Source organism: Paramisgurnus dabryanus, chromosome 15, assembly GCF_030506205.2.
Source record: "Paramisgurnus dabryanus chromosome 15, PD_genome_1.1, whole genome shotgun sequence".
Lineage (NCBI taxonomy): Eukaryota > Metazoa > Chordata > Actinopteri > Cypriniformes > Cobitidae > Paramisgurnus > Paramisgurnus dabryanus.
In genome coordinates, this window is record NC_133351.1 from 26,800,991 (window position 1) to 26,873,079 (window position 72,089).

A 72,089-nucleotide genomic window follows, 5' to 3' on the forward strand; every position below is an offset into this window, starting at 1 on the left:
ATAAAATGTCATAAAACTGGGGCCCCCCTGGCACCATCGCGCGGCCCCTCCAATTTGAGAACCACTGGCCTAGACGACTGGGTCAGAGCATCTCCAAAACTGCAGCTCTTGTGGGGTGTCCACGTCTGCAGTGGTCAGGACCTCTCAAAAGTGGTCCAAAGGAGAAAAAGCAGCGACAGGCTCATTGATGCACATGAGGAGCGAAGGCTGACCCGTGTGGTCCGATCCAACAGACGAGCTACTGTAGCTGAAATTGCTGAAAAAGTGAATGCTGGTTCTAATAAAAACGTCAAGTGGAGTCCATGCCTCGACGGGTCAGGGCACAGAATTCCCATTATATATATATATATATATATATATATATATATATATATATATATATATATATATATATATTTATAATATTATTTCTTGTTTACCAGATTTTTAAAGCTGTTCAATCCTGCATTCTCCATTTGCAATTTAAATGTAATCAAAACAAGTCGAGATGTCACATTGTACAATGTACTTCTTGGATCTTTTGCAGCTTTAAGAGATTTTTCAGGCTCAAAACATTTGCATAAAACAATAAGCTATAAATAAAATGAGTACGGCACAATCATATTTCTGCTCTAACAGTGAGAATAAAATGAAAAAACAACATTTATAATGGCTTTATAAAACCTCATGTAAAAATGGGAGCCACAATGTCTGTTACTGGGTTTATTTCAAGAAAAAACAGATGCTTAAGCAAATAACTGAGAGTATGGCAGTCTTTTGTACTTCAGTATTCTGCTAAATCAGATCCTCTTAACTTAATGGGTCTTCAGTAGCCCATTTAAACTACCTGAGTATTACCATTAAAGCTAAGTCTTAATGAAACAGTGTAGTAGGCTAGTATCTCATGCAAAGACCCTGTTTATATGCATGCGTACATTCACAACCTTGTTTGTGCTTCTTTGTTTGTGCCGCATGCTCTGCAACCACTAAACCATTACATGCAGCGCCCTGAAGGCAGCCAATAGCACATCTACTTAAAGGCATAGTTCACCCAAAAATAAAAAAAATGTCATCATTTACTCACCCTCAAGTTTTTACAAACTTGTATACATTTCTTAGTTCTGCTGAACACGAAGGAAGATATTTTGAGCAATGTTTTGAAGCACCATTGACTTCCATAGTATACTGTGGAATTATATGGTGCCCATGATTCTTGCTTGATTATTACAGATATCTTTTGTGTTTAGAACTAAAGAAGTTATACAGGTTTGTAACAATTGAGAAAATTATGAATTTTAATTCGGAATGAACTATCTCTTTAAGCACTTCATTTGGTCCTGGAATCTCTGTTTAAACTGCTCATCTGACTAAAGATTGGAATAACTCAAATATAAAAGATAAGATCTATGAAACCATGGATAGGCAAATAATATATAATATGTCCTATTATTATTTTATATAATTATGCATGCATTGCATCATAAACTCAAAATTAAGCAATAATCAGGCATTTATTTTTTGAAATTATTATGTGTTTAATGTAGCATAACTCTTAACTTTAATAGTTTTTCAGTCATCTGAATGATATGAAGCAATTTATTTATTTTTTCATAAATATCCTTTTAAAAATGTATTCGTTGCACTCAGTTATTCAGTCAATTTCTGCTTTCCACAAGGGGGCGCTGGTGCATCACTCCGCCGTCTTCATCATTCATAACTTTTCCATCTGCCTGTGTATGTCCTCCACTCATTTTCTTCAACGTCTCCACCTCTCCGCAATGCTCCGATCCCAGAAACCCATAGTCTCACCCCCATATTCCCACCCCTGTTGTTTAAAACCGCATCAATAAACACTCAGTCCGCGCGCAAAGAGAGCCAGAGACGCAGACCTCACATTCTCTTACAGATAAGTCGTGCCTTCACAGTCAGCAACCTACCACTACGACTGAAACGTTTCATTTAGTATGAGCTAAGCGGATTAACTTACCTTAGTTCTTCCTATTTGCGTTTTTAGTGACTCTTGGTTTAATCCTCTATAAATCTCTGCCCCCAAACCATTATCGTGCTTCTTTAGAAGGATATTTTACGCGGAGAGACTATCTTAAATTATTATTGCTATGGATTTACAAACATTAAATGACACATCTGGAATTTGGGCATGTCTCCAGTCTCAGAACAGTTCGGTTTTGAACGCTCTCGCCAACGGGAGTTTGGAGGTTCCCAACGGCACCTGCGGAGAAGCGCTTCTGCTACCCAAGACGCATCCTGCGCGCCCCAAAGGTGAGGATCTGTTTCCAAAAAATCTGTAAAGTTATTGATTCTGCAGATATTGTTTTGTTTGTGATTTTATGTTTTCACTAGAAAAAAATAACAAATCGCTTGCTGTACCTTGACAAAATGTGTAGATTGCACCTTTTTGGAATCACTACAGGTTGTTGATTTGCCATTAAAACATGTAATCCAGAAGTTAGGGTTATAAACCTGATTTGGTTTTAGATACTTTTGTAGTCGACTGCCACAAAGATAAAAATAAATCACGTCACTATGGAAACCCATATTATAAAAACCCACATTACCTGATTTTCAATAGCTATACGCAAAATGTTCAGTTATTAAGCATATTGATTAACTAATTTAGATAATTGCTAAGGACGCGTCACTCTAAATATCCATTATGCAGTCCTGATTTCATTTGGTTTTTCAAGTCAAAATGAAGCCTGCGCTGTCTGTACTGTGAAACTGCGGAGTTTGCGCTCTCTCCCACGCCATTAAAGTCACAGTCAAGCGCGTAAATAATTCAGCAGTCACTCGTTGCATTTGTTTCATGTTCGTCCTCCGGGCATTACTGTGTGAGGGGCTGTTTATTACGCACAGGGATTGTTTATTTTGTGCAGACGTAGTGGTTACAAATTCCAGATTTATGTAAAACATAGGTCTGAACAATCAATATCAAATCAGAAAACATTTAAATATTATTGTATAAATTATTACAGAGTACTACAGAGGTTAGCATTAAAGTGATGTACTTCTGAAAAATAAACAGCTGTCTAATGTTACCAAGGCATTTTTCTCAAAAAGCTCATGGGAAAGCTGGTACATTGGCATGTATATTAGATTAGGGACGAACAATACTTGACGGGCTTAACTGCCATTTACAGCATATCAAGTCATAACCACAGTGGCCCCAAGGTTTCATGTTGTTGTGCCCTTTAACAGGATTGCAACCTTTGTGGTTGTGACTGGATTGTTAAATGCAAATAGTGAAGTAGATGTTTGAAGTTTTAGGTGTTTAAAAAAAACAGCACCAGATATAATGGCTAAAAGTAGAACAAAACAAGGGTTAGATGTATGTAAATAGATAATGGCAAAAAAATGTCAACAAAACATACTTTATTTCCAAGTCAGTAAAAATGTTAAGCCTACAAGTTTCATGTTTGTCACAAACATACAAGTATGATAAATAGTGAAATGCTTTGTGCAATAAACAATAAAAAATTTAAAATTTAGAAAATTGTATATTCTCATAAATTTATATGTGCATGAATATGTATGAATAATATATAAATACAAAATATATACATGTGAATATAAGTATTAACCGGCTTAAATTGCACATTTTAGCAGCAACAACAATCTGATCTGGCAATATGTGGATTTTAGCAAGTAAAATGTTAACATGAAACAGAATGAAGAGTCAGATCAGGTACAAATAAGGTAAGAACTGCATGCGCACTTTTCACAGTCTAGAAACAAGAGGTTTCTCTTCCGTCTCTCTGGGTGGTTTGGTGAAAGCGTGCGGCATACCTCCAGGGGGAGGCTAAATTTAGTGCACGGTCGCTGAAGAGCCCCAATCAGCGAATGCTCTACAATACACATATTTGCCGCCCATTCCCTCCATCAGCCGAGGCTGTCAGGTCTCTGTTCTTAAGTCCAGTATGCACTCTGATCATCAAACACTCGTCTGTGATTTTCACCATCACACTGTGCTCCATCAACACCGCTCTTCACCTCCACAGATTCGGGACTTTTACATTCATAACTAGACACCTGTCCTATCATGACACCAGGAGGAAGGAGATGCACCTATCCTATTTGTTACGAATATTTCACCTTATAATGAGAACATGTGGAAACTGACACTCGGTCAATTGCAAAAAATGCAAAATTTTTATTTGTGATCCTGGACCACAAAACCAGTCATAAAAGTAAATATTTAGATTAAGATACATTATCAGCAAGTTGAATAAATTAGCTTTCAATTGATGTGTGGTTTGTTAGGATAGGAAAATATTTGGCCGAGATACTACTATTTAAAAATCTGGAATCTGAGGGTGAATCTAAGAAAATTGGCTTTTAAAAGTTGTCCGAATGAAGTCCTTAGCAACTGCATCCAGTCACAAAAAGAATTTTTTATATATATTTATAAAATATATTCATGGAACATGATCTTTACATATCATAATGATTTTTGGCATAAAAGAAAAATTGATAATTTAGACACATAATCTATTGTTGACTATTGCTACGAATTTACATAATACATAGGCGAATGCAACTCCTATCTGCCTGCGTGGTATCTGTGTGGATATACATTTCAGATGTTAAACGATGGTTTTCAAAATGGGCTGTATTAACTTGACAAATGATGGTGAAATAATATTACATCAAGTCTCGGGTGGGAATCCTGTTGAGTCCATCGAGAGTGAGATCATTAATCATAAGCTCATTTAACATTTAGATGAGTCCGGCGATGAAACTGAGCCCTCTAGTATCAGGATCATTTGAAAGGACACAGATGCTGTCAGAATGTCAAGGCTTTGCTTAATAAAATAATATTATTATAATATAATAACATCTTTTGGGTAACTAACACAGTTCCTAGACAGAAATAACTGACACGAATGTATAGGTTAAAATACGATTCGAAATATTTATGCTGTTAAATAATTTATTGATTCACTCCAGTTTAATTTTATTACTTTGTTTAAAAGAATGAAAATAAGCAGGACATTGTAATTGTATTATTGCTGTTGTGTTGTTCCAGAACCGCATTATGGATGGTGTTAATTGACAAATGTGATGTTTGGTTACCCTTGGCACAGCAGGATGTGATCAGAATCTATTACCAATGCTTTTGGCTCGTATGCTAAAGTACGTAAGTACAGGACGTTTGCTACGCAGTAATTTCAAACCGCAATTATTATAGTTGACGAAACAAAATTCTGCATTTATTTTCAAAAGAACAGTAAAAACAGCTCACATCAGAATCTCATGTAAAAAATAAGATATTGCAAGAGGCAAATTAAAATGTCAAAATTGTTAAATGTTTCTTATACAGGTTGAGTCATCATAAATGAATAAATCACCTGAGACTTTCTTCTAAATGTCTGTGGGCTTGTCTACATTCCTCCGCATAGATTTCTCTTGCAGACACAGATGTGCCCACACAGGTGCAGTCATCTCATCTTCAGACACTAAAATTGTTACCAACACCTGCAACTCTCCCCGAGTCACCGTAGAGTAATCGCAGCTGATGTCATAAAACAGCGGTGAATTTGGTTGCTTTTTGTTTTGCTTCACTTCAGAATTTCTCCCGAGGCCTTGAATGATTCTGGTAAATACGGCGGAGTCGTGCCAATGCAGTGACGTGTTCAGCGGTTCTGCAGAAGGGTTTAAATGTACAAGTATGTGCAACCCAGGCACGATGAGAAAGGCTATGATCGTGAAGGAGAAGAATTAGCTCTGGGGTCTTTGTGGGATCATTGTTTTTGGAGAGATGGTGCTCCATTAACTGTGACACCTGGAAAGAAATAAAGCTATTTTTAGAATGGAGTACTAGCGTAGCATATACTAGCATTTACTGAACATTATTAAGTATGCATTATGTATTTTAAAATTAATAAATTGTAGTTTTATCCCCATTCGGAAGTACTGCTTTGTTGACAGAATCTGTTAAAGTATTCTAAGTGCACAGAAGAACAATTAAATTAACAACAAAACGTGTACGTCAAGTTTTTTTTTACTCTGTTAAAGGAGTGAAGATTTTTGTAATTAGATGGTTTCGCAGTGAAAGAAAGTCAAATTTAAATACCAATGAAATGACTTAAGGGAAATTTGTAAAAATAAGGCATTTTTGTAACTCAATTAAGGTGCCTTGAATTAAGGAATCAATTTTTACTTTAGCTTTATACAAGAGGTCATTGTACTAAAATGAACATCAGGGCCTGCGCCACAGGGCACTATCCCACCCCCTCAGATCACCATTAATGTTGAATAGGATTTTAATGATAAAATGTGTTATTTAAAAAACAAATTTCTCTAGTGTATTGTCTTCCTCGAGTGAATAATAAGCTAAAATTAAGTTTTACTTTGTAGAATAGCCTTTGTTGGTCCTTACAGCTTCTAGACGCCTCTTGTTTGGAGAGACCAGTCATCTGCATTGCTCAGGAGTGATTCTGGCCCATTCTTCCACACAAATGGTCTTTAAATCTTGAAGGTTCCTTGGGCCTCTTTTATGAACTTTGATCTTCAGTTTTCTCCATAGATTTTCTTCAACAACTTGATTTTCTTTCGGGACATTTCTCCATTCATCCTGCCTTCAATAATATGGAGTCTGCCAGTACCCCTTGCTGAAAAGCAGACCCAAATCATTATGCTTCCACTCCCAAACTTAACTGTTGGTATGGTGTTCTTGGGGTGGTGGGCAGTGCCATTTCTTCTCCAGTGTAGAATGACTCCCAAAAAGTTCAATTTTGCTTTCATCTGACCATACTATAGTCTCCCAATAATTGACAGGCTTCTCCAAATGCTCTTTCGCAAACTTTAACTGACCCTCAACATGCTTTTGTTCAGCAATGGAGTCTTCCATGGTGAACGTGCATGGATGCCATGGTGGTTCAGTGCATTGCTCATAGTTTTCTTTGAAACAACAGTACCTGCTGATTTAAGCTCTTCCTGAAGTTTTGCCTGAGTGGTTCTTGGCTCTTGGAGAACTCTCCTGATTATCCTTTGGACTTCTCAGACAGGGATCTTACGTTGAGCATCTGATCGTTTCCGGTTTATGTTGAAGTGATGCTCTTTCAATTTCTGTAAAATGGCCCCCACAGTGCTCACAGGAACATTCAGCAGGCTGGAAATGCGCCTATAACCATTCCCATCAAAATACTTTTCCACGATAAGATTACGAAGATCTTGAGAAAGTTCTTTACTTTTACCCATCATGAAGTCTTTTCCTGCTGTACGTTTATGCCTCATAGACTGACGCTGTCTGTTGGAGCTGACGTATCAGCACGAGCGCCATCTTGGATGCGTCTCCAATGCGCCCCCGCTGCATTAATTTCTACTGAGGAAGGTGTATTCCCAACAACAATAATCATGGCTTCCTGAATTTTTACTGGATTTTCACATGGTTTGGTTATACAGTATGTTAGTTGTAATGACATAATATTGTAAATGGTAAAATAACCAAAATTATTGTTCAATCTTACTTGTGAAAGGTAATCCCATGCAATCTGGTTATTGTAAGTCTTCAATGCGGCACACCCATCAAAACAAAGGGTTTCTCGAGCCAGCCTCAAAACCAGGCTACAAATTTCTTATTGTTTTTGATGTTTTTGAATGTAAAAACCACACAAACATCATATGTAGACCTTAAACAATATAAAACAATAAAAACACTGATTTACCACACCTTTAATAAACTTTATATTGCCATTAAAGTAAAATTACTGAACCTAAACATAAGAGCCTGAAAAAAAAAATGCTCATTTACAAGAAAACATGTCAGGTGCACTTAGAAGGTTTTGCATCTAAACTTTTCAAATATCGGTAAGCAAGGCAGTTCGATCCCTTATGCCTCGTTCAGACCACCAGCAAATTTCTCGCCTTGTGTCACCCATCTCTTTCAAGGAGGTGTTTCTAAATCTGGTTGTCATAAACAAATGAGTACCGTCCATTCCAGTAACTGACGAGAGAAGGATGACGTAAATGCCAATGCTTCCCTCCCATTGATAGTGGCTCATAATTTGCATAAAGTTAAACTTTTCTAAACTTTCTTGTGCCGCTGGACACGCCCATCCGGTCGGCAACTGTCACTTTCGCTTGTGTTGCTAGAAGTCGCCATTGAAATGAAGAGATTGTGTCACTCTGAGAGTTGCTGGCGGTCTGAATTGGGTGTCTTTGGAAAGTAAAAAAATATATATTTTGTATGTTATGAATGTTTTATGAATCTGGCCCCAGGTCTATCAAATGCATTGGATTGGGATTCTGTGTTTAATATTTTGCATAGTGTGCACAGTAAAGATAAAGCATTGAAGTTGGATGATATTCTGAATTTAATGTTATATAAAATGAATTTTTATCTTTCTAAAAAATGCAGTCTTTATTATACAGTGTTTACATAGCTGTTAATTCCAGCAGTTCAGTAAGCACATTTTAATCCGGTTGTACTATTTCACAAACATTCACTGCATATTCATTAAATACACATAACCTGTGAATCACTACAGCAACCACAACAAATACTTAACGGAAAACAAGCCACTGGCGGATGTCGTTCCTGATGGATTTAATGTGCTTTGTCCTATAGAATTAAATGAGCAAACAGCTCATTAATTCAATATACTGACAGTCAGTGGATGCCAATTATGAAAAATTATGAAGAAACAAGAAACACCAAGGGTTTCGTTACTGTTTCTGCTCTATTGATTGTTTGTAAAAGTTAGGCTTTCTAAAAAAGTCAATAATTACATGTACATCCATTTCATATATAATTTATGTGGTGGACACAGCTATAGCTGCTGATTCAGAGCATGTAGAAAGCTGTGTCGATATGTGAGAGAACAAATTACGCAAATATAAAATATTTACTAGCTCACATTTGATGTTTTATTCATGGAGAAAACTTTCAAGATATCTTGATTTCTCCTGTTTGTAATTTATTAATGCATTCTTTCAATGTTTAGAGTCATTTCCCCACAAACCCCCCATTAAAGACTGTAACCCAGTTCAATCACTTCATGAATTGATCATGAGCCAAAAGGCATTGATGAAACAGTAAATGGCTGAATTTTAAAAGGGTACATCTAACATGTAAAAGTGTTTGTGTGATTTTGGCAATGCGTTGTAAGCCGTAAACCATCAGGGATGATTGTTATCACATAAAGTGCGTAGTCATTTAATGACACATACTTAAAAAAAGATTTATTTGATTTAATAAATTGTACTACATATTGTATGCACTGGGTCGGGCTCTGTGTCTGCACCGAACCTGGAGCGAACGCTCGGCCAGACCCACCACTCGATCAGTACAGGCTCACATTTCCTTCAAAAAGGGAGTTGAGCCCACTACTTTACCAGTGACCAATCGTTCGGTGTTACCCTTATGCAGTGGCGGCCAGTGACGTTTTTTTTTCGAGGGCACTCGATGCGAAGTTTGTCACAACATGTATGTAGCCCATCATGTGTGTGGGTCGTAATTTCAAGTGTTCGGCGCATCCTATGTGTATCACGTGTTTTGTCAAAATAAGTGCCTGCTGCAGACGCGTCTAAAGGGTTTATGATAAAAGAGACGCTCATGTTTGTCAGATATTCGCATAATTTCATGCATAATCAGAATTTACTGTTAAGGGAGTGTCTTGCGTGTATTTTGTGAACGTGAGCGTCCCTTTTATCATAAACGGTTTTGACGCGTGTGCAGCAGACACTTATTTTGACAAGACACGTGATGCACATGGTTCACATGACGCAACAAACACATATTTTGAAAACACGAGCAACACACATGAAACTCCGAACACTTATTTTAAATATGTGCCCCTCGGATGAGCAGTCACGAGCCGCCACTGCCCTTACAACCCAGTCTCACGAAATTGCGTTATATAGTATTATATATATATTTCATACATTTTTAAATCTTTTTTCTTGATAATATCACAAATTTCTGCGTTTTTTCGTGATTGTATAACAAATTTCTGTTTTCGTGTGATTATCACGTATTGGTTACTCAACTTTTCCCCAACTGTCCTATTTTCTTACCATTGTTGCTTCGATTTAGGGTAAGATTTACATAAAATGACATTCTTACCCAAACACAATTCTAACCCTAACGCCAGGCGACATATATAAAGAAAATCAGAAAAAAATAGTATAAACCAATACACAAAGTGACATTCTAATGCAAACACCAAATCTAACCCTAAAACGAAGCACCAATGGTTTGAAAATATGAAAAAGCAGTTGAGTAACCAATAGGTGATAATCAAACAAAAACAGAAATTCATTATACAATCACGAAAAAATGCAGAAATTTGTGATAATATCATGAAAAAAGAATCAAAAATTTACGTGACTATATCACAAACATCCGTGAGACTTTGTAGGCCCCTACGTATTATATTTATTTGCATTATATTATTTTGCATGTTATATTAATTCACCATTTTCATGTTATAAGGGACCTGGTACTTTAGAAATTGATGCTTTTAACTCATTCCCTGCCAGCCTTTTTTTTAAAGTTACCGCCAGCATTTTTTGTGATTTCCACAAAAGTTTCCTAAAATGCCTTCCAGGAATATATTTATTCTATAAATATATAAACATACAATATATTTAAAATAGGTGAACAGACCATCTGCTTTTAATAAAAAAAAGCAAACAAAAAGTTTCATCCCATCTTCATTTGTTCTCTTTTGATCACCTCTCAAATATGGGTAGATTTCTTGAAAAAAAAATTTGAGCAAAAAGCTGAAATAATAGCATTTTTGTAAGAGACTTTTGTTAGAGATCAGATTCAGAACAATGATCAAAACATACACAGAGTTAACAATGTTGTTGAATTAGCTGATGCTTCAGTTTTTAATACATTGGGATTAAAGATTACCGTAAAAAATTGTTAGGAAGCGTCATTGGCAGGGAAATGTTTTCTCTAAATTGACAAGATAACTCATCAATGTGGGGAAAAGAGTTAATTCAAAACATAGGCTAATAAAGTTGCTTGAAAAAAATATCCAGACGTGGTTCGGTGCCAGCTCTTGTAGAAAAGGAGTATTAGATAAACATTTAGGATAATACTAGTCATACATCAAAAGTGGCGGTTCTAGACAAATTTCACTAGGGGGGCAAAGGAGGGGCCAGTGTTTTACCAGAGGGGCACATAAATTATATAGAAATTATATTTAAAGATTTTAGGGGTGGTTACAGGAATTAGTTTAAGACAGGACTAGGCCTTAGTTTAATTAGGAAATATAACTAGTTTTAACAAATACTAAATACATTACTTGTGTGCATTTTCAAGCAAAACAAAGGGCACTGGTGTATTCCCTGCTGAAAAAAACAGCATATCAGCAAGACCAGCATATGTTGTGTTTTGGTGCTGGTATGTGACCACCAGCTAAACCAGCATCAAACCAGCATAGACCAGCATAATTCCCATGCTGGTTTGATGCTGTTTTTTTCAGCAGGGTTTTAAGATATGGCATTGCAAGTTGTTTTCCGTTTGGACAGCTCTAACATTTATTTTAGTCTAGGACTAGTCTAATCCCTTTCCGGGAAACTGCCCCGTAAACTTTATTTTACTTTACAATCATATAAATATTTATGTAATAAAAGAGTGAGTGCAGGTGCAAAAAGGGAGCTGGGCTCTTTTCTAAAGCCCCCCAACCGAAAATCATGCGAGCCTACTCAATAAACTTTATGAAATGCAAACTTTTATAAAGACAAACGTTTGTTTTAGTTTACATATAAACACACATTGCTAGACAGTTAGGGACCACAATCTTATCAGTATTTAAAATAATATTTATTTTAAATTGTAATTTTTTTATATGTAACATTTAATTATATTCCTCCAATTGTATGCACGTACATGAAAGAGCATAATTACAGTGGTTTTCACAATGTGTAAACTTTAAAAAGTTAGCGAGATGTTGGTTTTGCCGGTTGTTGATGAGTAACAGCTGTGAATGATCACAACGCGCGGCCACGTCACAGCAGAACAAGTGAACAGTGTCCCAATCGTGAGCTAGAGTCCTTACCAGTGCCCAAACCTGCATACACATTCTCAACATCGGGCGATTGAGAATGAATTGAGACAGTCGCCGAGCAGCACCTGCAGCCAGCTACAGTGGTTGGGTGCGCCGCTCTAATTTGCCCGTTTAGAACGTTGCGTCGCATTAGTTCCGCTTTTGGCGCTCGCGTGTAAAATCAAAATAAATTTATACTTTTTTATGTGGTCAGCACGGGGTGGCCACAGGGGTGGCCAGGGACAAGTCTACAGAGGCACGGGCCACCCTTGGCCTCCGTGTAGAACCGCCACTGTACATCAAACTATCATATTGAATTGCAAACAAACCACAAAATGATGCAACATCACCCCAGACAGCTGACGACTCCAGCCCGAAGTCAGCTGCTGTCTGGGATAAAATAATACATCATTAAAGAAATAATAAAAAACCACAATTATTTTAAAATGACTGTCAGCCATCTGCAGCTTTACATGGGAGGACACATTGTGACGTAACTTGTGAATGTTGACAGTACAGGTTTGTGCATGACAGTATGTGTTAGGATTGTCCTTAACAAACCGCCTTCAGTGATGCCAAGATTACAAGGTAAAATATGCTGAGAGAGATTTATTTCCATAGGGAAAACAGCAGAGGAAGAAGTAATTGGATTTGATTTGACGATGCCTTTGTAACATTTAAATTGCCAAGGGGGTTGATCTCCTGAATGCAATTTATGTTTCTACTTTGTTTTAGCCTGTAAACTTGTCGCTCTTTGTGGACGGTCAATGTAAGGTAGCTCGACAACTGGTACCAATTTTCAATTTCCATTTTGTACCAGCAACATGGGGAAAAGGGACTAGATGAGTGCAGAATTTTAATCTTGTAAAGCTCATTTACATGAAGTATAATAGAGATTTCTAAATTGGCTTTTGAAAATTTATAGTAAATTTAGCTCATTTAAATAAACAATGAACCATGCGCTTAAAAAAAATAAGTCAGTTCAAGTCTACATCCTGAATGTTTCCCAAGGTCCGTAAAACCCACGTCTGTGACAGAATGTACATCAACTCTCAAACTGTCATATTCACAGCCCTCCCACATAAAAACAAGTGCCATGTGCAGAATACTCCATAACTTCGAGAAGCATTCTTTGCAACAAAAAGTAAAAGTAAGAGATTACATTGATTTTAGCTGAGCTACTTGTGTGGACCACATGTCTTAAAAGATCAAAGTCCTGGAGTCGTGAACATCATTTTGGCGCATCTAATCCTACAAGAGCAGTGGCTAAAGGCGATAGGTAATGGAGAACACACACAGAAATCTGTGCTGTAGTCAAAGGTGGCCTGGATTGATTGCTTTAGCCGTACTAAGCCACAAACAGGATATGACTGTTCACATCCCATAATCCTCTCTGCTCATGATAACTGTAAGGGAGCTGAAATACTTTACCCTGTCAAAAAAATAAAATGGATTCCCTTATAATTAGGGCTGAGCACTCGGTACTTTTGACACGGGTTTTACGTTTGATTTGAAAAAAAGCGGGGATGTTTTCTAATATTTTTACTGAAAAATATTTATGAAAATAAATGCAAACCATGGGCTTATATTAATTATTCAGTGTATTAAGCTATTTCTTGTAACTGTTGAAATAAAAAATGAGATAGAAATATAGCCAATCCTTCTCACACCAACCTTGCGCAGGATTTGAACCACTCTGGTCCAGCATGAAAGTTGGAAGCTCTAACAAGGAGGCTAATGAGCTCGAACATCTGTCACTAGGGCACTTCTTGAGGTTGGTGAGTGAGGTTTACTTTAACTGCACAGCTCTCACTGGCCTCCATTACAGAAACTTAAAGGGACAATGTGTAGTTTTTAAAGTATTTCATTAGTCAAAATCAATGTATTTATTCATAAATATGTCCTTATTCGTGTCAAATGACCTCTGACAATGATCTGACTTTTCTTTGTAAGCTTAAAATTTCTTCTCTTGATTTACATTGAATGGGTAAGTCCAAGAAGGCTTCCATGTCGTTCCACCATATTGAAAAACTATAACAGCAGAGATGGAAAAAAGCACTAGCCTACTGCAACGCATTTCCACAATGTGTTTTCATTCAGAACATGTGAACCAGCTGAATTGAACAAGAAGATCAGTGAGTATAAACGGCTATGGTAGGTGCAACACGCATTTGGAAAAGCGAGGCGCTAGAGAGCACTATTCATTTGAATGCAAAATACAATTTCACCACTAGATGGGGGAAAATCCTACTTACTGTCTCTTTAATAAAACAATTACTGAACCTGAACTCTTCTTTATGCTTTGCGCCATACATGGTACAACTTTATCATTCGCCTCTAGTCCCGTTTGGGACATAAGCCGTCAACAAGAGCTCTCCAACAGTTCCGGCCATTTTCTCCAGTTGTCCCCATGACAGGCCCATTTTCTTGGATTCTGCCTCCAAGTCGCGTCGCCAGGTGTTTTTCGAGGGCAGCCTCTTTTTTTCTTGCCTTGGAGGTTCCAGGTGAGCGCCTGTCTAGTGATGCTGTTTGCTACAACACTTGTTTATAATTATAATATTGAATACGAAAAAATGCAATCCACGACTTACTCCGAATCTAACATAAATTGCCTATATATATATATATGCCTACTTATACACGACGTAATACTAAGCTCTGTTCCCTAGCTCCCAAGGTTGTGAATCAGTATATTGTGTATGTACGGGCACTGGTAAGGACCCTAGCTCACTTCATATTTTCCTGTGACGTGGCTGCTTAAGCGCGTTGTGATCATTAACAGCTGTTACTCAATTCAAATTTTTAAACATTTGTTAAAGTATATTATGAAAAACACTTTCTTTATTCTCTTATATCCATGTATAAATTTAGAGGAATATTACATTTAAATATTACGTGGATTGTGGTCAGGGCTGGACTGGGACAAAAAATTGGCCCTGGCATTTTGGCCCAGACCGGCCCACTACATAGGATCACAAATCTTTGTGCAACCTTGACTACCAACTCCATATAATGATTAAGTAGAAAAGTATAAGAGCTGACACGTGACATTACAAAAATGTAAGCGCTGTAAAAGGCTTTGCAGGTTTTAAAAATAATAGTGTTAGCCAGGTAGTGCACAATGTTTAAACATTCTGAACACCTTATGATAACACTGAGACCTGATAAATGTTACAATGAAGTCGCAGTCTTCTCTGAGCCACGAGTCCCATTACAGTGTGTGCAGAATATTTTGATCACTTTTTTCTGAACACCTTTTACCGATTCCAAAACACAGTAATTTTAATACCCAACATTAATTTTGTATATCTTTTCCTTTCATCCTATTTTATGCCCTTGCTGCCCAAATCAGGATTTCTTGTATAATGGTCAAACCTCAATTTTGCAATTTCCATGCATGGCATCTTTCTTATAGACATTAAATAATGAATGTCCAGTGTATGTAATAAACATTTTTAGCTCATTTTAAATGTAAAAGAAAATGTGCCAAATAATTCTGCACACTTGAATATAAGGTGTTTTTTTCTCCAGCCAGACATCATTAAAGCGGAAGTCCACCCTAAAACAACATTATGCTCCAACACTATATTTCATGCCATATATGTAGTTGATTGTGCTGCCATCAAATTTACTAACTCCATATAAAAAATTAAAGCTTTTAACTGCTACAGTAACGGTGATTTGACGCGTCATCAAATCACCGGAAGAAAAATGCACGACTACATTAATTCTGAATGTTCTAAATGGGGGCGGGTCTTGAGGCGAGATGATTGACAGTAGATGATAACGTTTTTGATTGACAGCTGCACAGGAGCTAACGTTAGCTTGCTTTGCTCGTGTATATAATAACAACAACATGATAAAAACTTTCTACGTAGTATGTTTACCGTAGTTACACAAAACAAGCAACAACTAAGCCAAATGATGTTTTAGATATTTTAACAATTTTAAATTACCTGAGTCCGCGGAAAAACTGGGCTGAAAACAGTACTCAAAATCTTCCTGACGAAAGTGCTGGCTGCATATTCAAAGTAGTGTAGTGGTGGGTCAGCTGAGGGTCGCGTTGATGTAAACAATAAAAACTCCCGGTGGCCTGAATTTGTTGTCCTTACATCCACATACTGCACAGGTTCTAGTCATCTTTTATCGAGGGCTTTGGTGATTTCCCCCTCAGAGACGGTTAAAGCGGAGTTACTCTTTGGATGGGTTCGTCTGCCGGCTAACTTCAGGTTGACTTGAGTTGATTTGAGAGCTAGTTGAGCGGTAAAAGAAGTTATTAGGCTTGTTCAACTTCATGTGGCGTTGCAAGAATCGACAGCGGGATGACGTCAAAGTACCGCGAGAGCGATTCGCGAAATCATACGGAGGAGTTTGCTTTTAAATCCCTTTCGCGGAACCTTGACGTCATCCAGCTGTCGGTTCCTGCGGCGCCGCATGAAGTCAAACAAACCTGACGACTGCATCGAACAGTGGTTAGTGGGTGGAGCTAATGACTCAGTTTCGCGCAGTGCATTCTGGTTAATTGTGTCCATTAAAGAACGTTACGAAAATTCCGCTTCAACACACTATCAATCTAATAATCGAAATCGTGAAAATTTATTTATTTTTCCTCATGTATAATGCAAAGTGGACATAAATTACCCGTGATAAACAGGCTAAAATGTCTAGATTGGACTTCCCCTTTAACAATAATGTATTACTTATAAATGCTTTATTTACAAAATGAATGGAAGTTATTAAGATTAATTTGGTTTGGAATAAGTAAATATGTTTGATAAAAACTGTGATCAAAAGTTTGATGTAGCTACCTAATAATTTTGCCCACACTGTATTTTATTGCAGTGTCATCACTGTCAATTTGCAAACAGCCATTGGTCTATCACTTGTGTTTTTGACTGAGTTTTATGAAGAGGATATCTAACAACAGTGTTTTAGATGCAGTTCTGCTTACCACACGTCCACTCGGTTCTCAGTCGTCTCTTATTTTGACAGACGCACACTAACTCTGGATGCTTCATAAAATGCCCTAAAAGTTGTGATTGGGCTAGCCAAATGTCAAACAAAAAAGAACCAATGGGCTGCTGATTAGGTGTCTCCTGGGCCGGTCTGTCCGAAAAAAAAAAATCTTACGCTAACTTTTTTTTTAAATGCAGTACATAGCCACCGCGCCTTTTTGCGCCATTAATGAATTACATTAAAACAAAGAAATAAAGCAATGGGCTGCGTTGCAAGATGTACGAGTGTTATGGGCTGGTCAGACAAAAATAGTGTCAGATGTATGATACGTCTGTATGATACTCGCTCTCTGTTTCTTGTGTCAGATCATCGCTCTGTCCATCTGACACAAGAAACAGAGGGGTGGAGCTTGTTAAGAGATGATTGGACCAGCCCAGTGTCAGTATGGAAAATGAACCAATGGGCCGCTGCCCCTGCTTTATATTCACCGGCCCCCAAGGACGTCGGCCCACCGGGCATTTGCCCGGTATGCCAGATTACCAGTCCAGCACTGATTTTGGTCCCTTCCTGTCTAGCGATGTTTTTTTTTAAACATTTGTACTTATAAATGTTCTGTCGCATTTTATGAAGTTTATTGAGTTGACCCGCGTGATTTTCGGTTGGAGAGCTTCAGAAAACGTCATGTGACATTGATGCTCACTGGTTTTTGCGTTTCATTGTGGGAAATCTTTGGGAACGAAAGTTCCAGTGCACTGGAAACGTTTTGCAATTGAGAGAGCCCTTAAAATAGCAGACTCCCCGATCAGTGCCCTGACTACTGAACCAGGGGGATTTTTGACACAGTCATAGTCTGCTTTTATGACAGACTTTTGTGCTGAAATAGACTATTGGTGCTTGGCGACATTTGGAAAATCCGGCCATGATTTAAAAAGGACAATGACATAACCTAAACGTGTTGTCACTTATTGTCACAGGAGCTGAAGCGCTAACAATAATACTCCATTTCTGATTTTACTGTTGTTTGCATAATTGCATGGCAGCGTTTTTACTTACAGGTATATTAATGTATCTTTATTTAAGGCCATTTAGCCATTTGATGACCATTAATTACAATAGGGGGATTAATTTGGTCCCAATCACAAATGGTCACTACAGTAGCTGTAAAAGTGTTGGTTCCTCTTTAAAAAGTACACCTTTGCTTTACACTTTAAAAGGGTATTGGCCCGGTGACAGCTTGGGGGCATTTTTTGACATTTTTTTTCTGACAGTGTATGCCACATTTGTATCCCTGGTAAAATACTTAAACAGCTTTAAAGGGCCACTAACCTAGATGTTTTCAGCAATATTAAAATAGTCTCTGGTATCACCAGAATGCGACTGTAAAGTTTCAGCTTAACTCTTTCGCCGCTATTGACGAGATATCTCGTCAATCAAGAGAAAACGCTTCCCTGCCAATGAGGAGTATTTCCGGCTTTCCGCAATACCGCTATTATCCACCAGGTGGCGCCCTTCCGCAACTTTTTTAACCTGGAAGTATTGCCCTATGGCAAGCGGCTGCATGTCCGTGTCTGTTTTAAAGATCGCTCTGAATGGGATCTCTATGAAAAGTCCGTCACAAAAATGGATTTATCTCTGCTTTTTGCTCAAAATGTGGTGTTTTTGCAAAAACCTACCCATATTCAAAAGCTGATAACAAAAGAACTACTGAAGGTGGGATGAAACGTTTTTTTTTTTTTTTTTTGAAAGCAGAGGGTCTGTTCTTTCATCTGGTATAGTGTATGTTTATATATTTAAAGAAGAACATTTTCTGGAAGGCATTAAACTTTTGTGAAAATCATGAAAAACGCTGGCGCTGGCTGGCAACTTTTTTAAAAAAATGCTGGCGGCGAAAGAGTTAAAATACACCACAGATCTTTCATTATACGATGTTGAACATGGCCATTTGTGACTGTAAATTAAAAACACGCTGTCTTTATGTGTGTCTCTTTAAATGCAAAGATAGCTTTTGTTCCCCTCCCCTTATGCAAAGTAGGGGGAGTGCTTACACATGTGCTTTAGACCAGGGGTTTTCAAACTTTTTGTGTGTGTGGACCACTATTTGTAATCAAGTATTTTCGCGGACCACCTCATAATACTTATTAAAATATGTCTACACAAAGTCCTGAATTAATCTGCACATCTAAATAGTCTTACTAGCACTAAAACTATAACTGGTCATCACATCAGTACAACAGGTTTCTTAACCTTATATCATAATTATTTATATACATATTCTTAGTGTTGGGAAAGTTCACTTTCTACATGAACTAGTTTAGTTCACAGTTCACAAATTTTAAAATGAACTAGTTCAGTTCATAGTTCATATTTGAAAATGTTAAATTAGTTCACAGTTCCAAAAATGAACTAATTTATAGTTATTTTTTCCCATATTATTTTTTTTAAATGATTGCCATTATAGCCCATATAGAACCACCACAGACAGCAATTATTTGATCGGTTTTAACACTGAAGCTAAATGCGTCAGATTTCATATTCATATCCAACTTTAAATCCTTATCCAACCAGGGTTTACATTAGCATTGACTATCTTTTAATTTTTGTATTTGCTTAAACATACCTTGAAAGGCTAGCTGGGTGGGGGTCGCACCCCGGGTGAGCGCTGCGAGGCATTGCGTGTATGACAACTCGCAGGTATTACACACCGCACGTGCACGTTAAATAGCATGAGCTTAGTCAAAGTCTATTTCAAGATCCGGAATATGCGTTAGCAGCCTATGTTAATCGTTAACGATTTAGGACAAATATGATGTTATTTAATGTTAAACTATTTGAGTTGCGCGGCAGGAATTTCAGCAGCGTCTGTGTTGTTGTGATGACGCATGTAGTGTGACTGGTGAACACCGAGCGGTGTTGCCAGATTGGGTGTTTTTTCCGCTACACATTAAGGCCTGTTTACAGTGTGTTTTAGTCGGGTTTTCGCCTGGAAGAATATACAAATCTGGCACCCTATTGAACGACGTTAAACTGAGAGAGCGTGCCGTTCACAGGCACCAGAATGAATGAGTTCACAGTAACGTTTATTAGGCAGCAGTACACGTTCGCCCAAAATATGAACAAGTTTGTATATTAAAATACACATATTCTTATTTTGCCTTTTCACGGACCACCTGCAGTACCCTCACGGACCACTAGTGGTCCGCAGACCACAGTTTGGGAATGGCCGCTTTAGACTACATCAAAACATGTGTCTCTGGCAGAAAGTTGAACTACATGGAGGCGGAGTCTGTGAGCGGTTATGGTTGGGGAGTAATTAATGTGACATCACATTGATAGGGGATCCCCAACAGCCAGTTTTGTGTGACTGTTGCGGTTTAAAGGAGATTACACAAATGAGAATAAATGGATTTGTATAATAACAGGATGTTTCTGCACACACACAGGCGACTCATTTTCTGATAGAAACACATTTAAAAGTCCATTTTTTAGGTTAGGGGGCTTAAACAATTTTTCTTTTAATGATATATGATTTAAACTGGTCTGTTTTATCAAATTAAATATCAAATGAGATGTAATAACTGTATGAACTATTTTAAAAGGATACTTCACCAAAAATTCAGTCATCATTACTCACCCTCATGTTGTTCTGAACCTCTATGAGTTTCTGTATTCTGTAAAGAAACAGAAGATATTTTGATAAATGATGGTAAGCACACAGTTGACGTTACCAATTGACTTCCACAGTATTTGTTTTTTTCCACTGCAAAAGTCAATGGGTACTGTCAACTGTGTGCTTACAATCATTTATCAAAATATCTTCTTTTGTGTTCAACTGAATCAAGAAACTCATAAAGGACATAGGGGTTGAATAAATGATGAACGAATTTTCATTAAAAAAATGGAAATCCAAAGCCACCCCTCTTCTAAAACACATGAACACTCACAGAACAAAAGCCAATTCATGTCTCAGTCACCAGTGAAAAAACTTTACAGTACAAAGTGAATAAAATATCCTAAATAAACAACTGCTTTAAATCGGGAATTAGATACAGCACGTTTTCAGTTGTGAAGACGTAGTTTGCTTGTAATTTTGAAAACATTTGTAAAGGTACAGAACTACAGTACATAAGCAACACAATGGGCCCTATCTTGCACCCAGCGCAATTGACTTTGTCAGTGACGCATGTATCATTCGTATTTTGCACCGCCGCACAGCGGGTTTTTCCCACCACAGACGCACGTCGGCAAACTAGGGAATGAACTTGCTCTCCCTGGGCGGTTCAGCGCAAAAAAGGAGGCGTGTTCCGGCGCAAACCATCCCTGATGCTATTTTGCAGTGTCAAAAAACAATTGTGCGTTGTTCATTATGCTATTTTAAGGGCGCATGCTTGACCATAATACCACTTTGCTTATCTAATCTACACAGATGCAAGAGTTATTTTTGCAAATCATAAATTGTTACAATAAAAAATATTAACACATTTTTAAGTGAGGGAAAGTAAGGGAAATCATTGTGGTGAGCATTGTGGTGACAGTTTTTATTTATTTTGTGTGGCTGCGTTAAAAAATTATCATGCAAATAACGATTAAAATATTTTCATAAGTTTGTTGTGTGGCTGTATTACGTTTATTTTATGTAAATAATAATTAAAATGTTTTCATAAGAAACCTTAATGTATGTGAACTTGAGTAAGTGTACTTTGGGGTTGGACTGCTTGCGTTTCTTGGCTTTCAACGGTGAGGGTAGACGCAGCGATGTCCTCTGCTGGCATCAGGTCATGAGGCAGATCCACCTCCCGTTACACGGCATGCCCTATTTATGCTGGCAAGCTTGGGATTCCCCCGTCTCCTGACATCATTTTAGCGCTTGCGGCGCAACGTCGTGGGGATGCCAGCTGATGAGACAATTGTGGCTATTTCCTCTCACGCCTGTTTAACCGATGCTGATTTGGGCGGATTTCTCCCATCCCCATACAAAACAACTTCAGAACAACGGTCTCCTTGGCTGTGAACCACTCCTGGCGTGCGCCTGGTAAATCCGTCATAATAATAGCAACCCGCCATGGAACTTGCGTTTCAGATTGTTAAAATAGGGCCCAATGTTTCATCAAAATAGACCATCTGAATCCATCTAAATAAAATCATACAGCGTACCTACCTTTCCAAAAGAAAGACCCTTTGCCTCCCACATCTGTTATCGTGGTAAAGCAATAAAGTCACCAATGTTATTTCGGGTATTTGCTCTTTGCTGATTCAGACGGTTTTTGTTGTTGTTTAAAAAAAATGACTTTCATTTTGTGGCTCCTGTGCAGGTTGTCAATTCAACAGAAAAGTTTGTTTACCTCTGTTTACAGAGCGCACGTGAACGCGCTGATGACGTATGATGTCTGTGTGAACAGAGTGCACAGTGGCATGCAAAACACGTTCACAGAAGAGGAGCACAAATTGCACGCGTCCAATTATTGCATTCAGTCCGAGTTCAATGATTTTTTGAAAATTTTTTGGTCCTACGCTTTTCATAGATTACATATATTTACAAAAATACATTAAGACACTTTAACTGCTATCCAGATGTGAGGAGACTTTTAACCAGCATAACTAAAAATGTTTCTGGATCAAATCAGATACCCTGCCTTTAAATACTGCAGCTTTGCTGTTTCAATGCAAAATGTGATGAATATTATTCAGGTCATATTGGCACCAAATCCGGTTTCAGGGAATGTCTGGATAAAGTTTTATGTATCCTATCCCATTACTCCCTTTGATCAGATAAAATCTGGTGAACATCTGTTTTATGGACAATAGTTTAAACATTTTTGCTTTTTGAGGTAATGCAAAAAAGAACCACAAATCTACCAATCTGATCAGTGAGATCTCAGTGATATATTTATTTTAAGGCATTGATTACAGTAAACTTTTTCAGATTTACATTGCATGTAAAGAGATGAAACTGATTTGATACAACACAGGTATCTAAAAACAATATTGTACCGTAACATTTACAGAATGTGTACTAGAAGGTTATTTACATAGGTAAACCTAAATAATGAAGTTTATGATTTTGTAGCAACAATGTTGTCTATATTGGAAAATGTAAAAAAAATGCAGAGATGATAATAATGTAAGCTATAAAGAACAAACAGATCATATGGGGTGAAGACGCTGTGGAGCAATAAAGTAGAATTTCAGTCAGTGGGATCTGAATGTTTGAGCAGATCTCAACTCATCTGTTTGAGTTCAGTGACATTAATCATTTTTATTTATTGCAAAATGCGTCAAGCACAACTATATATCTAAATGCTCATGCAGTGAAGTATATAAGAAGTTTTATTGAAAGTTTTCTGTATTGAATGTTCTTGCATAGTTATGAATCTTATCATTTTCCAATCATCCCAAATTTTCTTCATTAAATATGAGGGCGTTCCATTATTCAATTAACACTCAGACATCTTTCCATTCTGTGTTTCTAAAAGATATATCAACTTTCTAACTCATCACTTAATTTACTGTAGCTGACAGACCGTGACCAAAAAGCCCTGCTTGAAAATATGATTTCAGACCACAGAGTCCAGCCGAAAAGCCACAATCCATCAGCAGCAGTGTCCAAGTGTTTGAGAGAGACTACATCCTACAAATGTTGTTTAATGATAGCGGGTGTGTTTTCTATTACCATCCTGAGGTTGTATTGTGGACCATTTATTAATGCCATAAATTCTCTGGAAAAAACATGAACAAATGTCAACACTTTTCATTAAGGTTACATTTGTTAACGTCAGTTACTGTAACATTAATCACCATGAACAATACCTTATTTATTAATGAATCAATGAGCAATTGTCTGGTATTATTTAAGATTAAATGCAGTGAAAATATGTTGCTCATAGTAAATTCATGTTAGCTAATGCATTAAATATAATGCTAATAAATGAGATCTTATTATAACGTGTTACCGACAAACCCAACATCTCACAGCAGCTGTATTGATTAACATGCTAATGTAGCTGAGCCACAACATCAATGTGAAAACACATGTGATATGGCCAAACTTCAAAAGAGGCCGATTCTTTGTTGTTGTTTTGAAGCTAAATCACATCATTTGGAAATAATCACATAAGGGCTGTGTATATTTGATATGGTATTTGCTATATTGGCAATAATCATGCTTGAGCAATATGCAATGATTATGATTAAGCAACATTGTAAATTTGCCATGGTTTTAACACCTGTTTGGTAATTCTTTCTATGAAGCCTGCATTTATAATATACTTTAAGGACTTAATGCATTATGATGTAGGCATAATGCCAGGGACGTGGGAAGAAGGGGTGCTGAGTTTTATAAATGCAACAGGAATTTTGCTTCATTTCTATTTATTCATTCAGAGAGAAGCATCGCTTCTTGGTAAACACTATATTTTAGACCGTCAGTGGCACAGGCGGTGGTGACAAGGTTCATTGATCTGGCTTTTCACGGGATATTGCTGGTTTAAATCCATCTTTTGCAGACATTGCTCTTCTCCCTTTGCCTATATCACATAAAAAATGCATTCTTTTTTTTTAAAAAAAACGAAGAAACTTTTCCAAAAGTGGAAATGCCTGATTTATTAAGAATGAAAATATTTATTGGGTAGGTTTAGGGGTCGGTGTAAGGAAGGAGGGCTTATATTCTCCCAATAATGCAGAATCCATTTAATAATTTGAATGAATATAATCATTTACACTGTTAATGTACAGAAATACTGAGGTGCAAAAAGTATCTGCCAATATAAATTATAGATAGCTGTGGATGCTGCATCCATGCCCTTATCACAATGATTATTATTAATTTAGAGAGGATATGAAAGATTTATAGTGGTCCGGTCCTTGGCGAAGTCATAGCTGGTTACGGCCATACCTGTACACAATGCACCACAACCTAAAACATCTTCCCACATCCCTGCATAATGCCTAATAAAAATATAGATACATAATATATAATTGTAACAATAAGTTCAATACATTATAATATTTACCTATTTGTGGTTATTAAAAGTCACACATGCTGGACTCCACATTCTGTAGTTATCATAATAATATTTATTATATAAGTCTTATATATAAATCATTGTACAGTATATCTTACAGAATATTTGAATACAGTTTGTAATGCAGATATTAAAAATAAAACACCTATACTGTGTATTGTATAATAACAGTACAAACATTGCTGATGCTGTTTACTTGTTTGTAACATGAGTTGAAATGTTTTAGTAAAATATGAGGAGTTCAGAAGTGTGTCTGACATGCTTTCAAGTTAATGAGCATTTTTATTTTTTATTCTTACAGTATGTTTAGATTAAGTAATTTTACTTTAATAGCAATGAAAAAAAATTCTGAATGACCTGAGGCTGGGATTACATGTACAGTAAGTGCGAATTTGGTGGTAAGGTATAATACGTGCCGAGAGCATTTGTTTAATATGATCTTATTTTTGACGGCGGTGGCGTTTAGCGGCTGTTGCGTCTGAGCTCCTCATATGTTGGGAAATATGAATGTTTGTGATTATGTAATGAAAATGTCCAGCCAGCCATTTGTTATAACAGAATAGATTTTGACAGCTTGCTTTGATCAGGTCTTGAATCACCCTGAAGGGATTTATTTGCTATAACAACTGGCTACATGCGGCTACATCATCCCACTTATTAACAGCCACATGAGTAAATATATCAATCCAAAATATTGATTTTGATATTGATATGTTGCTCATTTGTAAGCAATGCAAACATTCGGTGTTATTCTGAGTTATTTTTAACCCATCGTTGGGTCAGTATGTCACGAACCTACTGCCTTGGGTTGTAATTGGGTTGTTTTATCCCAAAATGCTGGGTTGTTTTAACCCATTGTTGGATCAAATGTAAAAATTGTCTGGGTTAATTTAACCCAACGACTGGGTTTGTCCCTTTTTGACCCAGTGCTGGCTTGAAATAACCAATTTTTTTAAAATAACTAACACTGTGGTTATTTTTTATAGTAATAGCTTTAATACAATATATGAAGTTCAAACAAGACAAACATGCATTTGATTGAATAATTTGCAAATAAAAACTAATTTATGTTATTAATTATGCATATTCATATTCAGTTCATTGTAAGTATTAATCTGCAACTGTCGAGATGAGTCATATTACCCAGATAAGCCTGTCTTATCAGTTTCAGGTGGTTGTTATCTGGGAATAACAAACCTTTAAATGTCACCACTTGCCAATCAGAATCAAGCATTCCAGAGCGCCATGTAATAAATATTGTTTGTTATATTAATCCAAGTAAAAATAATTAGATATATTGTTATTTCCTGAGTTAATTTTGTGAAAAGCAATTTACATTTTTTTGGTGACTGTAAATACATTTAAAAAAAAAATGGTTTAACTAATAGGGGATGCATGATGCATGCTTATTAAATGAATACATGCTGTGTTCATATACATATTATGAATACATAAAAATGACATTATTGTTTTAATGTAATATTTACCCATCTCCAAACCACATCCTAGTGATCACTGATTTATGTCCATCAGATTTAAAACATCATTGAGGATATCTTATACAACAATTGTACATTGTACATCAATGGCCTTGCACTTTAAATACCACACAGATCACAAATCATGAAAATTGATAGAGAAATATAAAAGTCACTGCTGAAAAACACATGCTAAAAGTTTTGTTTACACTTCAATTACAGAAGCAGAGATGTGTCCACCTGCTAACTGCCCTGTTATCTTTATCTTTCAGAAATGGATTCACTCCGCATACTTCTCTACGCTCTCATCTTCTTTCTCAGTGTGTTTGGAAATCTGCTCATCATCGTGGTTTTGGTGGTGAATAAGCGAATGCGGACGGTCACCAATTCCTTCCTGCTCTCCCTGGCCATCAGCGACCTTATGATGGCTGTTTTCTGCATGCCCTTCACTCTGATTCCCAACCTTCTGGAAGATTTCATCTTCGGAGCTGCTATGTGCAAGATCGTGGCGTATCTGATGGGTAAGATATTCGGACTGATTAGTATCAGCAGCACGTCTAGGGTCAACATTGATTTATGTCTTTTATGACTGTATCAACAACTCATTTACTAATAGCGGATGCTGTATGTAAGCAAGTCACGTGGCGTTGAATGCATTTTCTTATAGATTTTACTGTATGCCAAGTCTCAGTATCAGTTGACACACCAACAGTTTGTTCACTAAGCATCCCATGCATTTTGCACACAAAGAGCGAAGGCACTTTTTTAAGTAAAAGCCTAAAATCCAATCAAATTGATTTGCTGCAAGGCAAAAACCAGGAGTTATTTTCTGCACAAACATCCTGTGCCATTCTCTGTTTTCTCCGCAGTGCTGTTTTATTGTGAAATCACTCAAAGTGTTGCCCCCAAACTTAACATTAAAACAAAACAAACTGTGGTTGAATCTTCCTGTAAAGGTGGGCAGAATAATCAGATTCTGTGCTTCAAATAAAACGCCTGAACTGGTTGCATGTCTTTATATTACTAAGCTATCATTGTGTTTTGCATATAATTACAAAATTGACATCGGGACCAAAAAATTGTCCACTTATGTAAATACACCAAGATGATCTGTACTTTATCATAGATCAATGCTTTTTAAATGAAAGCCAAGACGCAATAGCTCATGCAATACCAAGGCCAATTCTGACGCACAAGGGCTGCTGGCAAATGCAAAGGAGAAAAAAAACGCCATGTTTTCGTACCGTGACTGATGTTATTCTGGCAAGCAGTAGACCATAGACAAGTAACATGCATTTGCGGTTTCGCACAAAGTCACAAAGGAAACTATAAAGAATAAAGTTACAATTTTTTTTTACTTGCATATGCAAGTAATCAGATAGCATTTCTAAAGGATGTTATATCCCTTGCATCATGTTCACTGTCTGGTGAAAATCTCAAGGATGACAGAGTTCAGAGATCTTTAGAGAGCAGATCTTATTTGCCTGAGTGTGCGCAAGACGCCCGGGGCTTATGCGGTGTCAGAGCGGCATTACGTCCAACACGCCGCGCCAAACCGCAGCCGCCATCCCACTGTTTACATTTGAGGTGGAGAGAAAGGAAAGGATTTGTAAAGCAAAGAACAATTTCACTTGTATGAGCTGCGGTGAGGAGGCTAAGATCAGATCAGCTGCAGGGCCATTAGGACAGTAATTCTTCAAACAACCAGGGCTTGGTGCAATCTCGCTTCGCAGGGCCCTCTGATCGAATGCCATTTCAAAACGTTGACAGCATTGTGTTTTTACAAGAATGTATTTCCTAAGGATTCGTCACTTTCTGTTTTGCTATGCGTCAACACCTCGGAAAACACCACAGATGTGTAAAAAATACATATTGATAAAAGCAACAGAATCAGAAAACCTGGTGGGAAAACCAGATGTAGTAGTAAAGATTTTAAAGGGTGAAACTCAGATATTGTGGCGATTCTGGTGCCGTAGGCCAACTCATTTTTTTTTCACGTTGTATGTCTACCTGAATAATGGATTATCATGACTGGAGCTGAGTAGCACAGCCATAGGCCACCTTCTCCAAACTGAAACATTTTATGTGTGTGTGTGTGTGTGTGTGTGTGTGTGTGTGTGTGTGTGTGTGAGAGAGAGAGAGAGAGAGAGAGAGAGAGAGAGAGAGAGAGAGAGAGAGAGAGAGAGAGAAAATGTACAAACAGTAATGAATTTTTACGTTTAGAATGTATAAATATAATAATAATAATAATAATAATAATAATACAAAGGTTATAGTTTACTGTATAACATTACAAATCAGATATGCATCTCAATGGACTAGTGTCTCTTTTGTTTCCGGTAAGAGTGTTCAGCATGTCATGCAGAGATGTATTCATCCTGGCAGTTAATTTCTACCTTTAAGGGAGCTCACTTGATTAAAACGATAAATCACGTTTGTGGCTTTAACGCTGCAAATCTCAAATTAGCTAAAATTACCATCTTAATATATTTTTCTTTAACAAATGTGCTCCTCACCTCTGTCCTTCTCAATAATTTACGAAAATCATGTTCAGCCACAATTCAGTTAGTCATAAAATGTCTGCAAATGATTTTGCTTTTGTTCAATTTTCTATGTAGATTTGATTTGAAATAAATCAGCTGTTTTTTACACTAGCCAGTCTTTAAAAATTACAGGCAGATTTACTGACAAAATGTGTGGCATTTAATCACAAACATTATAACTACTTTTACATAAAGCTTTTTGTGCATTTACCTTTGAACAAAGTAATATACCTGTCAATGAAACAATGACACAGCTCTTATTGAAATATTTAATAAAAACGCATGACGTGCGTGGTCTCACTTACATGGAACATAACTGTGTTTGAAGTTTATACAGCATTTTATCCTTTATTAGTCTCTTTAACCTTCTGTGATGTGCTGTTGGTGGTTAAATGCAGAGGCGGACAGAGTACAGAGCTTCATTACTTGAGTAAAGTACAGATACCCCATGCTAAATTTTACTCAAGTACAAGTAAAAGTACCACAGTCAGATGTCTACTTAAGTAAAAGTACAGAGGTACTTGTTTTTAAAAGTACTTGAGTATCAAGAGTACATTTTCTAAATATTGAACAACTATTGTCACAGTGCATGTTGAACCACGTGAGATGATTGACAGCTACAGCAAATGATAGAGCTCTGAGGTCAAATCTGACGCAAATCAGGAAGAGGACATCTCGCTCTGTTTGCTGTTTGAGCTCTTCAGATCGCATAATTCAGAAATTAATGTCACTGCAAACCAGTTAAATCATAAACTGTGGTCAAATATCAAAGTTGGAGTCTTAAACCGGTCTTGTGATGCTGAGTTTGTCCAGATCAAGTAAGAGTGTGATGTTTTGACGAGTAATTAATTTTAAACAACAATAATCTGGGATCACCAGTGATCCCTGCCGCTCAAGGGGTTGATTTTTTTTGTAGGCGGTGATGAAGTTTTGTTTTGGTAAACACGGCAAACACTTGAAGTGAAAACTATCATTAACTTGTTCAGAAAATTGAAATAGTCTGGCGAGGTGGGGCCACAGGTTGGCATATTCCTGGGATGGACCTGCTGTGTCTTCATTTATTGTTTCGTCCATGTTTTCGTCTCTTATCTAAATCTGACCATGGTGATTTTGGCATAAAGCTGAAGGTTATTGCTGATAGGCTGTCCCAATCAGTGGGGCCTGCACAATCCATTCACGTTTGAGAGAGGGAAACAACAAATTGAGGGTTTCTGAGAGTAACGTTCTTACACCTATGAATAGAAATGTAGTGGAGTAAAGATTACAATATTTGCCTCTCAAATGTACCTGAGTAGAGTACTCCCCAAAAATGATACTTGAGTAAAGTACAGATCCCTTAAAATTAAACTTAAGTACTGTACTCAAGTAAATGTACTCTGTTACTGTCTGGCTCTGGTTAAATGTCAGTAACAGACCACTGTGGAGAAATCCATTTGGACTATTTTGGTAAAAACGTGTTTTCTATACCCAGAAAGTGACAAGATGAAACCACTATTTTCACTCAATTATCATTTTTTTCCGCAAAATGCAACAAATCCATTACAAGTTTTTTCCCCCCAAAATGCTATAAATCTATTGAATCAATATATAAATGTGCATTCATCTTTGCCAAGTTATGTTCATTTAGTTGACTAGTGGTATACACTGATTAAAAAAATAAACATTAATGGCATTAATCAAAACACTTACTTTGTCATATCAAGAACACTGTCAATGCTGCTTTTATCCTTGGGATATTGCGGCTGAACTTTTTTGCAAGCGATCAGCTGTAAAATGTTTTGGTGCTGCTCGATTTTCATTGGCTTTGCATAAAATAATGTAAAGTTTTTCATAAGATCCCTTGGGGTCAATGTGTTAGCATGACAGAAGCTTAATGCTGTCGTGTGAGAACAAGCAACAGCCGGCATTTTTTCTTCGCTCGAGTGCCTCTCACGTAAATTATTCGATTTTGATGGCTTACGTTTTTCTCCCACCACAGAAAACCACCAGAGGTTTATCAATGCCATCAAAAGTATTATTATTTTTTTGTTTGTTTGTTGATCACGAAGTACAAAGTAGAACTAGGATTCCCTGTCAAAGCACCGCCATTATTGTTTGAAATGCGTGGAATGGTGCGCTGTGATTTGTTGAGCGGATTTATTGCTTTCTGCAGAGAAGGAGGACTGGCGTTTATCGCGTTTTGTAAAAAAGGGAGAAAAGATGACAGAATAACACAGCAGATATCAGATTTTGCGTAAAATTAAGAATTTACTTTTTAATACTGACCAGATGCCATACTGATTTTGGCTGGAACTTGAAATAAGGCACGTTTTGGACCTCTTCATTTAATGTTTATTTACTTACTTATGAGGTAAATAGCTGTGTAAGCGGGATAATGTACAGACAGCCGGTTGATACAGACTCCGCTTTGCCTCGGTTTCTCTAATTTATATATTCATCATACTAATGTTACTTGTTTCCTCTTCTTGTGATCGCAGAACAAACAAACTACTCAGATTAAAATGATGAACTCATACAAAATACTTCATTAAACAAAGTCCGTTGGTGCTTCAAAACCTGCATATGCATTTTTTAATTAAGCAAGCACAATGACTATTACATATCAGTAGATATATTTTATAATGAGCTCGTATTTGCTTGCATTTCACCGTGTGGTTTCACTGGAACAGAAATGCAAAGCGTGGAGGAGCGTGTAAGACATGGTGCTGCTGTAGGCGAACTAGGGTTCACCACTGACTAAATGGGAACCATAAGGCTTATTCTAATGAACTCTAAAGCTTTCTCAGCAAGTACATTCACTAAATGGAAACAGAATGTGCATATGGGGTGAAACAAATAACGGACTGCATTGCGGAGGAAACAGTATCCATTGACAAATAAATGTTTAAATCATTTTCAGTCCCAAGATGCCAAAGCACCATTCCAGATGCAGAGGCAGTTTAATCCTTGCATTAAGATAAAATGCTTAAGCTCTTTACTCCGGTTTGTGCAATAATGTACAGTATTAAATCAAAGCCGTGCCCATTTATTTATAAAAGCTATGATTCTCTCCTCACAGGAATCTCAGTGTGCATATCGACCTTCAGTCTGGTGGCTATAGCAATAGAGAGGTACAGTGCGATCTGCAACCCACTAAAGTCCAGGGCGTGGCAGACCAGATCCCATGCCTACAAAGTCATCGCTACAACATGGGCTCTGTCCTTCTTTATAATGATACCCTACCCCATCTTCAGCACCCTGGTTGAGTTCACCAAACCCAACAACATCACCGCTCACATGTGCAGACATGACTGGCCAAAGAAAGAAGTGGAGCAAGCATGGTAAGTGTTGCAGATCTCCATCAGGGTTTGTGAAGAACCCAAAATAATGTGTAATAACTCATTAATAAACTAACACGATCAAATGTAACACATTTTGATGATGCCTAAACATAATATTCATGCCAGACTTTGCATAGGATCTGTTGCTATAGATACTACAGTACACGTACTTGGTACATTTCTAGAATCATCCTTAACATTTACGACTCAGATGGTGCATCTCTACAAATAGGTCAATGAGCAAATATTTGCCAATGAACATATCAGTGCCATCAGAATGACAAGTCCTTGTAGTAGTTTTAAGAGTTTTAAATGTAATCTGAGAAATGCACTAAAGCAATTTGGAAATCTAACATTTTCACTAATCTCTTAGACTTATGTTAGTGTATTTTCGTTTTAAAACGCATAACTACTGTTATGCATGGCATCCACACAACACCAGAGTTTTCAACCCTCGTAAATAGAGACTTTTGTAAATGCTGTTGACCCTTGTTTCGTATAACACTCCAGGGTTGATCTGCAGTAAAGACAGACCTTTCTGGAGATTTCTGTAAACGAAAATGTGGGTACCCACATTTGCTCCCTGATTTGGATCTGTCCCTGATTCATCAAGGCCCTAACATATGACCATTACGGTACTGCATGATGACAATGACCAGCCATGTAAACAATAACATGAAGCCGAGTAAAACTTTGTAGTCGAGTCTACAAGTTTTATTGCACTGCGCCCTTAACATTGAGTGACCTACAGTACAAGTCTACAAGACAGTGACCAGTAAACCAGGAAATAACAAAAAGAAGCAAAGTTGTCCATTAAAGAAGGACATTCAGTTCAGGTTCGATTTTGTGTTAGCAAACTCATTTACGTCCCTAAAGAAAAACATAAGATTTAATGGTATATTCTTTCTTTATGGCTTATTCAGTCTTGAAAGTGTCGAAAAATAAGCAAAACATTTAACTTGACAAGCGGAAATTTTGGGAGATATAGAAAAGTCATCAGCAGATGAGCAGTATGTTTGTCCTTATAATTGTCACTATGATAAGCATGCGGGTGTAAATACACATAAGAACGACAGACGGCTTACAGTATGATTGGAAATAAAAACGATCTAGGAGCATCAACTGTAGAAACATCCGTCACATTTTTAGTCAGATATTTAATTAACAATGAAATCATTTTGGCGTAAAAGCAATTTAAGAGAGAAAATTATAATTATTAGATAATGCAGAACAAACCCAGTCATAGCATTTTCTTTCCTTTGCTAATTGACTGTACTCATTAGTGTTAAAAATGTTTATTTGCAAAAAATAAATGGTTTTATTTATTACTGTGTTCATGTTCATTATAAGAGGACTTATTCAAGTAGGTAAATTCAGTTCTTTTCTTATGAGCAGTCTGTGGCCTAGTTGTCTTTTTGTTTGAATGGTTAAAGGGGACATTTCACAAGATTTTTTGAAGATGTCAAATTAATCTTTTGTGTCCCCAGAGTACATATGTGAAGTTTTAGCTCGAAATACCACATAGATAATTTATTATAACATGTTAAAATTGCCACTTTGTAGGTGTGAGCAAAAATTTGCTGTTTTTGGGTGTGTCAAATGAGCTGATCTCTGCACTAAATGGCAGTGCTGTGGGATAGTGCAGATTAAGGGGTGGTATTATTGAGATTAAAAAATCTCAAACACACACACAGATGTTTTTCTGTCGGTTAACTCTGTATTTATTTTCATGTTCACAACACAAACTTGTCAGCATCTGCCTTTAAACATGCAAACAGTAAACAAAAAAGAAGGTGTGTGTCTGTTTGTTATCATGTTTTTATATGAATAGGTTATTTTCATTTCCATTAAAGTGCAATTACTGAACATAAACAGGAGGTTGATAAAAATGATCATTTTAGAATTTCATATGGAACTTCTGTTTGTGCAAATCAACCAGGGGCGGATCTACCGGGGTGGCACGGGGTGGCAGTTGCCACCCTAAATAAAAGCATTGCCACCCCATATGCCACCCCAGCGCGGGTATCCTAATATATATAATTTATACCCGAGTAGGCTCTTTTAACCAGAAAGGCAATGTAGTTTTTCTCTGCGTGTGTTTGGGGGTGGGAGACACATATCTGACGATGATTGGTGTGTGTGTCTTAGACGGGGTGGGACAACCATAGATATGTATATAAAGGCTAGATGGCTCAAGGCGGAGTCAGCTGTGTCGTCACTTGGCGGCCATCTTAGGTCAGTGCTGCCATAGTGCTGCTCCCTGCTGCTGTGGACGGAAGGTGAGTGACATACGCCAACTAAAATGCTCGTAACTTGCTGAATTCTTGACGGATTTACAAACGGTTTGGTTTTTTACAAACGTTATTAACGTGGCTATAATTGTGGATGCTTTAACATGTTTCATTAATTTTTTTTTATTTTTAGTATACGTATTCAGTGTCATAGGTACATCTTTGACGTTTATAACAAACCAATCCGTTTGAAAATCGGTAAAAAATTAAGCAAGTTATGGTCATTTAAAAGTACCTGCATCATTAAAACTCAATGCTACGAGTGAGCGAGCGCCCTGTCCTAAGATGGCCGCCAAAATGCGGACGTTCAACTCAATTGGCCATCAGCGCGGACGAGCCATCTAGCCTTTATATACATATCTATGGGGACAACCACATAGCTGATGGTGATTGGCTTAATTTCCATCGTTAGCCAACCAGAGGCAGCAGAGTTCATACACAAGCATGCAGTCAGTCCGAGCAGAAAGTCTTTTACAGTGTAAAAAAAAGTCCGCGCAGATTTGCCAACTTGGTGACTTTGTCGCTAGATTAAGAAACTTTTTAGACCCCTTTAGCGACTTTATTAAAAATAGCGACTAGGACAAATCTAGCGATCTTTTCTGGCGTGGTTGGAGACGTTTGGAAACTGCGGTGAAAGGATGCATCGCCCCATCCAAGGCACTCACATGCAGCCCGGTTCTCGCGCTGCAGTCCATCCCTTTCGAGTCGCACAAACCCGCAACAACAGAGCGATGACAAGTACAACGATCTCAAAACAAAGGTAGCGGACGCAAGCACAAAGTATAAAAAGCACAAACGTTAATTTTCCATCGTTGAGGTTAAAGGCAAGAATGTTTATGCACGTGCAACTTATGCCCATGAAGAAAGAGTCTCTTCACGTCTGTAGCGAGGAATTCTGATCTAATAAAGCACCTCACATCATCACATGCTGACAAAACAAATTCTCTTTAGTGTCTTAAAGTGATTAAGTTGAGCATCACATCAGCAAATCAGAGTACTGAATACGGTCATATTTATAGATAAATGTTGCATCAGGATAAAAATACAAAAATTAAACTGTGATTGTTTAATATTGCTTGAGGTAGTTGCTTGGTAGTTAAAACAACTGAACTGCAGGTTTGTGTAAGCAGTAAATATCTTATAAACAGTTCTTTCTAGAGTTAGCCCGTCATGTCTTGTAAGCTACTGCAGCAATCAAAATATTCCATACGTGCATATGAAATCGCTCGTTATGATATAGTCTAATGTTTTTGTTTGTCTTCGTTAAAGAGAAAAAAATATTCAGTGTTGTGTATGTTTAGAAAGCTTGAAAGACAACTTAATGCGGCATTTTCCAGGATATTATGAAAAGAAAGGCTGATATCCATTCTTTTTACAAAAAAAAAATATAGAAAAAACAAATATGGGAGTGGAAGGTACAAATAAAACAGAAAAATATGCTGTGGAAGGGAAAGGAATAGATGAAGTAATGAAGGAAAGAAACATATGGATGGCAAAGAGCTAAAAAGAAGTGAAAAGACAGAAATCCATCATGAAGTGAGTGAAAGGATTAAAGAAGAGGGTTATGAGAGAAAGAGATGTGTGCCTTTCAAATATGTTTTACATGAATATAAACTAGGCAATCCTATTTTATTTATATAACTGTCTTTATACCATTATGTTCAACCAGTCAGTGTTTTTAGATATTGATAAGCTGTATGTATTAACTTAGTATTAAGACAAAGGGTGCTACAGAGATGCTAAAGGTAGCTGCTTGGGTACTTACTTATAGGAACATTTGTTGTTGCATTTATTAATGTTATAAAAATTTGAGGTCCAGTGTTCACCGAAAATAGTATATACAGTATATAATTTCTTGAATCCACGACAACCATGCAAGGACGCTTACTTCATTGCCACCCCTTGTAGTTCTCATGCCACCCCCTTGCCACCCCATAAATAATTTTCTAGATCCGCCCCTGAAATCAACTATACATTTAGTATAATATATAATACATGTTTCTTTAAAATCAAACTTTATTCTTTTATTTTTATTCATTCTTTCTTACGGAAGGATTTAAATAAAAACAATCCCGTTTTTATTTGAATGTATTTTCTACACATTAGTGAGGTGTCCGGATTTGTGTATAAATGCAAGACGTCCTTACATTATGCTGTTCAGTTTGTTTAGTTGTGGGGAAATGATATGGAAATGTGCAGATGTGAACGTGCTGTTTGTATGGTTTAACTTACACTAGGTTTTGTCATCGCTTGCACAAGAGTGCATATGGCAAAAAAACTCGGACAGTGTGTCACATAATAGTGTTTAAATAGACATTACTGACACTCACCACTTCAGGTTGGATCTTGAATTCCTGTACGCTGAGATGTCAGCTCGTTTAGTGAACAAAGCATGCATCGCATTATGAAAGTATTCTTTGTGAACTCTTGGAGTGAAAACATAGACCGAACTTGAAGCCACACATGATCTGCCTCCGATATCTCGCACAACGCACATGTGCCCTCATCTGATTCTCCTATTATCTACGCGCGGTCGCGCGCTAAAGGGTGACGCAGCCTGTCTTGCAAAACTTTCGAACACGCCCTATAAAGTTTAAAAAAAGATATATATTCATTAATTATTACCATTTGAAAGTAGCGCAGTAACGCCGCCAAATGTAGCGAAGTAAAAGTACATTTTTTTTCACTAGAAATGTACATTGAAAAAAACAACTTGTAAAATTTACTTAAAAAAATCCTCGTTACAATTTGCACGAACTTTTTTTAAGTAAAATGTACTGCTTTTTTATAAGTAAAACTTAACTACTAAAATCATGATAAAACATATGTTAAATAATTAATTAAATGTTACTTAATTATTTTATTTAGAAGTTAGATTTATTTTAATCATTTTGGTAAAGTCTATTAGGTTTTTTTGAAAATTGAAGCATTTATGTCCTAATAATATTAAATAAATCGTATTTTCTGTTTGTTCTTTTCTTTACATATTTCTATGGACCTTGTTATTTTTAGTGTTATAAATGGCATTATAACACAAAATTCATGACTGACAACAAGTCAGTCACTGAATAAACTTGATTCTGAACAGAAACGCACACAAACTGTGTTTCTGACATGCATTATCAGCACTGTGGAGAGAATTACAATACAATGTTCTGAACAGGGTTCATGTAAAGAAACACTGATCACCTGAACTGCACTGTAAAAAAATTCCGTAGAAATTACAATGTTATTGCAGCTGGGTTGCCGGTAATTTACCGTAGATTTACATTTATGTAATTTACTGGCAAGAATTTGTTCAAAGTTCAATCAATTTTAAATATTAACAAGTATTTATCTTTACAGAATAAAACTATGCAATAACAGCCTCATGCAAACCATTCTGGGAACCAGAAGTCATCATCAACCTTTTTCTGTTTTTTGCTTCAGATTTTGTTTCCCAGAATGTTTTGCTTGATGCTGTTTTTTTAGTTTTACTCTATAAAGACAAAGACTTGTAAATGTTTAATGTTCATTTAACTTTCAACAAAATGTTGCCAGTTAAAAACATACATTTAAATCTACGGTAAATTACCGGCAACCCAGCTGCAATTTCTATGGAATTTTTTTACAGTGTGTGACTTCACAAAATTATTATTTACAACAAAACAACATCAATAATATAAGAGCTTAAACCTTTATGACATTTTGCTAACAAATATTTAAGTAGTTCTTATCAGTTCTTATTCTGTGATAAAGCTTAAAAAATTTAAATATTCAGGCGCAAAGATTTGTGGGTATTCCTTACAACATGTGTTGTAAATTTTACTTAGATTTTTTAGTTTAATGGATTTAATATTTTTAAGTAAAATGAACTAAGATTTTTTACTTGAATCTGCTAAAGTTTTTGATTAAAATTTACTTAATTTTTTTAGGACTATGTGCAGTGACTATAAAACAGTTAAATAATACAAGAAAATATCTAATAAGACTTACTATTCCCACACAGTTCATTTTTTACATTAATTAATTGTGTATTTATCATCATTTTACTTAGGAAAATCTAGTTCTCAATAAATGTTAATATGATTTTGTAGAAATTATGAGAGTTAATCTAATAAATATTACTACACCAAAAAGTTCGTTTTTTCAGTGTACTTGAGGAAAAGTAAAAAGTACCCATCCTTAAATTTACTCTAAAAGTACTAGTTACCCAAAAAAATTACTCAAGTAAATGTAACGAAGTAAATGTTATTCGTTACTACCCAACTCTGACCAATACTTATCACTTAAACATGGAAAAAGTCAGATTTTCATGATTTGTCCTCTTTTCATGGAATTTAAGTAGGATAGCTGAAGTCTTATAAGGGGACATTTTTGCTGATCTGACCTTAATTTTTAAGAGTGCTTATTCTCTCTACTGATAATCTTTAGAGATGAACACAACTTTTATGAATATTGAAAACTAAACAAATTTTCTAGAAATAAAAAGCTAACCTTAGGCTGCAAGCAAACTACACCAGGTGTCTCTCGACATCAACATCATCACCACAGCTTCCGACAACTCTTTCAAACTTTATTAAACACATCACAAACATGTTCCACATAAAGAAATCAAATGTTGCGTTGTTTTTGAGTTCTTCATGTTTGATGACTTTTAAAGTCTCCGACAAGTCTTTAGTCCCATGTAGCAACTTGTAGCAACTGCCCCTTTAAAGACACTTTAAAGCTTTAAAAAGTCACGAGTAGGGTATTACTGGGGTGTTTTATGTTATAGAATAAAACACGTATAAACATTGGATGTATGTTAACCCAAAATCTTGAGTTTAAGCAAAACCCCATAAAAAAAAAACATGGCTTAGGGACGATGAAACCGGAAGTGCTAAAATGCTAACTTGTTTCAAGGCTTTGCCAACAATACATCATCCCTGCTGCACTCATGTTAGTCCCTTCCAACACGTCAACTGACAATCACTTAATTCACATGCCAACCTGATCTCACAAAATCTGTGAAATAGTCACGCATTATTTTGCATTGTCACGTATTTCCACCATATTACGTGCTCCTGACACGACTTTCTTTTCCGTGACAGTTTCACATATTGGTTACTCAACTGTTTTTCCTATTTTCTTACAATTGTCGCTTCGAATTGGGATTAGAGCTCTTTCTCTATTTTTTTTATAAACCAACACATTAAGTGACATCGTAACACAAACATGACAATGTCATGCAAAACTGAGCAAAATAATGCGTGACTTTAAGTGACATCATAACGCAAACAGCAAATCTAACCCCAAACCGAAGCGACAATTGTTTAAAAATAGGAAAACAGTTGAGTAACCAATACGTGAAACTGTCACGGAAAAGAAAGTTGTGTCAGGGGCACGTAATATGGTGGAAATACTGAAATACACGCAAAACTGAGCAAAATAATGCGTGACTCACAGAAATTTGTGAGATCATGTTGCACATGCAGTCACCTGTACCTGGCTGTTAACGCTACTCACGTAACCCCGGTTCCTTGAAATAACGGGAATGAAGCATTGCGTCAGTTAGCTGCATACACAACGTACTGAAGTGCCTTACCGGAGAGACACTGCGTGTGGCCCTATACCCGGCATATTCACAGCTTTAAAGCAAATGTGTAAGCACCATATAAAATGTTGACGCGCACACGGTGGGGTTTTAAACGCACCGGGGGCACATAACATAGCACAACACGGCGAGGTACCGAGTGCGCCGCGGGTGTGCGAGATAAGTAAATTCAGAGTTACGTTGGTGAGCTCGCTGAGCGCACCGTGGTGTACACATAAAACGCATGAGCGTGCATGATTGAGCCGAGAGAACCTGCGCTCGTAGGGCAGGGACGTCTAAGCTGTACAATCTGACAACGTAGACGGCGAAGACCAGCCGGCCGCGTAGCAGATATCAAATATAGATACCCCTGTAGACCAAGTCCATGAAGAAGCCAAACTCGCACAGAGTGGGCTCTATATAGGACATAGCTCATAGAGGGGCTTGAGCCAGTGCGATGGTTTCAACGATCCATCTAAATAACCACTGTTAGCAACAGACATACGTGTAGTGAGTGATCTGTGAAGCTCACGAATATACTCCATACATGGAGTAGACTAACCACGAGTGAGCATAATTGTCACGGGAGGTGATAACGTCAACGATTCATAAATAACCTGTATTGACAGGTGCTCTAGTGAGTGATCTGTGACGCAGATGAACAGCTGATCGTCTGATGTACGTCAGACGTATCTGTCATACAAGGACCTTGGACAGTTCCAGAACGCTGTGCCTCGGGCACCGTCCGCATCTGAGAAATGACAGGCTTATGAATAAAGTGAATGGCCAGCCGTAAAAGCATGGTTCGCTGTTACCGTCGCCGTCCGCATCTGAGAGATGACAGGCTTGTGAATTAAATGAATGGTCGGTTGTAAAAGCGTGGTTCGCTGTTATCACGGCCACATAGATACAGGTAGGGGAGAGAGCCGCTGTGCACGAGCCTCTGTAGTGAGGAGAAAAGTGTTCCACCCACGATTCGCAGGGGGTTTAGACTTTCAATGTCACTAGACAGAATGGATCAGACTTTGCATAAGGACGCCTCGCAAAAGGGGTCCTAGCAGCTCGTGTCAACGTGTCATAAGGCACGTAGTGTAGGTCGTGTCCCACGGATGCCATCTCCACACGCCAATCTTAATGGGTTAATATTTAAGCATAGTTTAAGCTTAATAGTTTAAGCATGAGATGCGTATCACTCTGATTGAACATAGCTTATAAAGCGATGCAATGAGTTTATACAGGAGATGACTCGTCAGCTTGTACAGGGGGCGAGATCTCAGTCTGGTTCGGTAAATAATGAAACCACCGTAGTTTGCCCGACCGCATTATCACAATAACGGAGAGTGCTGCAGTGCTAAATCATTACCTTAATGTACCGTATTCACAGTACAAGGTGATTGATATGAGACAAACGGGCGTTCCACGCGCCGAAGGCTGATTGCCGTCGTAAAGCGTGTTCAACCCACAGCAGATGCTGGGCTAGCTCATAATGATAGAACTTCATGCAGCCGTGTGTAACTTAAGCATAAGCTTCCCGGGTCGTCAGCTCGGGGCGGGAGCTTTGAAACTTTTTGTGGCAGGTAGCAAGCTCACTTGAGGTTGATATTACCCTTAATATCTCCGAGTATTGGAGCGGAGGTGTGAGCGTCTTAGGATCCGCTAATATAAATCAGCTATATGGCCGAAAAACGTCATAAGCCGCTTGGCTGTAAGCCTTTGAGTGGCCCTCCGGAGAGGGCGCGATTCAAACGCTTGGAGCCATGCAAAAGTCTGAGGCTGTCGTCTCTCTAGGAAGAGAGAATAACAGCCGTTAAGACCGTGCTCATTTGCGCCGTCAGCATCGTAGCGGAGAAACTGAGGTGGGCTGTGAGCGAATTTGGCAGAAAGGTGTTAGAGACACCGTACAGTCATGGGGTGTCAATACACAGTATATGGCCAAACCGGGTTTTTTTCGGCAAGCGTCGATAGAATTATGGACAGCGGGCCGTGTGCGTGTATTACTGATTGCTTGTCAGTAAGGCGATAAAGTGTTTAGAGACACCGTACAACCGTGGGTGTCAATACACAGTATAGTAAGCACGGAAATTACTCTTTTTAGAGGAATTCAATACCGTTCGCCACTATAGTGAGGTCGCATAACCGACAGTATTACACAGTATGTTTGGATAAACAGCACACAGAAAACATTTCAGGGCAGTTCAGCCGAGGCTCAACTTAACCCTTTTTCTCCCAGACAGTTTCGTTCTCTGTTGATGCAGCTGTGCTGCGAAGACCAGAGCTCAGCCGTTCAGGTGCACGAGCCTTAGTAGTGACGGCGACTGAACGGCTCACGGAGCAGAGCAGTATGTCTAGGTGGTTTAATGTCAGACTGAACCCGTCGCAGAGAGGAAGTCTGCCGTGAGGCCCGCGGTTTTGCCGTTTATTAAAAGGGCAGAAAAACCGGGTATATAAGAATGTACCAATATTCAGCGCACTGATATAGGACGGGACTGAATAAAGGGAGGTATTCGGGCCTCAGTATATTATAAACAAATTCGTTCTGCCTCTGATTCCGTCTAAACCAGAGAGAAATGACCGGGCAGACGAATAGTGAGCTCTCCGAAGTGAGACAGGCTCAGGCCAGTAAAGCTCTATAATAAGTGTTTTAGCGCTCCAATAGAGGCGTGTCCACCTTATCGAGCAGACGAATGAGATCGTGCCGCTCCAGGAGGGGAGGGGCATGAAGCTCTCTTATAATGAGTGTTCTTGGTGCTCCAATAGCGGCGAATCGGCCCTATCGAGCAGACGAATGAGATCGCGCCGCTCCAGGAGGGGAGGGGCATGAAGCTCTGTAATCGTTGAACACTGGACAGCTGCATTTAGAGGCAGCGAGCCGTAATAGCGCGTGCTAACTAAGCCGTTAAGAGACCTCACCACTGTGGGGAAAGGAGCGAGGGACTCCGCGAGAGTGGAGCACGAGTGGCTGTGCTATGACAGAGAACAGGGGCAGACCGCCCGTGTTTGCTTGTCGTATGCATCTATCTAGTTCCACGGTTCCCCCGCTTGTTCATCTCAACAAGAGAGGAACGGCAGAGGGGAGCAGCAACACAGACAGAACAGCCATGCGGCGTATGAACGGTATCACCCGATGCACTCGGGGGATTTATATATGTGCCAGAGATCTCGCCACTGAATGTGAGAGGAGCGAAGGGACTCTGTAAGCATGAGCTGTTGCGATGTGAGAGAACACTGGGGAGGTTAGCCTGTGTGTGCTTGTCTATGCATCCATTTAGTCTCATGGCTTGCCGTGTGTTCATCCCGGCGAGAGAGGAACAGCAGGGGGAGCACGAAACATGGATAAGACAACCGAAGCATATAAGCGCGGTCCAGGCGTGGGAGGTGCCAGACCGGTAACGCGCTCGGGGGAAATTCATAGCAGAGAGGCTCACCGAGCCGCTGTGCTGGACGCTATTACAACAGCGCCTGCTCTTTTAGCTTATAGCTTTATATTAAAAGTATTGATCTTACCGGGTGGCCGCAGGGGAGCCTCGTCAGGCATGTGTCCGCTGCACAGGGCTCGTACCACGGCAAGCGAAGGCTATCTTCGGTTCTGGGACGGAAAGCGGCAGGGGAAGACGCTAGACCTGGACTCTGCTATCTTCGGTTCTCAGCCGGAAAACGGCAGTGGAAGACGCTAGGCCTGGACTCCGCTGCAGGGCTTTTGTCGATGGCGAGGTAAGGCTTCTTCTTCTTCGGAGCAGCGAGAGGTTCACGCTGAAGGAGAAAATAATGAGCTCCTGACGATTGAACCGCGCTTTTATAAGGACGTGTGCATCCCGCGCGCGGGTTCAAACATCATTGGTCTGTACTTTGTCTGTACTGTGGTTAACCAATAGGCTTCAGTCACGGAGTAAACAGGAGTTTCCCCCCATAGCGTCAGCTAACTGACGCAATGCGAAGTGAACCGTATTGAAAGGGAACTAAGGCAAACGCTCTTTTACACTTGTAGGTGCATGCCCAGCATGCATGAATGGTTATGTTTCTTGTCTTTATGGTCGTGTATAGTGTGGTCAAAGATCTTTTCTGAAATCACAGTATAGACGAGGATGGTTTTCCTTTGAAAAAGCTAAATGTTTTTTAATTGATCAGTGATCAGTGTAAACCCTGTAACTTTGCAAGATACATGCAGAAGATACAACACCATGATGTAACTATTTACAAGGAAAAATGCTTTACAGTTTTCAACCAAATACTCAAATCTTTTATGGATATATAATGAAATTCAGCTTGTATATAGTAAACTGGTAGTTGTTGTTTGAATGTATCTGTCTCAATATGAGAGATAAAGACAATATACTTTATAAAAGAGTGGCTGTGCAGTGTGTTATTAGGAGCAGGTGTCATGTAGTCAGCTGGATCTCTCCTGTGGACCATTCATGTTTTATGACAGCCATGGCTTGGGAGATTACTAGTGACAATAGCAATACATACTCACTTTCTCTCTCTCTCTCTCTCTCTCTCTCTCTCTCTCTCTCTCTCTCTCTCTCTCTCTCTCTCTCTCCTGGTTCATTTTATGAGTCTGCTTATACAGTATTTAATTATTTTTATATTTTAATTCGAGCAATAAACCATAGGAGGCTGTATATTTGGAAATGTTATGGTGGATAAAGGGGGATTGTTAAACACATTGCAGACAACGCTCCCTCTAAATTACTTGAATTAGATCTAGATGATTGGACAGCATTTGAAGCGGAGTCCATCCACATGCATATTGTTGTTCCTCAGGCAGTGAATATACACAGTGCTGATTATTTTACAAGAGAGAATCAACAGTACACGTTTATGGGGGATTTAAAAAACATAATTTCCCAACAAATGGAATTCCTCGCTCTTGAATAGGCTTTTTTCTGTCTTGTTTTCTTTTGATTATGACTTTCGTTCTTCTTTTAAACAAGTGCTGTTTTGATATTTCCCCTATAGAAAAACTATAGAAAAATGACAGTGATGCAAATCCTTTATACATTACCAATATCACATTGCCACAGTAAGCCTAATATGTAATGTGCAGCATGAAAACCAAGAAATTAAAATTATTTTGACCCACACTGTCAGAAAAAAGATAAAAAAAATGGTTCCTAGCTGTTACTGGTGTAGTACCCTTTTAAAAGTACACCTATGCACCTAACGCAACTATTTCATTGCTATTACAACTATTACATCATGAAGTGCATGCGCAAGTGCATTAAGGGCATGTCCAAATTAGGGCTGGAACGACGCGTCGACGTAGTCGATTACGTCGATTACGTAATTACGTCGATTTGCCGGAAATGCGTCGATGCGTCGCACTGTTTACATTTTGAAATGAAGGCGGCTTCAGCTCCGACCGGGTGATGCAAGTGTTATACCAAACAGACAGAACGCGATCAAAAGTGTGGGAATACTTTAAGCAGAGACCAAATATAAAAACCCATACTGTGTAAAACTGAAATGGCATACCACAGCAGCGCAACACCTGTGTATGATCATCTTAAAAGAAGAAAACCTGGGGCTCTCCGACCTCAAAATGACGAGACGTCAGCGTAAGAATTTGAACTATTACAGTAAGTTTTTATACAACAATAGAATCAATGCATATTGTGCTTATTACAGCTGCGTTTACATCTTCGTTTAATATGAGCTGCGAGACGCCTGACAGACACGACATTGCATCGCTTCTGGGCAGTATGTTGAAACAGTAAATAAAGAGCAGGACATGTTTTTATATTAAGAAGTTATGAAATAATAAGTTACTGTCACATTGAGAACTGATAGGCATGTGCCCGCGTGCACTGAAAGCCAGCTGGCAGTGCGGAGTTCCCAATGAACGTCTTTTTTGCGAATATGTGCGCAGATATTACAGAAGCTCGTCTTGTAAGGTATTCCTGACATGCGTTTATTTAAAGGTGCCCTTCCTCTGGCGTTTTTATTGTTTTAGACTGTTGTCTGAGGTCTACTCATGACGTTTGCATGGTTTTTACATCCAAAAACATCAAAAGCAATAAGTAATAGGCTATTTTGTACCCTGATTTTGAGGCTGGTTAGAGAAGTGATCCGTTTTAATGGGCGGGCTGCATTGACGACTTGGAAGTAAACGCCCACTGCTATGATTGGATAACAGTTTTTCGTTCAAACTAACTTTCAATTTAATCTCATGTGTAATCAGTTTAATGTTAAGTGAGTGTCTTAAGACACAGTGTCTTTCTTACACACGCATATTTTATCATAAACCCTTTTGACACACACACGCCTGTCTTTTATCGTAAACCCACGCACAAAAACACACACACACAAACACAAACGTACACGTGTCTTTTATCGTAAACCCTTTCGTTATGCGTGTAGCAGCACACACACACACGCGCACGCGCACACGCACACACAAACCCTTTTACATAAACCCTTCGACGCGTGTGTAACGAATGCACAAACACACACATGTGTTTTTTTATCACATTTAATAACTCACACAAACACGAGTGTCTTTTATCATAAACCCTTTCAAAGAGTGTGCAGCATGAATTCGCGTCCCTCGGAAGAGAAAACACCGGCCACCACAGTGACACATAGTACTAAAGCGTTTTACTCACATAAGCTGCGCCACCATTACGTCCGGATCCAATATTGATAGAGGAGCATTGCTTTTTAATTGCAGTCTCTCTTCAAATCCAGCGTTCTTCTGAACATCCAAACATGTAGCAACTGTTATGATTCCCTCGTTTAATATGAATGAAGTCTCTCAACATAAACAATGGCCCGAATACGGAATACGGTACGGTTGACGTTTAGCCATCCTTGCAGTAACTTGTTATGAAAACTAACTCAACTACACGTAATATGTGGGCGCGGTCTCAAGTTGAAGAGCTCATGAATATTAATGACCTCGATCAGTTCCACGTCACACTGATAAGCTTTTTAAACTGACCTGATTTCTCCGCTTATTTCTTTTCAGTGGCTAGAGCTGACAGAGGAGGTGGAAGTTAATTTTCACATTCACGACACAACACAAACACATATGAACCTAACACATATCAAAAAATACAAGTAAAAACGGTTTTATGTGGAAGGGCCTCTTTAAAGTAACAGCGGCGTAAACGCTGTTTATAAAATATTAGAAGATCATACTAACTGAACTTGTTTTTTACACGGAACTTAAGAAAAGTTAAATGTTAAAGTTAAATGAGAATGCAGTACTACTAATAGTAATAATATTAACAGTAATAATATAACCATTACATTTTATATAAGGGTTCATGAATCACAATGAACTTATTTTTACTTCAGTCTGAACTAATGCTGAGTTAATGCATGTACTAATCATAAACTAATGTTTAAAATATTAATATATGCCTATTTTATTGTTTAAGGTGAATAATGCCTCTTTTAAAGGGGCACTGCCACTTTATTTTTCATGTTGAAAATTTTGGTTTGTGTGTTTGTTTAATTAAGAAAATGCTTAAATAAAATGTTGGCGTTAATGGCAGATGTTACATTTATTATTTGTTGGGGAATTATATGTATAAAAAAATCATTAGACTATTCGATTAATCGAAAAAATAATCGATAGATTAATCGGTTGAAAAAATAGTCGATAGTTGCAGCTCTAGTCCAAATCCACTATTGCTAGTTTAACAATTGGAAAAATGGTCACCATGCCTAAACCACCATGGTCTAAAAGGATTGTCTCTATTCTCTTAATGAGTAAGGGGTGTGGTTTAGGTGTAATGTTCAATAAACCAATCAGAGTCTTATATCCCCTTCCCTTTAAAAGCCAGCTGCGCTCACGCCATGGTAGATTTGCTATTTACATGGCGCAATTTGCAAGCAGAAAAACTGAACACTATCTAGTAGCGAGGAAACGTATCTGCTCAAGCAAGACATGGGAGGAGGTAGCGATGATTGTGTCTTCATCAAACTTTTCAAAAGTCGAAATGTTTCAGCACCTGGGAGAGCGCCGTGAGATTAAAGTATTATTTAATGGATCTCATCATATCCAGAGGTACAAAGTCATCATATACAATAAATCCGTAGTGTAGGATTAAAAAACATAATGCAATATTTGCTCTTTAAAAAAAAAATCATCTTACATACTAGGCTTCAGCTGAAGCAGCTCTTCTGCCAGCAAATCTCTTCTCGCCCGTGCTGCTGCTTATGTATTTGGGTTAATTGGCATCGGCACAAAAAGTCTAGCTTCATTTATGACCAAGAGACATCCATGGCGTATGACAATGTTATGCAACACACACCTTCTGAGGGCTGTATTGTAATATTCCTACTGACTTGTATGTATGCCAAACGTTCTCTCCATGACAGCTTAGTGTGTTTTTGATTAAAAACATTTAACTCACTTTTGTAGACATGTAATCACCCATGATTAATGGATTAATGGATAGCCATTGTCCCCTAAAAGCCACCTGTCCAGGGGTGGGTCACCCTCTAATACTGCAGGTTTGACAGAAAAAAAGGAGCCATGGCTTGATCCAGGATAATTTACAATTAGGCTACGTGTCTAACCTTGCATCGGAAATCACCTGGATATTGATGGAATGGTTTCCATTACGATTAACATATATCAGTGGGGTCTTTGATGGGGCACATAGTTGCACATGTGTGCAATCTATCACACCCACAACCCCAGGGAACCCAAAAGTTAGTCCAAAACTCCTCTTTAACCCCGATTTTGGCTAGCAGGCATCATTGGGAATTGAATGAATTTGTGCGCATGTCTGACTAGACGACAGGTGGGGATATGCCTCCAATTAAACTCGAGGGATGTTGGAATGACCCACTTGCAAAAAATGTAGTGCACTCAATGCACCTTGGATGTAGCACCTCAGATAGGGACAGATATTTGGACCTTGGCCAGTGGACCCTCTGTATCCTCAGTTTCCCAATTATTTGGCCCATCCTGTACTTCATTTGGCTGAATAATTCGATAATACATTATTGATCATACACTGACATTAAACTGAGTAGTTCAACAACTGATGTTTTGCTCAAATTACACGCTCAGTAGTCAGTCAGTCTTTAGTCATTTGGATTAGATCCAGGCTTTGATGTGGCTTACTGGTTCTTGATAGACACCCTCAACCTAACAAGTCAGTTTGAATACATGTGTGTATTGGCACAACTGGTGAAATAAATAGCCAGCTTCATTCATCATTACTGCAAATAGGTAGGTTAATTCGGGTACATGCAATGACTGTCCATTATGACATGTGGGCATTTTTATATTTGTGTATACTATAATAATATTGTACATTTTGATTATTTAATTTTTCATATTTAAAAAAAGCTTGTGTGCTGCTGTGCGTCCCCGTGTGTGTAAATAAGCATGTGTGTTGTGCACCCGCCTATAGGCGCGTATTAAAAATGCACTTTGTAAAAAAAACAAAAAATTAGCCATTAGACCAGGTTTTAGTTTGCAGTTTATTTTAGTTGCCTCAAAATAGCAAACAACAAAATAGCATTTTCAGACAGCACGCCATTGGTGCACAAAAGTATTATGGGGTGTAAGTATTTTCAGACCAGCATGCCCATGGGTGCACAAATTGGCGCAAATGCATTTGCTATTAAACAACGTGGCACAAGCCGTGAAAATTATAGCTGCATTGGGATGAAATTAGCAAAAAACACTTGCGTTGCACCCGAGGGGCAATCTTCCGATCTCTCCGATGAAGCCAATACTGAAGTGATTTAAACTGCAATTCAATGACTGTCCGGCTCCAAAAGGGAGTCAATTCCCATAGACCTCTATGTTAAAATGGCCAACTTTAAACTATAACATAGCATGTTTACAGCCTGGTAAAAAGTGTTTTTGGTCTAAATAACTAATTTTGCCCTTCATTACAACTGTGAGGGGGGTAAATATATTAAGCCTTAGAGTTCTGGATAATTAAGGGCGTGACCACTTGAGTGACGGTTGAACAGCCACTGCTGTCACTGGAGTCAACCTAGGCAGGTGTGGTTTCAGCTACCAGCCACGTTGGCTTCACCCATGTCCCTTCTGTTTACCCATGTTCGGATATCCGGGAGTGATGTGCGGTGAAGCACGGCCAAGATGGTGACGGCAGGCACCGCCTGCTTTAAGCTTCAAAAGTGATGTCACGGACACTACGTCCTTTTTTTACAGTCTATGTTTTCTGCACAAGAGCGCCCGACTGGCTTTTGGATGTAGCGGCAATTCACCATAATTCATTGAGAAGCACAGCAAGCATCATCAGCCGATTTATCGGTGCACCTCTAATTTATATTATTTTATTTTTCATAATTTAAAAAAGTTTGTGTGCTGATATGCGACCCTGTGTATGTAAATAAGGAAAGTGTTGGCGTTTTGTGGATCAGCCTATAGGTGCATATTAATAATGCGCTTTTTTAATAACAAGAAAAAATGCCATTGACTTAAGACCAGATTTTAGTTTGCAGTCTATTTTAGTTGCCTCAAAATAGCAAACAAGAAAATAGCATTTTCAGAGAACACACCATTGGTACACAAATGTATGATGGGGCCCCTCGTTTTGAGACCAGCACGCCCATTAGTGCACAAAAGGTGCATTTGCTATATTGATAAATGTGGCACAATATGTGAATGATAATTGTGTCGGGCTGAAATTAGCAAAAAACACTTGCATTGCACTGAATGTAGAGCTGTTTATGTTAATACTTCAGAGGTACATACTGTATTAGAACGAAATGTATACATATCTGTATATAAATGGTACATATTAGGACCTTTTAAATACGTACTGCCTCAGTGACAGCTTGGGACCAAGTGCAGTCTGTGAAAATCCAGCTAAAGTCTTTTGATATACTGGTTTCAACATACAATCATCATACATAATGCAACGAATATTCTGTAAAAATATAATATTGATTGAGTAAGGTCATATAAAAGATTTTACAGTGAACACTACAGGGGTCTGGTACTGTACATGGGTTTTGGGAAGGGTGGTTAGATGGTCTAAGAATAATATAAGAGATTGTTCACAACGCCCACAGATGACAAGCAAACTGGGAGAATAAATGGATGTATCGTTCACAAGCATATTTAGTTTTATTAAAAGTAATATACATCTGAAAATTTACATAAATCTTTTTCGCTGTAGCCTTGAGGTTGATTAGTACTTCAACCAACATGTTAATAACTTTAATACCATACTTCTGATACTTTCTGTCTTTCCGTTGATTCATCAAGGTATGAATCATGTGTTTCATTAAAATAGAGCACTTCTTGTTTATTAACCTTGGATACTTTTCTAAAGTCTTTCAAGAGCTCTGCGTGTGTGGGAGTGTTGGTGGAAAGTTTATTGCTCACTAATAAAGTGAAGCACTTCTAAAGAAGTTGCCTTGTTCCTCCACTGGTTTTATTTCCTCTGTGTCTCAATTTTAAGGTGTATCCTGTTGCTGTTCGTTCTGTTCTTCATTCCTGGAGTGGTGATGATCATCGCCTACGGTCTGATTTCTCGAGAGCTCTACCGTGGAATACAGTTTGAACTGGAACAGAAGAAGGGACAGTGTGGTGAGACCTAATGAAGTTATTAATATATCACATTGTCATTTTTAATAAGCACCAGGCCATCTCAGAAGATATTAACTGTGTTAGTCTCTGCAGACTTATTTTATGTCTCACCCCAAGGATTTAATTGTCTGTAGTCTCGCCCATCTGTTTGTGAAATAAAAATCTGAATGAGACTCTAAAAAACCCAGACAATAGGAAGAAAACATAAACTTGAAATTAGGCTTGTAAATTGGTCATTGGCAGAACCCTTAGATGTTAATATCGGTTGAATTGCTTTGATTACAGCTTATTCTGAATCGAACTGTCCTGTGCCACATCTATTAATGTTACAAATATGTGCCCAATTTTCATGGGCTGCAGTAATCTTTCATTAAAACTTCATTATTACATGAGTCACAAATATCCCCATTATCATTTCGGTCAGCAGAATGCCATCTTGTCTGACTCAGATTCCTTCTAAAGATCTGGATCCTTAAAATTGTCATTTTTTATTCTTTTATGGACCTAAACTAAATAACAAACAAGATAAGTGTGACCCCGTCTGTTAAAATCAGGCTAAAGTCTCAAAATCAATGAAATTAGGAGCATCAGTCAAATTATACTCAATGGTTTTACATTGTTTTATCCTCTTTGACCTTACTCGTCAATATTAAATATATCAAGGTTATATTTTTACAGAATGTTCTTTATATTGTGCAGAATGATTTTATGTAGAAAACAGTAAATCTAAACAAATAAAGTCTTTTGTTGGGTTTTCCAGGCAGGGTCACAAATGGTCTTTGTTGTTGAAGTTTGGAAATTATGTCCATATTTTTATCAATGATTTTCGTTCTTCTCAATGCAATATACTTCATTTGTACTGTAAGGATGGTGTTGTGCTGTAGTGATTCTAATGCAGGGTTTCTTAAACTCTAAGATGCCAGGACCCCCAAATATGTTTATCCTTTTATAAGGGACCCCTTCCCAAAATATATAAAGAGTTCAGATGCAAAAACCTCTAAGTGCAACTGACATGTTTTCTTGTAAATGCATTTAGGTTTGGTCATTTCCCTTTAAAGGATTAGTCCATTTTCTTAAAAAAATCCTGATAATTTACTCACCACCATGTCATCCAAAATGTCGATGTCATTCTTTGTTCAGTTGAGAGGAAATTATGTTTTTTTGAGAAAAACATTCCAGGATTTTTCTCATTTTAATGGACCCCAACACTTAATACTTAACTCAAGTTAACTCAGAGTTTCAAAGGACTCTAAACGAGTTTCAAACGAGGCATAAGGGTCTTATCTAGCAAAACGATTGTCATTTTTGACACAAAAAATAAATGCACTTTTAAACCACAACTTCTCATCTAGATCCTCTCCTGTGATGCACCAGCGTGACCTCACGCAATATGTCATCACGTCAAGAGGTCACGTATGATGTATGCGAAACTACGCCCCAGTGTTTACAAGTGTGGAGAAAGAGGACCGTTCCAACATTGTTGTATGTTGAATGATACTAATTAATGTCTTTGTGTCAGTTTATTGTTTAAAATGATCCGCAAATGTGCGTTTCATACATATAACACGTGACCTTTCCACATCATTACGCAATTACGTGAGGTTGCGCTGGAGCATCACAGGACCGGAGGAAGACGAGAAGTTGTGGTATAAAAGTGCATATTTTTCATCTTTCTTAAATGACAATGGTTTTGCTAGATAAGACCCTTATGCCTCGTTTGGGATCATTTAGAGTCCTTTGAAACTCCATTGAAAAAAACTGTTAAGTGTTAAGTATTAAGTGTTGGGGTCTATTAAAGTCCATTAAAATGAGAAAAATCCTGGAATGTTTTCCTCAAAAAACATAATTTCTTCACGACTGAACAAAGAAAGACATCAACATTTTGGATGACATGGTGGTGAGTAAATTATCTGGATTTATTTTAAGAAAATTGACCAATCCAATGAAAGGTTATTAGTGAGTAACTGAAATGCCTTATTTTCACAAATATCACTTTAGTCATTTCATTCGTATTTAACAAATTTGCAGAAAATTTGCGGCAAACCCATTTGGGTACATGCAAAAATCTCCACTTCTAAAAAGTCCTTTCTGAATAAAGACAAAAAAAGGTCAGTATCTTAATATATTCAGTAAACCTTCTTTAACTGGGTAAAAATATGTTGTAAAAAATGTTTAATTCAAATATATTTGTACTGCGGGAACATTCACAATAAATCATGTTTCATAGCAGCTTTGCAAATACATAGTACAGCAAAGCAACAATAAAGCAGCTACGATGCAGCTTACCTAAAACGTATACTGATATAAGTCATGGGATCAATTCTGAGTGAAAACATGAATATATTAAATGTAAAAGACCTTGCATGCCTTGCGTTTTACTCTAGATAAACGTGTAAATGTAAAACCTTAACAGGATTATTTTTCTGCCTTACAAACACTTCTGTAAGGAATGCAAATCTAGCTTAAAACGTTTTAATCTTACTTTTTAAAGCAACACCAAAGAGTTTTTTTTACCTTAAAATAACGCTTCCAAAACAGTTTCAGTCGTTCATCCACTCTAAACAGGGTGAACAGCACTTTCACATTCGCTTTGCAGCCCTCTATCGGCCAAAACCGCACTAAAGAAGTTTCCAACCGTCGGGTAGTGGTCCTGTAGTCCGAGTGAATACTACAAAAACTTGCTTTACGGCAGACCTACAATCCAATCAGAGCCAGCTATGCCTCAGTATTTATGACAGTGGGTAATGGACAATTACGCTTCTAACCTGTAGGGGGAGCAAAGAGCCAAAACTCTTTGGTGTTGCTTTAACTTTGTTAACTTTATTCCACCAAGAATAGTTAAGCAATGTTTCTTCTCTAGGAATGAAAAATGGCATCAGTGCCACTATTTCATCTAGCAGCGATGATGGAGATGGCTGCTACATCCAGGTGCCCAAGAGGCCCAACTCCATGGAGATGTCAGCTCTAACCCCGACGGGCTCCGCAAAGGTCGACCGACCCCGCAGCAACACGTCCGAGGCTAAACTAATGGCCAAGAAGCGAGTGATCCGGATGCTCATTGTCATCGTTGCCATGTTCTTCATCTGCTGGATGCCTCTGTACTCTGTGAACACCTGGAAAGCCTTTGACATAGCTTCGGCCCACAGGGCTCTTTCTGGTGCCCCCATCTCCTTCATCCACCTGCTGTCATACACGTCTGCCTGCGTTAACCCTATCATCTACTGCTTTATGAATAAGCGCTTTCGGAAGGCGCTCTTCGCCACCTTCTCGTGCTGTTGCTGGCTCTGCCGTAGACGGGGCAACAGGGAGGGTGATGATGAGGTCACTGCTACTGGTGTCTCTATGTCCAAGTTCAACTACACCACCGTAAGCACTATGGGGACGTGCTGATTTTCAATGCAGAGACACTTTTGAGGACCCAGGATGGGATAGGCAGAAGAGTTGGGGTTTGGGTTGAAAAAAGGTTGGAGCTGATTCTGACCTCTCCTGATACAGTAGGTGGATGATGTGAATAGCTGAATTCAAAGGAAAAAAGGTGGTAGCACTTTATTTTACAGTTCTGTTGAACATGTACATACTGTAGAATATGCGTACTGCGTAATTACTAGGTACCAGTGCTGAACCTATCCCTAAACCTAACCCTAACCACTATTAAGTACATGTAGATATATGTTTATTTTGGGTGGGGGGGTAAGTACACTACAAGTACACTGTAAGTGCACTTCCTGTAAAAATAAAGTGCAACCAGTTAGGCTGTAGCAGACTTATCGTATATTGCCTGCCTGCAACAAAGACAATTGCATGGTATCTTATCATTGGCTGTTTAATGAACCACATTGCTGATGTCGTTACATATACACCAGAGACTTGTATAAATGTATATACCTTTGGCAGCAAAATCATTTGATTTGGTAGGGGGTCACACCTGCCAACCGTTTTTGCTGTAATATTTGTCACATTTATTGCTTACGAAGACGGTCACAGACTAATGCCGCTTTTCCATTGCATAGTGCGGCTGTGGCGCAGTACAGCTTACTTTTGAGGGGCTTTCCACTGTAGTACCTAATACTTTTTGTAGTATCACCTCGGCTGAGGTTCCAAGTGAGCCGTACGTGATGTATAAACACTGCAGATCACAGACTGGTCAGAGAGAATCGTCACTATGAGCTTTATAACTAACCCTTGTGTGCCATCAAGGAAGCCAAGCGATGTCCTCATCTGTGCCTTGTTTAACATGTTCCCAAACTCACTTTTAGTGGTGAAAAACATCCACATGATGAGAATCATCATCCCCATTCCATCGATTTGAACCATTGCTCTTGTGTTGTGCTTTTGTTAGTACCACATTAACAATGATGTCATGAGGTAACTATAATGATAACTCTATAAACCCTACCCACTCTAAAGTGGTACTAAACTGCAGTGGAAAAGCAAAGCGAGCCAAAGGAACGCGAGCCAAAGGAAGGCGAGCCAAAGTAAAGTGAGCCAAGCTGCATGGTGCACTGCCGAGCCGAGTCATAACATGCAATGGAAAAGCGACTTAAAGGTCCAGTGTGGGTTTTTTAGCAGCATCTAGCAGTGAGATTGCAAAATGCAACCAACAGAAGCTACGGTAGCTGGAAAAGGACAAACTTGTTGTCCAACGTAGGGACGAAACAATTTGTCCGTTTAGGGCTAATATAGAAACAAGATGGTGACTTCCATGTAAGGGGACCAGTGGTGTATGTAGATAAAAAACGCTCCTACTAAGGTAATAAAAACAATACAGTTCATTGCGCACCACTGATAATATATGTATATTGCATTTCTGTCAAGAGATCCTTCTAAAAATCCCACATTGCACCTTTGAATGACCATATTTCTCCCTACATTTAGGGAGAAATACACCCTGTATTACAGTCACTGTTGTGATACGTCTCTTTACATTTGCTCGGGATCAGATCAGAGCAGGACTTGTCGGTTCATCGGTGTGAAAAGCTCACTGGTCCCTGCCGACTCAATGACGCTGTGCCCTACCGACTTAGTGATGGCATCGACATGTCTGATGTTGCTGGAGAATCAGCCGAGCCATTAACTTAGTAGGCAGTTGAATCTCTGAGGCTCACTCACCCATTGTTAGATGCACCGTAGTGACCCCTGATTCTCAAACGGTTATGTAAATTAAGCTCACATTGGAAAAATACGCTGAAAAATTGGCTAGTCGGATGCCAGCCTGTACGCTGTCATACGTTAAGTGCCTGCTTTGCATATCCAGTGTTTTGAAAATCTTTTGTGCTGTCAGGGCTTTTCTTCAGAGTGTTTGTCTCATCAGAAGGAGTACTGTCAAGGGCGACTTCTTTTCGAAGCCTTTATGGAAAAATGATCAGTATTCAGCTGTCTAGAATACTGACATAGCTCTGAATTTCTCATACGGCATAATTACAAAGCCTGAGCCAACATTGTCTTGATATAAAAGGATTATTTAAAAACTCTTATTAATTGCAGTATTACCAAAAACAAAAAAAAAAGGGGGAAAGTGTAGATTCCAGTCACAGCATTGTGCAAGTTATTTTTTCTGCGTGTTTTGTTGTCCTTCGTGTCCTTCACAGTTTGTAGCTCATTCTCTTAAGTGGTGGCTAACGCAGATGGCCTCTGAACTTTCGGTTGTCTGATTAGATCAATTTATGTCGATCTTTCATAATCTCATAGATGTTTTATGGCTGCTTCTGTGTGCCCTTGTACAGATTGCTAAAAGCGAATTATGGTCCTCTAAATGATCCTCATCAAATAACAGCTTAGAACAGCCAAAACATTCAAACCTGATTCCATGTTGTACTCTTTCCATTTCAGAAGAGAGAAACCGAGAACGTTTTTGAAGTTTATTAGAAACTGAGGTAAGATTAAATGTCAAATCTTTTTTTTCTGCCATTAGACCAGTGAGAAGAGCAACTTGAGACACTGTGGTACTTCACAGCTAAATTGCATGGGTGATAATACTCAATTTATTCATATAATACCAAGTAATACGTTGCCTTATATATATTTTTTCTTAAGTTATACATGTGACCCAGTCTGTGAAACACCCGGTTAGTCATTTTTAGTGATTTACATTTTAAGTGGTATGACATTTTATAATTATAATATAAAGATTTTGACACTTCATTCATGAGCAGAAAATAATATAAAAGCTGTCACTACGATGGTACCCTTTAAAAAAGGTCCTACAGTAATATGTACCATTTAGATGCAGATATACATTTGGTAGCATATGTGAGGTACAGTACTAATATGCACTCTTTGGGTACAAAAAAGTATTTTTGAAGGGGTGTCGCCGATATTGTAAAGTCTGATATTAAACATGTTCTCAGTTTGTGACCCCACAGAAAAATATGTTATTTACCACATAACCAAAGTTGAATGATAAAAAAGTTAAATAGTTAAATTAGGTTATCAAAATCTTGGAAAACCAGGCAGGATTCTCTGCTCTAAAATGCTGGGGGCGTGTCAGTTGTCGGTGCTGACACCATGCCCGTTTGCAGAAACACTGTCGGTCTCTCTCAACTTTCAAATTTCACTACAACCTGAATGGCTGCTTGCGATTGTGTTAATATTAAATAGTTAACAGTTTTTTTTAACGTGTTTCAGCAATACATATCTGACACTTATAATGTGTTTAGAAACAATTCTCTGAAAGTATTTTAGACAGACTTTATTTCTGACAGGGTTTAGTGTCATGTACTGTAGTTTAAAAGATTGAATTGAGTTACCTTAGTCTTTCTAATTTATATCACTCACTTTTACAATTAGATTTATGATATTACGCAGTGCCCGAAAATAGTCCCTTTGTTAACTTTTAATAGCAGTGACTATTTTCGGGCACTGCGTAATATCATTGCGCCTGCTGCAGCCAAGGTACGGCAGGAAAGGTCTGGGCCCGGTTCCCCGTTAACGTTCACTCTTAGCGTGCTAAGAAGACTCAAAAAGATATATCTTATCAAAGTTGTTGATGTTCCTAAGTGTGTTCCCCGAAGTGTCTCTTAGGAAGCTTCTTAACACGCTGCCTCTAAGTTCGACGTACAATGGCGCTGTCCCAAGTGAAGGTGCTGAATTATTTGCGATCGATCACTCAGGGATCGATTTTCCACTTCACGCGAAGGTTCATTACGACGTTAAGAAAGACAACACGTTATATACAAATGGAACATTACAAATTATTCCAGTCACATTTATTTTAAAATGGTTTAAGTTATCCATAAAATATAGACTATTAATTAAATGATCAAATTGTCAGTAATACGGGCCGGTAGACAAACCGGGTATCCCTCGCTATTTATCCACCCTCCTTATCCCGTTGTGCCACTTGTGCCGGTTCTTGACATGGGTTTTGACTTTAAAAAAATATGTAATACACTTTTATACGAATGTTAAGGTACTTAACAATCAGAATTGATTGGCAAGCAGCTGCAGTATTTCTGTTTAATGCGGTATTGCTTACCATTAATGTTTTCAATAAAAAGCAACCTAGTTAGAGAATATGGTCTGAGAAGATCTAGCAGCTCCATAATGAGTTGTCTTGGAAGGCGATTTTTTTATTTAGCCACGTCAGGCAAAATGTCAAAAGGTTTAAGGGTTGACGAATAAAAAAATTGGCATGGACTTACGCGGCCGGTGTTGTGTGGAAGTCTGTTTTCCCTATGTTTCCCTTTAGTGTAGTGTTTTTATAGCATTTTTATCGCATTATACGTTTATTCTTTATACATTGAAAGTTTTAACCCTCTGGGGTCTAAGGGGTTTTTAGGGCCCTTGGGAAGTTTTGACATGCACTGACATTTGTGCTTTTTTCAGTTGCTTAAAAACATATTAATGGCAAAAGTCTCATAACACTGTGTTCATCACAAACTGGGCTACAATATCATATAATCAACATGTATGTACATGTTTGTATTTTTGAGAGAAAAATGTTTATGCGTGGTTTTTGAAAAAGCAAAATTTTTAAGTCACTGATATAACTCCACAAAACTCATTCTAAACATGTTTTCCCAAGACTTTCCAAACAGGATCTAGTAGTCTAGAGTTTTTTCTTCAAAATGATGTGAAAATCATATGGCCTACTCAATCACATAAAGCAAGATATTGATTTACAATTTCTAAGACACTTTTGCTTGGGAAAGGCTGTATGCATGGAGGCGGGAAAGCTCCTGAATAATCAGTGATTGACAGCTGAGAGACAAAAGAGTTGAATAATGAGCCACTAATGAGCCTTGTGTGGATGTTCAACAGGAATAACTTTCTCTGTAGTAAAACCATGATAAGGTTTACTTTTCAATATAATGTAAATACACACACACACACACATAATATATATTTATATATATTTCTATTGAAATATTTTCTATTAATTTCACAAGTATAAGTTACCTTTTAAAAACCATAGTAGCTTAATCATGGTAAAGATACTGTTTGGCCATCTTAACATGAACACACTTCAACCCAGGGTTAGTGTTTGGTTGGCCAGCGAGAGGTTTACTTTTGTGCAGTAAAAAGCTCAAAAGAACAACTGCCTATCGTTGTCTGGACTCTTATTTGTGTATTTGTAATCATTATAGTAGAAACACAACAAGGGACACGCGTGGTAAACGTAACGTAAAATCAATGTTTGTTTACAACCGCCGCCATTACCTCACGTGTTGATCATGAAAGCAGTGAATGTGTGCACACGCGAGTGATCCTGTGTTTAATAAACTTGCTGTGCGGAGATATGCGCTTAGACGCAACTAAATAAGGATTGTAGGGGAGAGTGGGGTAAAGTGAGACATCGGGTAAAGTGAGACACCCCCTGTATCTAGGCAACTGAACACATTTGTGGTCCTATGACCATTATGTTTTTAAGCCCCTCAAATTTCCCCTTGGCCATGAAGGACAGGACCTCATGCTGCTGTAGTTGACATGTTTTTTTCACAAAAATATATTTTTTGCTTGTAAAAGTAAATTTTCTTGCTGTCAACTTAATCAACTGTTGTGCCAAAGCAAATTGATTCAGGTAGAAAAACTTATATCACACATGTTTATGAACTACCAACATATAAAACCTTGTGTTGATGCTAGCTGAAGATTAGCCTGAATTTCCAAGAGAGAGAGTTTTTTTCCAAAATGTGGTGGTGGGGTAAAGTGAGACAAATGATGTGGGGTAAAGTGAGACATGAGGCACAAGTTCAGTTTAGTCTAAAACATATTTTAATGTAATATTACATTACATATGTTTTATTTTTAATGTTATAAACATTGCAGAAAAACCATTATGCCTAGTCAATACACCAGGAAGACAGCCTGGGGACAAACACCCCTTGAGGAGATGGAGAGTGCAGCTGCTTAGGTCAAGGAAGGAAAGAATTCTCTAATGCTATGTACACACCAAACGCGAGGCATCATGGTACTGTGGGTTCACACCAGACACAAGTTCAACAATTTGCGCAAGTAGATTACATACAAAGTCAATGCAAAGACGCAATCAGACACGTCCTCGCATGTGGCGATGCGAATGACGTGATATGGGTGGCGCGTTTTCCACGAAAACACGCGCTATTCGCCGCATACATGTCTTCGCCCAATTTGAAAATATTCAACTTGAGCGAAAAATTCCATTACACAATGTTAAATCCTGCGAGTAATCTAGATCAAGTAACGCACTGCCCCGCATTTGGTGTGTACGTAGCATTATTCACTCTAGATTACTCACGGGATTTAACATTGTGTCATGCAAATTTTTCGTTCGAGATAAATATTTTCAACTTGGGCGAAGACATGTTTGAGGTGAATAGTGCGTGTTTTCGCGGCAAATGCTCCGCTCATATGGTGTCATTCGCATCGCCCCAGGCGAGGATGCGTCTGATCGTGTCTTTGCATTAACTTTGAATGTAATCTACTTGCACAAATCGTTGAACTCACGTCTGGACAAGTGTTGCGAATTAGCACTCGTGCTAAAACACTTTAACAATGCATCTGGTTTGTCCAATGTGATTGTTATGTCCATATCAAATAAATTGTTATCTATCTACGTCTGGTGTGAACCCACAGTAAGAGCAGCTGCAAGGGATAGAAATATCGATAGATGGTTCTGATTGTCTTTTGCGCTGACCCGAAGACACTAGCTGGCTCTAGGGGTCCTTTGTTCTGACCCCCAGACTGCGTTTTAATCTAACTGGTTCTATATGTCATTTGAATGTTAATTAAAAAAATTTGAATTGTCGGAGCCAATGGTCTACAGTGGGCAGCGCTCCGACATGTGGTGCTTTCACACTTTCTGGGAGTTCGATTCCCGGCTCGTGGTCATTTGCAGATCCAATACCCTTCTCTCCTCCCTGTACTTTCCTGTCCTCTCAAAAACTCACTGTTAAATAAAGGCAAAAACTGGCCAAAAAATATAACTTTTGAATTATGTTATGTTGTATTTGATTTTGGTTCAGAGTTACTGTACTTTCAAGTGTTTAGAAAAATAATGTTCTTAATTGACCAATCCCCTTGATTCTGTTACTAGTCCAACATTAGTTCTGAAATGTGTGGTTGTCAAGCTAGCCGTCAGGATTTTATCTGTTACAATATGTGCTGTTATGGTAGTTTCAGAGTGTAAAAAGTAAGTGGATCAGTTTACCCCGAGCTGGTTCACTTTACCCCCTTGATTTTTCTGGTCTGTCTCAGTTTACCCCTAAGCTGGGGTAAAGTGAGACACAAGACCACTTTTTTTAAAACAATCATATTTTCACTGCTCTTCGTCCTGAATACATTCTGGTAATTTCCATAGCTAGGAAACATCCTGAATTAATGGGAAATGTGTAAATTTGACTGATATATCATTTTAGCTCGCTTAGAGGGGAGCAAATGTAAAAAATGTCTCACTTTACCCCACTCTCCCCTACTGTTTGGAATCGCGCATTATATAAGAATACCAAAAAGCGCGTCGAGTTTCCTGACTCGCGTGTTTGTGTATGTGCGTTCCAATCGCGTGAACTGTTTGACGGAAGAACAAAGAAAACACTCGCGTCTGGAGATACTGACACACATACGCGAGGAAATAAGGATTTATGTCATGTTTGGTGCAATCGGATGGAACAACAAGGAATGGAGAGACTGGATTGTGGATTGCATATCCATTGACTGCAGGAGGCACGAGTCATGCATATGGATGTTTCTGCTCATTCACTTCAATGGCGCGGGGGTGTGGCGATCCGATCTCATTACAGATAATGAGGTAACTGGCGAAATACGGTACTTCTCCTCCTTCTCATACAGTTTACACCGAATGACAATATCTGTTTTCAATTTCACTTATATCATTTAAAAGGAGACATTCCAAGCATTATGTAGACATTTATCTTTTGTTTCTACACCAAGTATTCGTTAAGTTACAGTTTATTTTTCTGACGCGTTTCTGAAAGGACTTCACTGAGGGAGAGAGAACAGAACGTGCATAATGTTTATTTTCTTAATTTTGCGAAAAGCACAACATTCTGTTTTTATTGGGAGTGGACAGAAAAAAACTAGACACTTTAACGTTTGAAATGCTGTATAAATCATATCTGTATGTCAAAAATCAGCAGAGTAATTTAAGTCTCTTTGCGGAGTGATTGAAAAATAAAGAGTTTGCGGCGCCCGCGCCACCGTCGACCCCAGAGTGTTAATGGCTACTGAGATGTATATGTGTGCATTTATGTAATCTATCTTGATTGTAAGTCAATTATTTTTACAGTATGAATCATATTATATGTATAATATATATTTATTATGTTTGGAAACATAACAGTTTTAAAACAAACAGTAGAGAAAAAAGAAAAGAAAAAGACAGGCTATATGCTTAAAGACATAAAACTGTCAAATATGAAATATTTAATAAATTGCATAATAGAATACATGATATTATTGCTTTTTAGTATAACCAATTGAAATCTTTAATCTTTCTAAATAAATTATTAATGTAACGTGATGAAAACGCTATAAACATAGAGGGAACAGACTTCAATGAGGAACAAACACCGGCGCCGTCTTTGATTCATTAGTTCTGATACCAAATAAAGTCAACTGCATAAATAGCCCTGTGTCCATTGCAAACATATTTTATTATAAGTCTTAAAAATGTCCATAACATAAAATCATAGCATACCATAGTTTGACTTGTACTGTGCTACGCTGATTTCTAAAGACTGCGGCGATAGCGTTTTGCGCTCAAACAACGCTAAGAGAGAGCTTACAAATGGTCCAGACCAACCTTACGAAAGTGTGACTTACAGAAGATATACTTAGCGTACAAACGTTTTGGGAATCGTGCCATAGAGTTAAGAGAGAGGTTAAGGAATAGGTTAAGAACTACTTAGCGATAAGAATGTTTTGGGGAACCGGGCCCTGATTATTACGCCAGAATGAGGGTATAGTTCCTAGCCATATCAGCCTTGAAAATTGCAACTTTTCATTTTCCGTCTGTCTTAGTACACGATGTAACTACAGATGAGTCAAGTTTTAAATAGGAAAAATATCAAAACTCTTTGGTTATTTTTGAGCACGATGCTAATGGTCTAATCAGATTCAAAAGATTATGCTAAGCTATGCTAAAAGTGCTACCGCCAGACCCAGAGATCAGCTGAATGGATTCCAAGACAGTAAAAATCCAATGTTTAACTCTATGGGAGCTGGAAAATGAGCCTATTTTTTTAAAAAGTTGAGTGTTCCTTTAATAATAAACAAACACACAAACAGTAAAGAATAACCATAACCAAACAGGAACCAGGAGAAATGCTCAAATATTTATTTGCTTTGTTCATTTGCCCACTCTTCTCTTCTAAAATTTTCTGTATCTTCCCACTTTACCCTCTACTTATTGTATTGTATATTTCTTTTTTCTTAAAATCAATGCACATCTGCAAACTTTTCTGTGAAAATGATCCTTTTGAATCACCAGGCTCCTCTTAGAATGCTCTGCACTCTTAGGAATAAAGGTTAAATGTTTCTTTGCTAAGCTTGTTTTATGGTTTCATGAAGAACCTTTAACATCCACCAAAACCTTTTGGTTTGTTGCAGTGGAAAATGTTTTTTTTTAGGCTTTTAAAAGATATAATAAAATGTAACTGAAAGATTCTTTGGGAAACCACAAAATTGGGTTCTTCAATGGCATCACTGCCAATAACCCTTTACTGCATTTTTATTTTTAAGAGTTTGCCCCGAATAACTTCCAAAACGGCTGGCACATTTGTACGAATTATCGTGAGATCAGCCTGTTCATACGTATATTACGAGTTGGTGGCTAATTCGTATAAATTTGTACAACCACATTCGTACATTTTTGTACGATTGCCTTTGCCATATTCACTTTCAATTCAGGGAGCTTGCCCATCGAAACTTTTCTTGATGTGCTAACCAGGGTTTTATCTTCTCCCTGTGTGGTTTTTAATCAGGGGTCTGCGTTCATGTTCACGTACAAAGATTTGTTTTATAGGATCCGACAGTGTTGTAATCCCTCCTGACTGTGTGGTTTGATAAAAGATCAAAATACTTTGTGTGTTGCGTAAATTTAAACACGCACAATGTTTTTCTCAACAGATGTTTTGCTTTAATTCTAATTGGAAGAGAAATGAGGTCAGCAGATAATTTTAGGTCTGACATTACCATTACTCTTTCTTTATTGAATCAATGTAGAATATATGAAGAGCTTAGATGCGAACCCTTTGAGTGCATCAGACATGTTTTGTTTTATAAATTACATTTTTTATATTATATTATATATTTATTATTATATTTATGCATTTGGCAGATGCTTTTATCCAAAGGACTTTACAGTGCATTACAAGCTATACATATTTATCAGTACTTGTGTTCCCTGGGTTTAAACCCATGACCTTTTGCGCTGCAAACGCAATGCTCTACCACCGAGCTATACAGGAATAAGAATCTTTTTATTATTATTTATCAGGCTCTTAATGGGTTCTGCCAACAAACAGGTATTTTTGAATGACCTGGGTGGATTTTAAACGCTGAACGTACATTACAGGCTTTTGTTTCTGAGCTCCTCCAACGTGATCTCATGGCAATTCATATGCATTTTACAAGGTTGCTAATTTCGTATTTATTGGTACGAACACATTCGTACAATTTTGTATGATTTGCATTGACTCCTGTGAATTGGGGTTAGGGGTGGGGTTTTGTTATTATTTATTATGATAATTGTACGTTTTTGCATGATTTACTTCGTAACAATTTATACAAAGTAGCCAACTCATCAAATTTGAACGAATTCTTGTGAGATCAGGCTGTTCATACGTATATTACAAGGTGGCTAATTCGTATAAATTTGTACGACCACATTTGTACAATTTTGTAAGATTTGCCTTTGATGGGGTTTTTTTCCTTTTTTTTTTTACAATAATCATACGTTTTTGCAAGATTAACTTCGTATGAATTTATACAAATTAGCCAACTCGTAAAATATGTAAGAATTTTCATGAGATCAGACTGGCTCCTCGAACAGTGAGTTGTACAGATCCTTCTTCAAAGTCTTATTTAAAGGGACAGTAAGTAGGATTTACCCCCATCTAGTGGTGAAATTGTATTTTGAATACAAACGAATAGTGCTCTCAAGCGCCTCGCTTTTCCAATTGTGTGTTGCATCTACAGTAGCCGTTATGTACTCACAGATCTCCTTGTCCGTTTCAGATGGTTCACATGTTCTGAATGAAAACGCGTTTGGAAATGCGTTGGTAGGCTAGTGCTTTTTGTCCCTCTGCTGTTATAGTTTATCAATATGGCGGAACAACATGGAAGCCTCATTGGACTTACCCGTTCAATGAAAGTAAAGAGAAGAAATTCTAAGCTTACACAGAAAAGTCAGATCACTGGCATAGGTCATTTGACACCAATGAGGACATATTTAAGAGTAAAGACATAAAAAGACTTAAAATCCTACTTACAGTCCCTTTAAACAGACATCTGGTTTCTTTAGTTTAAACTCATCTAGATTGAAAAAAAAACATGTTTTTCTTGTTTAAAATAATTGGCATACAGAGTAATGAACCACACTTTCTTCTATAAAGCTTTCAAAAGCAGAAAAACTCGTAAACAAATGGTAAATTTGAGTTTAAACACTAATTAAGTTCTACTTTCCATTTGTAAACTGTAGTATAGCGTGAAGTGAGCTGCACAGATGCCGCCTGTTAAAGAATTTATGGCTACGACTCTGTTTGTCTATGTAGTGTTTAATAGTTCACAATATCTTTCTAACACTCGGAAACCCAAAATACAAAGGGCCAGTTTCATTCACGAAATACTCTCAATGAGGAAACAATGTGTTTTTGGATTAACATAATGTGGAATCAATTACCAAACAGAATGCGGCATCATCCAGGTCAATCCAGTGAAACTGCAATTGGAAAAATCTTTTTTTTTTAATGAGCCGTGGGAAACTTTAATTAGTCGGACATCATAACGTATGACTGGAGGCGTCTCTTGCCACTGTAAATGCTCTCAGCTTGGGCGCTTTGCCTGAAAAAGGAAGGGTTGTAAAAGGTTTGATTTCCCCGAGGTGTCTTTTTTGGGAATGCTTAAGAGTTTGACTGTGCAGTTTGTGAGCTCTTGTATTGTTGTAGCCCACAGCTCTCTTCTGATTAATAGTAAACCCATTTCCAATAAGGCAAACTCAGGTGTAATTATGAAATTACTCACGCCAGAGAAAACAAAGCCTCTCAGCTCCCTGGCTGGTCCTTTTAGACCCATCACTTATCTCACATTTCCAAAAAATACGATTTACTTGTTTTACAGCCAACCAAAATATATCATTTGTGATCGTTTGCAGTATCTCAGGGCAGTGTGTTATATAGTCACGTAAAATTTGATTGATTTAATTGTGTTTGTTTCATGTCACTGAGCACAAATTTAAATGAATTTTTTTTCTTTTAATCTTTTCAATACTAGTTAATTCTGTATAGTCATGCTCCTGTATAGCTCAGTACTGTAAAACGTGAAAAGTTGGATCAGCTTAAAAAATTTAATTGGTAACATTTTTTTTTCACAGGTTTGAAAATGTATAAAACTTTTCAATTTTACATTGTGGTTGATCATTGCATTTTCTGCGCAAAGGGCCATAGGTTTGAACCCAGGAAACGCACATCATGTAAAAAATTGACACCTTGTAAGGCACTGTAAGTTACTTTGGATAAAAGCATCTGCCAAATGTGTAATTGTAATCAAATATATGCGCAAAATATCATAAAGTATTAAATGCTGTATAAAGACAGTATTCAAAGACAGACCTTGACATAAACGTGACACATCTCTCGTCTGTATACGCTCTATTCAAGTAAAACAAAACCTACTGTATCTTACTTATCGACGATTCAAACAGGAGGCAAAACCAAATTCTCTGAGCTACATCAGTATAACCTTGAGTACGAAACTAAACCCACCTGAGCCAGATTAGCCCCAGGTCTTTCCCAGTAATGCCTTATCTTTTGCTGATCAGAAAATATAATTTCATCAACATAGGAAATAAAAGTTTATCGAGTTCATCAGTCAAAATGACAAACTACAATAACACTATAGGTTATTTTTAGATGATGCACAATAATGCAGTATTTCCCCGTCAGCGTGACGCAGCTTTGGATCCAGGCTTAAAGCATCTGTTTTTAAAGCAATGGACAGATTTCACTCAGAAACCTCCATCTTCTATTAGCCATCCATGCATACTGTCGACAGATTGTGTTTTCTAAAACAAATAGCAAATCTATGCTTATTAAAAATGAGACTTAATTAAAGTAGACAACATGCAAACACTGTCTGATCTACAAAATTGGATGTGAAGAATAATGCAGGTGTTATTTTAATGAAGCAGATTAGGGGCTTATTTTTATGCAATATTTAGGAATTGGTTTAGTTTCAGTTATTAAAAGTAGAGAGTACAGACTTATGTTTTCCTTGTGCGGGATTGTTAATTAATTGGATTAGAGCAAAGTAATTGATGGAGACAAAGGCATTCATAATGAAGATTCTAATCTACCTTTGTAATAATTTTTATAAAGAAATCTATTTATAATAAAAAGCCTGTATGTATTGTGTAATGAGATGCTTTTCGGAGAAAGATAATTTATGTTTCAACTTTTTTAAAATGTAATTATTAAGTCTCAAGAAAATATCTGAATTAGACATTAACAATTTAACGTGAATGGAAAAAGAACATAAGGGTGGTTTTTTAATCAACATAAAAATTTAAGTTAAAATGTTATGAATGTAGGAAAAAATGTAAACTGGTCATATTTTTGTAACCATCTTTAATGAGCTCATTCAGTTTACTAGTTCATTCAAATTCTGCATTGTGACAAATTAGACAGTACAAATGAAAAAATCAGATGCAAAACCCTCCAAGTGCGTCTGGCATGTTTACTCGTACTGTAAATCAGCATTTATCAAAAAGGGTCCAAAGCTGTCACTTTTAAAAAAAAGTACACCAAAAGAGTTCCTCAGAGGTACATATTGGTACCAAAGAGTGCATATTAGTATCTCAAGAGTAGGGGAGAGCGGGGCACAACCTAATGTTTTTTGGCTTTGGGTCTATCATTCAAAAAATATTTAGGTTAGATGAATATTTTTTTTACACAATCAGCATACACATCTCTGCTACAGAAGAACACTTAAAATTTGTTTGTGGGACCTATTGTGCAATTACACCTAAAGTAACAGGAGTACTTACTTCACCTTTAAGTGTAACAAACAGAGGGTTTGTTGTAACACCTGCTAGAATTTGTTTTGTGTTTAAAGGGGACATATCATGTATATCTGACTTTTTCTATGTTAAAGTGCTATATTTGGGTCCCCCAGTGCTTCTATCAACCTAGAAAATGTGGAAAAAGATTAACCCAATAACTTAGTTTTGGTAAACAATTCTCTGCAAGCATGTGAAAAAATAGATCATTGAAATTTGACTCCCCTTATGATGCTAGAAGGGAATAAACTGCCCCTAATCTGCACTATCCAACCAATGCACTGATATTTAGTGCAGAAATAAGCTCATTTTCATTTAAAAGAACACACAAAAACTGCACTTTTTTGCTTACACCTACAAATTTTAACATGTGGGGCATTTTGAACTAAAACAACACATTTGTACTCTGGGGACACAAACATTTATTTTAAATTTTAAAAAAGTCTGGTGAAATGTCCCCTTTAAACACAAATAATTCAATACAATTCTGTCTATATACTAAAGGTGGATATTGTTTATATATATCTGCCTATAATAGACAGATATCCACACATTAATCAATCCATGATCCATCATCTAATCATCCTTGTACTGCAGCAATGCATATAAATTGATTTGTTTAAGGACTGCACAATATAGACAAAAAAAATCAAAATAATTGTCAGTTACTTTCCCTGATACTGTATTTCCCTGATGAATTGTACTTGCATTGTTTTCATTTCATTATCATTGTATTACCTGATGCTTAATTGTAAAACTGTGTTACTGTTACTAACCTCGCTGTGTAAAAATGATTTCAATACCAACTATCGTTTGCTAGCAGTGGCGTGTTTAACATTTTGGGGGCCCTAAGCAAAGTCCAAGGACCTGGGGCCCCCCATGCCCCAACATTAAGAAAAAAATTCTTGGTTTAAAAATACAAATAGTGCCCATTGTCTTATTCAAAAGAATAAAGAATCATTATCTGTCAAAAACATAAAGGTCTTGGTTTTACCGCAGTGGTTTCCAAACTTTTTCCAAAAGGCCTCCCTTTTGTACAGAAATATATTTTTAAGCCTATCTCAGATATATCCTTTGCTGGCAAATTCCTTATAGGATGTATTTAAAATGATGTAATTAATACAGTACTGCAACTTCAGTGTGTGATCTTAAAAAAAAATAAGAAAAAAGCGGAATGCTTACCACGCAGACTTTTTATAACTCTGCAATCATTAAATAAAAAATCATTAAATAAGTTAACCGCTTGTGGACAGTAGGGGGCCCCCCAAGCCCGTGGGGCCCCAAGCAATTGCGTGGTTTGCGTGGTGGGTAAACACGCCACTGTTTGCTAGGAGTTGCTGACAGTAAAAAATTTTTTGTATGTTTTAGGTGGCAAGATTAAAATAATATAAGGTTGGATTTGATGACTTACACACCCAACTCAGAAATTACTTTCATGCCTCCAAATCACTTGTTCAATACCTTAATAAAAACTTTTCACAAATTCATCTTCTCTGACAGTAAGAAAAAAAAACAAAAGCACAGATTGCTCGGCCCTTTAAAAGTATGTAAAGTAGCTTTGTTACAATTAACCCTGCATTAGTGTGTGCCCCGCTCACCCCTACTGTACATAGAGTATTGGTATATAAATGGTAGATATATGTATAACTTTTTTAAAGGGTAATGCCCCAGTGACAGCTGGGACCATTTTTTGGAACTTTGTTTTTGACAGTGTACCTACAGGTTAGTAGAGTTTTAGGTTATGACAAAAAGTCAACCAAATGGAAATTAAAATGTCTTGTCCCGTCTGTTCTATGTGCTGGTTATGCATAACTGGGAAAGTGGGAATTATAGGTATACACAAAACATGCAGATCTCTCTAAAAACAAACGGTGCTAAATGGCACTAAAAGTGGTTCACTGGCTCGTCTTCATAGGGGAACTATTTTAAGTGCCATATAGCACCTGTATAGAACCATATTTGGTGCTATAGTGGTGCTATATATCATCCCTGTATGGTTCTTCATAGGTGCTATATAGCACTATAAATGGTTCCCCCTACGATAACAATATTTTATTTAAAACCAATTTGTTTTAAGAGTGAGTTTTGATTTTATTTTAATCACTGTAAAAATCTAAAGGGATTTACATGTAATCTCTGTGTATCGTGTAAAGAATGGTTTAAGTGTAATATTCAATAAAAACATAGAGGACAAACTGATACATTGTAGACTCTAGGCCACCAATGCCTTAAAAAACTATATACTGTATGTGTTATGTATGTCTTACTGGCTTTAAAACAGTATTTACTTTGCTGATAGTCTTGTAGAGAAGAAAACTAGACCTGAATGCTAATGTGTGCGGTTCAGACGTATGCATAATCTTTAAGTGAGTTTGTGATGTTTCTTTTTTTATCTCGCTTTGAACACTGCTATGTTTACCATTGTCATGAAGCTGCTTTGTTTGAATTTAAAATGTATCATATTCAGGCTTGTGTTCAGTGTGCTAACATTATTACACGCTGTATTAATCTGAATTATTATTGTTGTAACAGCCAGTTTGTGTTCGTGATTAAAAGATGAGCATTTCAAAATGATATATGAACAGTTCTGTAGCTCCTCACTGGAAAATAACTCAAATTAAATAATTATACAGGAGGGAAACATAAGAGAGAATGTACAAAAATAGTAACAGAGATAGATCAAGGTACGG

General features: G+C 37.7%; 1 protein-coding gene across 1 annotated transcript; it reads left to right on the forward strand.

Moving 5' to 3' along the window:
- The first annotated feature begins 1,849 nt into the window (after positions 1-1,849).
- On the forward strand, positions 1,850-58,468 carry cckbrb (cholecystokinin B receptor b). Its single transcript, XM_065292927.1, has 5 exons — positions 1,850-2,259; positions 26,724-26,972; positions 32,053-32,314; positions 51,562-51,689; positions 54,550-58,468. The coding sequence occupies exons 1-5, from the start codon at positions 2,097-2,099 to the stop codon at positions 55,077-55,079; spliced, it is 1,332 nt and encodes a 443-aa protein (XP_065148999.1). The 5' UTR covers positions 1,850-2,096; the 3' UTR covers positions 55,080-58,468.
- Positions 58,469-72,089: the final 13,621 nt, after the last annotated feature.

What these genes read in the sequence shown, in the direction of transcription:
- cckbrb (XM_065292927.1), top strand. Translation starts at nt 2,097, where the DNA reads ATGGATTTACAAACATTAAATGACACATCTGGAATTTGGGCATGTCTC. An exon ending in GCATCCTGCGCGCCCCAAAG is followed by an intron (nt 2,260 to 26,723) that starts GTGAGGATCTGT and finishes TTTATCTTTCAG; the next exon opens with AAATGGATTCACTCCGCATA. An exon ending in ACAGAAGAAGGGACAGTGTG is followed by an intron (nt 51,690 to 54,549) that starts GTGAGACCTAAT and finishes TTTCTTCTCTAG; the next exon opens with GAATGAAAAATGGCATCAGT.